This window comes from Thermobia domestica, chromosome 2 (assembly GCF_964235325.1).
Source record: "Thermobia domestica chromosome 2, izTheDome1.hap1.1, whole genome shotgun sequence".
NCBI lineage: Eukaryota > Metazoa > Arthropoda > Insecta > Zygentoma > Lepismatidae > Thermobia > Thermobia domestica.
In genome coordinates, this window is record NC_137455.1 from 54,770,031 (window position 1) to 54,842,119 (window position 72,089).

At 35.8% G+C, this 72,089-nt stretch overlaps 2 protein-coding genes across 3 annotated transcripts in view; one reads left to right on the forward strand and one right to left on the reverse strand.

The window, feature by feature from the left end:
* The window catches only part of LOC145672314 (peroxiredoxin-6-like), a 44,919-nt gene extending 22,971 nt beyond the window's left edge, over positions 1 to 21,948 (forward strand). The window contains exons 2-6 of one of the 2 annotated variants that reach the window (XM_081741544.1): positions 4,080 to 4,236; positions 12,966 to 13,183; positions 17,251 to 17,323; positions 19,656 to 19,696; positions 21,724 to 21,948. In XM_081741544.1, the coding sequence (XP_081597670.1) occupies positions 4,080 to 4,236; positions 12,966 to 13,183; positions 17,251 to 17,323; positions 19,656 to 19,696; positions 21,724 to 21,739 (505 nt within the window). In that variant the 3' untranslated portion in view covers positions 21,740 to 21,948. The remainder of the gene's footprint in view (positions 1 to 4,079; positions 4,237 to 12,965; positions 13,184 to 17,250; positions 17,324 to 19,655; positions 19,697 to 21,723) is intronic. The other variant, XM_081741543.1, reaches the window with a different exon arrangement.
* A 6,826-nt stretch (positions 21,949 to 28,774) lies between these two features.
* Prx6a (Peroxiredoxin 6a) lies at positions 28,775 to 60,109 on the reverse strand. Its single transcript, XM_081741545.1, has 6 exons — positions 60,092 to 60,109; positions 58,559 to 58,759; positions 48,047 to 48,203; positions 43,831 to 44,048; positions 31,975 to 32,047; positions 28,775 to 29,285 (listed from the first exon to the last, which is right to left on the reverse strand). The coding sequence occupies exons 2-6, from the start codon at positions 58,642 to 58,644 to the stop codon at positions 29,154 to 29,156; spliced, it is 666 nt and encodes a 221-aa protein (XP_081597671.1). The 5' UTR covers positions 58,645 to 58,759; positions 60,092 to 60,109; the 3' UTR covers positions 28,775 to 29,153.
* Between the last annotated feature and the right edge of the window lie 11,980 nt (positions 60,110 to 72,089).

Here is a 72,089-nt window from a genome sequence, read left to right on the forward strand (position 1 = left end):
CGAGCTTGGCAATATAATGGAAGAAATCCATAGAAACGTAGCTCTGGCTTACAGGCTTTGGAGAAGGAACACTTTTATCAAATTTAGGAACAATGCAAGAAATATAATAGATTAACGCTTGAAAAGGAAAACAGCGAGATCTAAAGAAATGAATATAAAAGAAATCCGAGACAATGGGAGCCCGCATGAGAGGGAGAATGCCAATGTACATAACTAGTAAAATTTACATTAAGTTTTAAAAACATTCTTTAATGACGGAACATAGGATGGGAGTATTTGAAATTCTGTAGCTATACACAACTTTCCATATGAAGTCACGTATTAGTAGAAAACAAAACATTTGCTTGTGTCCGGATATGATGTCACATTAGAAGTGCATGACTTACGTTGATGTTGCGCGTGAATATGATGTTTGATTTTTTTTTTTTTTTTTTAATTACTACTCAGATGAAACAACGACATGAAGAAATTTTGTTTGCAAAAGGTTTATTTGGAGACCCAAAATTAAAGTAATGCTTCAAGCGATCGATTTTCTTCTCCAATAAGCGCGAAAGATCCAGGTTTGATTCCCGGCAGCTCATGTGGTTCGGATTCCACGTTAAGCTCTAGGTCCTGCTGCACGGGACGCTAAATTCTAACCTATCCACTTATTCTCCACCAGGTCCGCAACCAGGAAGGGGCTAGAGCCGGTGCTACTCACTTAATTATCTTCTTCCTCCTCATTATTATTATTATTATTATTATTATTATTATTAAATAATAATAATAATAATAATAATAATAATAATAATAATAATAATAATAATAATATTTATTTTAGTGACATGAACAGCCAGATAGCAAAAATACAGCACTTAGTCATAAAAGTAAGGGTTATAACACACATCTTATATTCTTTTTAATATTAACAATACATTTGGTTAGACGATAGGTCATTGTCTATCTTATAATTTATACATAATTTTATGATTTGTATCTTGTCTGGATAAACATAATTACTTCATTATTCATTAAAATAGTTAGTCAATTTTCTTCAAATTGTCCTTAAAACAAGGATACCGTCAAACATACAGATATACTAATAAAATCTATACGTTTGTTCAATAAATACAATTATCCCGATAATATATTAAAAGAACTTGTCAGTTTTCTTAAGATTATAGAATTTTAATTCATGGGAACCATTTCTGATGCTTTTCTAAGATTATATGTTGGTACCCTTATACCTATATTATGTAGGCAGTATTCGCTGCTATATCTATTATCTAGAATTTTCTGAATAAAGTTTTTCTCTATCATTTTTCTTCTTACATGTAATTCTTGCAACTCCCAGTATTCGTTCCAGTAATCATAACTATGAGAGTAATATTTTTTTTCTTATTTCTACACAATAGCCTAATGAAACATTTTTGAACCGATTCAATTTTGCTACATAATGTTGTGGATATATTATTCCATATAATTGCACCAAATTCTAATCTGGGTCTTACAAGTACCTTAAATAGACAGACATATACTACCAGGTGTGTTAGTTGAAATTGGCCGTTTTTTTCGAGAAAGAAAACACTTAATATTCAGGGAACCTCACAATTTCTTTATTCAAAATAATGACCATTGGATTCTACACACTTTGCCCATCTTTTAGGCAAATCATGGATACCATCCCAAAAAAAACTTTTTCTCTTTCGAGCCAAACCATTCGACAAGCCAATTTTCGACGTCTTAAAATTAGCGAAGCGCTGTTCTGCAAGTGAGTGTCCCATCGAGGCGAAAAAGTGATAGTCCGACGGGGCGAGGTCTGGAGAGTACGGCGGGTGCGGTAATATTTCCCAATTAAGTTTAATGTGTCCTGCACCAGTTTAGCGGCATGAGACGGCGCGTTGTCATGTTGCATGATAACCTTGCCATGTCTTCGGGCCCATTCCGGCCGTTTTTCGATCAATGCATGATTCAAATTAATAATTTGTTGTCTGTAGCGATCCGTATTCATTGCTTCACCAGGTCTTAATAACTCGTAGTACACCACACCACACTGGTCCCACCAAACACAGGACATTGTCTTACGGCCAAAGCGATTTGGCCTTGCCGTCGATGGGCCGGCTTCACCAGGTGCAAGCCATGATTTTTTTCGCTTCGGGTTCTCAAAATAAATCCATTTTTCGTCCCCCGTGACAATTCGATGGGAAAATGATTTCCTTTCGAACCGTTGAAGCAGGATTTCACACACGGTTTTTCGTTTTTCCATTTGTCTATCCGTCAGTTGGTGTGGCACCCATTTTCCATACTTCTGGATCTTTCCCATGGCTTTTAAACTTTGGGAAATTGCTCCTCGAGTCATATTTAGTGTTTGTGCTAATGTTGCTTGCGATTGGGTTGGGCCTTCATCTAATAACGCCTGCAATTCCTCGTCTTTGAACTTTTTCGCTGCACCGGGATGTTCCTTTTCTGTCAAATCGAAATCTCCACTTTTAAGTTGACGAAACCATGTCTCGCATGTTTTAATCACTGGAGCATGTTCACCGTAGGTTTTTACCAGCAACCGATGAGCTTCAGCTGCTTTTTTCTTTTGATGAAATAAGAACAGCAATGCATGCCGCAAATGCGATTTATTTGGAACGAAACTCGCCATATTCACTGAGGTAAACAACTCGGACGCTATTCTGTTGGCCGCATGTGACTTGTGTATTTTGGAAGGTTAATGTTTACAGAAACAAATGACGTACATGCCGCATCATAGAAATGTATACATATTGATAGAGATATCTAATGGTAAAACCGGCAAACTTCAACTAACACACCTGGTATGTGTTTGCATTTTTAAACTCAGGCCACTGTCTAAATACAAACCCTATAGTCTTTCGTGTTCTATGTACTATGTCATTAATATGATAGTTGAATTTTATATTCATGTCAAATGCTATGCCTAAATCTTTAATCTTTTCAACTTGCTGCAGATATTCCATCTATGACATATTTGCTAACATAGTATTGCGTCTTATTGGTATATGAAATAAACTTAGTTTTATTACAGTTTATTTTCAGTAGATTATTTTTACACCATATACTAATACTATCCAAGTCTTTTTGAAGTAAGTAGTTATCGTATTCGTTATTCACTATTCTAAATAACTTCAAATCATCAGCATATAATAATATATTTGAGAATTTAACCTTTTCCGACAGGTCATTAATAAATAATGAAAAAAGAAGTGGTCCTAAAGGAGATCCCTGAGGTATACCATTCTTTGTACAGCCAATACTGGAAGTTACATGACCAATTTTCACTCTATATTCTCTGTTTGATAAATAACTTTGGAACCATCGAATATACTGAGAAGATAGACCAACATTGGATGATAATAATAATAATAATAATAATAATAATAATAATAATAATAATAATAATAATGTAGAAAATTTCTAAATTGACTCAAAACTAGATGTGAAATTCTTAGAATTTTATTTACGAGCATAAATTCAATTTAGTGTACACGGCTCTTGCTAGACGCACCAAATATCACAACATAAATATGTAATTGAATTGAAAATTATGTACGGTACTATTATATTTGAATCTTTTTTTTTAAATAAAACAACACATGTCAAGTTTTGTCAGACACGAAATTAGCGACATATCGTGTTTGCTACATAGATACATATTTTGTGAGATCTGCACCTGTCAAGCTGTTGCCTACACTTTGTATATTATAAATAAATACACGTTTTTGGAGAGACTATACTGTGTACACTATAGTCCTCATTTTTCTCAAAACTTGTTTTTTTTTTCCTGACCATGTTATTAGACAAAAAAAAATCATTTATAGGCCTATATTTTTATTTGTATGTTATTGATGTACTTTCGTAGTCTTGGATTTGTATAGCGTAATATTTGTCAGTACAATATATCACTTGTAAAAGGATCTACAGTTCTCTTATAGATTCCATACACAATAAATAAGTAAACAGTTTCGTGATTGAAACCGGCTAGGAAACAACTAGACTTAAAATTGTGATGAAAAGTATGTAAAGCAAAATACAAATTGGTTTTTCTCTAAGCTTTTATTTTGTTCATTTCCTAGGTGGGTTGTGCTATTCTCTCACCCAGCCGATTTCACACCCGTGTGCACCACCGAGCTAGGTCGTATTGCTGTCCACCAACATGAATTTCAGAAAAGAAACACGAAAATCATCGCTCTGTCTTGCGATCAACTTCAGTCTCACAAGGATTGGGTGAATGTAAGTACCTTTTCACAATTCAAACCACTTTATTGCTGTAATTACCTAGAGTTACCGTTAGTATGGTTTACTGTATAAACTACGTATAACCGATCGTCAAATAACTAAATTCCGAAGTTCCTTATTTAATGATAGCATATACAGTCTTTCCTACAGAAAATTCTGTCTGGAAGGGGACAAAAATCAGAATGGGAGAGGGCTGCACTTGGAATGGGACACTATTTGCTAAAGAAAAGTTCCATAATAGATGTGACATGTAAGCTTAATTTATTTTAAGTCAGTAAGTCTTGCCTGAAAACTAAATTTTCAGATTTATAGTACCTTACTACAACAAACAAAACTATATAGTAATAAAATTTAAAATAGTTTTTCTTTCCAGGTTCTCAAAATTACGAAACAGGACATTCATGGTGTTGACAAAAGGAAAATACTTTTTTTTTTTCAAAATCAGATTACGAGGGCTATCCAGAAAGTAGATTACGTTTTGGAATAAAAAATCAACAAAGTATAGGAAACAAATTTTATTATATACAGATGAAAGCCACACACAAATACTACTTTTCGACATAGTCACCATTCAAATTAAGGCATTTATCGTAGCGATGTACGAGCTTGGAAATTCCTTCGTCGAAAAATTCGGCCGCCTGCGACTTCAACTACTTCGTTACCTCTTCTTGCAGCTGTTCGTCGTCATCAAAACGCTGCATAGCCAGCCACTTCTTCATTGCTGGGAATAGGTGGAAGTCGCTCGGTGCCAGGTCGGGACTGTACGGCGGATGAGGAAACAACTCCCACTGAAAAGATTCAAGAACTTCACGCGTGACATTTGCCGTGTGGGGCCGGGCGTTGTCGTGAATCAATAAGATCTTAGAGCTAAACATTCCTCTGCGCTTGTTTTGAATTGCTCTTCTGAGGTTTTGCAGAGTTTGGCAATACCTTTGAGCGTTTATTGTAGTGCCTCTTTCCAGGAAGTCCACCAAAATCACACCTTTTCTGTCCCAAAAAACAGTCGCCATCATCTTCCTTGCCGACATTGTTTGCATGCATTTCTTGGGTTTTTGGGGAGAACCTGTGTGCCCCCACTGCATTGATTGCAATTTCGTTTCACAGTTCACGTGTTTCACCCATGTTTCGTCACCAGTAACGATGCGATCGAGTAAAGAGTCACCATCCTTATTGTAGGCGTCCAAAAAGTGCAACGCTGCAGCCATTCGCTGATTTTTGTGGTCCTCTGTCAAGATTTTTGGAATCCATCTTGCACAAAACTTGTGGTAACCAAGCTTTTCGCTGATGATTTCGTGCAACAAACTTCGCGAAATTTGTGGAAAACTCAAAGAAAGTTCCGTTATTGTGAACTTTCGATTTTCACGGACTTTAACATCGACTTTTTCGACAAGTTCGGCAGTCACTTTGCTGGGTCTCCCACTTCGATCTTCGTCGTGAACATTGGTTCGGCCATTTTTAAATCTTATGACCCACTGTCGCACTCCACCTTCAGTGATAATGTTGTCCCCATACACTTCACACAGCTGCCGATAGATTTCTATCGGTTTACAGTTTTTTGCTGTCAGAAACCTTATTACTGCACGCACCTCGCAGCTCGCGGGATTTTCAATTAACGCAGACATTTCAAACCGTCACAGTATCTTAACGGAGCACAGCACATCCTCTCACTAGCACGGCTAGATGCCGACTGAGCTGCGCAACGCTCTGACCCCAAGATGGCCGCGCTAGCCCCGCCCCTAGCGGACACAGACGAAAACGTAATCTACTTTCTGGATAGCCCTCGTATTTGTCGTAATATTACTTTGATTAGATATAAAGATTAACATCAATAATCAATTTATCGTAATGCATTTTGTAGAATGCATACTTACAGACATGACTCATATTATGTGGAAATTATCTGTTATGATAAAATTTAATGATTGAGTAACGGTCTTCATATTTTTAAAAGGCATCATTATAACCCGATACAATAATTATCTCTTAATTCTTTAGTTATTTCTACATAGTTAAATTGACCTTTGTAGTTTCCGTCTGGTAGGAGGTAAAATATATTTTCATTAGAAATGTATTTATTTCAAGAAACTCTTTACGGAAATCAACGATTTACTGAGTTGTCCGTACATTCATCATACCAAAATTACCTTTCATTTGCGTCCGCTTGTTGAAATTGTAGAAGTAAATAAGACATTATTTGTATCAAAAAAACGCCTCATTCAAAATGTCGTGTCTTTATGTCCAACGGCTCAGAAGAAACGTAGGAATATGTCCTTCCCGCAACCCCTCAGACATGAACTCTAACGTATAACCATTCTGAGTTTGTTAGTTTCAAGTTTCATTGAAGTTTGTCCAGAATTTGGAGTAATTGACAGACCTTCCTCAAACGTTCAAGCTTTATTGTATTTGTATAGTATAGATGGAGTAGTTACTTTCTTTTATCAAACTACCGATGAAACATCGCAAGTTCTATCTTAAGTCATAAAAATATGCTTCAATAATTAAGAAACAGGAATCTGCTTTACAAACATCTTTTGTAAGTGTTCTGACGGAAGGTCAATTCTAGATTACTTTCTATCGTAGCTATACCGAGCCACTAATCAGCAGTATTTCTTTCAGAACAAATGTTCCGTGGGGCACACTTAGTATTCGGAGAACACACAATATTTTCACACGGTACTATTCTATTTATTATTATATTATGAACATATTATTTTGGTCTCTTCCGGAGAGGCACTCTTAGAGCTCAGGAGAGGCAGTGTCCCCCAAAAAATATAAGGAAGAAACAGTACTAATCAGATCAGGATAAGGTACCGGTATTCAATTATTATTATTATTATTATTATTATTATTATTATTATTATTATTATTATTATTATTATTATTATTACCGTGATTCAAAAATGCATATGAAAAACTTGGACATTAAAGTGTAGTGAAGAGGTAGATTGAGATTTAGGAATAAAGATAACTCCTACATAAGTACGCAAACTGACGTGAGTTATTGAGATAACCACGGCTTACAAGAAAGCTAACGCCAAGAATGTAATTTTAAAAGGATACAAAAACTAAGTAATAGTGAAAAGTTAACTAGCTTGGTTTACTTATTATTAGTTATTTAGCTTGGTTATTTATTTATTTCTAAAATAAAAACACGATATGCGATGAAACAAGTGTGCATTCCACTTCAATCGTTTCTAAAGCAAATGAATAATTCATTCTATCATTCATTTTCAGTGTAAAATATCGACTGGCTGACTAACATGTACTTTGAATCACAGGTGTTCCTATTGAGAATCTAACCCATACTGAGGACGCGTTTGGAAGCTATATATACACAAGGCAACTTTTGTTCAGCAAGTCTGCCAGGCAGTGTTGAATTCAGACATTTTCACCCGGGAAGAAATGTCAACTCCTCGGGGGGGGGGGGGGTAGTTTTTCTGTATTTTTGCAAGAAAGCAGCATATTTAACAATTCCATTCACACCCACATCTTACCTAATATTGAGACTAAATTATCTCCTGATAAATATTCAATGTGAGATTATAATTTTAAAAAAATAGTTTAATTTTATCTAAAACATTAAAGACGGGCAAAAATATTTTACAATAAATTTTAACTGCTATTTACAGTAGCTATTTTTGTTATTATTTCCTATATTCAGTAGTTACTGTTTGTTCCTAATGTAGAAGTTTTTAAAAAGATTTAAATTAACTCAAATATTTTTTGTCCTAAAACAAACATACATATGAATATCTTAACAAAAAGTTATCATTCTTTCTCACACTTCTGATTCTAAATTAAGCATATTAGCCTTGGTTTCTTCACCGCATACACATAATAGTTTAGTTTATGAAATCTTCAGTAGGATTAGTGCCGTGTCGTGGAAAATAAGCGCTTGGCGCGAGAGTATACGACGGCACCCCCGTATATATGAGTGAGGTCGACAGACCAGCCGCGAAAGGTGAGCAAATTTTAAAAAGTAAACCCTACTTTTCCTTGATTTTGAGCACTTTTCATTACTTTCTTCCTTTCATTTTATATATGTGCACGTGTTTCATTCCTCTGTTTTTCTTTTCTTCTTTTCTTTTCTTTCTCCCTCCCGAATTTTGCGCCCCTTACTTCGGCGTCCGGGGCCGTCGCCCCGCGTGCCCCTCCCTCATGGCACGGCACTGAGCAGGATCTTCACCACCTTCAATGGCAATCTTTCACTTATATACTACTATCATATTGATAAAATCTATATAAATCTCTTACCCAGGAGGGATAACTGTTCCTCCCTGATCCCTCTAAATCTCACCCTTTAACTGAATTATTTTTAATTAAAGAAAGGTGTGTATACTTTAACAATCGTAAAACACATTTACGTCTGTTACTTCCGATGCGAGAAATGAAATATAGGCGCCCTATTTCAAATACGTAGTGCAAGAACTGTACATTTTCAAGAACTGAAGTATGCTGACATAAGAGATCATATGAAATGATCGAAAGATCTTCTCTATCTTTCCTTTCCTATCTCAATCTGTGCTAGTGCTACCTACTAATATATAATATAGGGCGAGAGTATAGTACCTACTAAAATACAAACCTTTCTTCAACAATTAACAATTTCATGTTCTGCCAAACTCGGTCGTAGCGTTAAGAACTACAAATTTTATTGACTATTTGGTATTCTATCTTAGATGTTACATTTTAATATTTATATAGAATTGGTCTGCGTCATTTACATGTATATTGAGAGATCGGATTTCGTCTGCACGTGCACGGAAAGAAAGCAAATAATTGGGTGAAATAATTTCTACATTTTGTGACTGAAATTTTTTGTTTCTCCGGGGAAGGGAATGAATTTTCTTCGGGAGAAGATTCCCCCGGGCTACCCCTTGGATTCAACCCTGCTGCCAGGGGCCGATTTAACTAACCTGCCGTGAGTATTGTTCGCAGAGGTCAATCGTGGGGGAAGTCACATCGGTAAAAATTAATTTTGTCGCTTCAAATTAAGGAAAGAAAGTCTACCCGGTATATTAATTCTTGTATACTATGGCTTCCCTAGTGAGCCGCCTCTCTTTGTTCTTCTTAAACCTGCCCTCCATGGCTTGACTGACAATTCACTATTCTGTACTTATACTTACTTTATAATTTTTAATTACAAGTGTAACATTTACAGATGATCAGAAAAATGGAAACACCTGAACGAAATTGCAACTTACCAGATTAATATGGTGTCGGGCCACCTTTCGCCTTCAGAACAGCCTTGATGCGACGTGGGATGGAGGCATAGAGGTCGTGAATGGTAGCAAGTGGAATTTTACACCATTCCTCGTGCAGGGCATCGGCCAGTTCTGTGAGAGAGGATGGAGGTGGAAATCGTCGCTGGAGTCGTGTTCCCAAGACGGACCACAGATGTTCAATTATGTTGAGATCTGGGGATTGGGCGAGCCAGGGGTGGTGTTGAACTTCATCCCGATGTTCCTCAAACCACGCTGCAACAACGCCTGCATTATCATCCTGGAATATGGCGTCATTGTCCGGGAACAACATCCGGACCATAGTATGCAAGTGGTCTCCTAAAATTGCGACATAATCGTTGGCAGTGATTCGTCCGCTAAGTGTGACCACAGGATCCAATGAAAACCATGATATGGCGGCCCACAGCATCACCAAGCCGTCGCCATGTTTCACAGTTGGGCGGAGACACTGCAGATCATAAACTTCTTTGGGTGTTCTCCACACATAAACACGGCCCGTGGTTGGGAATAGGGTGAAGGATGACTCATCGGACCATATCACACGTTTCCAGTCCTCAACGGTCCAAGTTGCATGGTCGCGGCACCATTTGCGGCGTGCGAAAGCGTTATGGTTCCTGATGAGCGGTTTGGCCCGTGCAATATGACCCCGTAAGTTCGTCATGTAATTCGCGGCGGACTGTGACTGTCGAAACAGGATGGGGGAGGTGCTGATTGAGTTCCTCCGTCACTTGCTCCGCAGTGGCACGACGGTTCTGTGTGACAATGCGCTTTAATACCCGGCGTGACCTGTCACTCATGATTTTCTTCCGCCCACTGTTCCGCTTCCCCGATGTGCTATTCCCGTGTGTTGTGTAAGCCGTCATCACCTTCGACACTGTCCCACGCGACACACGTAACACAGTAGCCACTGCCGTCACACTCACTCCACATAATCGCGCGCCAACAATTTGCCCTCTTTGAAAATCTGAGAGGTCTCCCATTTTACACTACCTCCGTCTGCTGCAACCACTGGACACTGCTGTTCCACTGCGCCTGACGTAGTATGGAGACCGACCTAACACACCACCACCAGCGGTCCGGCGCTGCGGGCGCCATGACACCACTGCCAACCCATATATCTGACGTGTTGCCAACTACAGGTGTTTCCATTTTTCTGATCACCATCTGTATGTATTTGTCTGTAGCTTCGCATTTCGCTTTTACAGTAACATTTTAATGGTAAATCAATTTAAAATGCGGTTCAAACATATTTATTCGTTCCCTAAAAGCGTGTGTGTGTGGGGGGGGAGTTTAAAGATACATCAGGTGTTAAATTCTGAAATTATAACATGTTCTTATTTTTTCCCTTTATAATAATTTGAATGAGCATCGCTAACCAATAATTCGAAATTCTACTGTGGATTCTTCTCGTATTTCATATATGAGTTGTTCTTTCATTCGTACGTGCGTGTCTGTGAAGTGGAACAAATCCATCCCACTTCGCTCAGATTGAGTGCGTCAACACAACCACAGAGCTTACGCTTCGACCTGCTTCCTTCCGCGGTCCCATCTGGCGAAATGGATTATTATTTTGTCACGAAAAATGTGATGACATTGTACGTAAAGGTAAATGGTTAAAGAGCTTCTCTGTGACGCAGGCAATCACTAGAAAGACCCAACGCAGAACACGTGAACAAAGAGTAACATCAAGCATCGTGACTTAAACTATCTTACAAAATCTATCATAGACACAAATCAGTATTGCAAACTCAGGCTATATTAAAATAACTAAAAAAAATCGTTCAGTCGTTGATTATTCGTATATTTTTTATTTCTTCTGTATGAACTTACAAGTACAGTATGAGGAATGTCCTCAAGTAAGTGTAACATGCGTCATATGTACAAAAAGTTACATGAGTAAAATAAAATAAAATTACCTTGTCATGATATTTACGTACTCCTCAATCGTATAACAAGAATTTTCTAATAGAAATGATTTTAACTTTTGTCTAAACCTTTTCATATTTTCTTCATACTTTATATCAATAGACAACATGTTGTACAACTTAACACCACCACAACTTACACTTTTTAAATACATTGCTGAGTGGTGATTACACAAATGAAAATCATTCTTATTTCGCATATTATGATTATGTACATCCTTATTTGTTACGAATGCCGATTAGTGTTCTTTCAACTACAAAAAGAAACTATACAAATATAAACTATCCAGTGGAAGTATGACCTCCTTAAACAAATGTCTACAAGAAAAATTCGGCTTATTATCACAAAGTATTCTTATGGCTTTCTTCTGAATTTTGAAAACATTAAATCTCTGACTTGAATTTCCCCAGATGATGATACCATATTGCAAGATAGTTAAAACACGAATAGTAAAAGGTTTTAGCTAATTTTAAATTTACCTTCTTTCTAATAATCTTTAGTGCATAACATATTTTATTTATTTTTTTTAATAACTGACTCTATATGAAATTCCCGTGTCAGGTTATGATCTATAGTAAGACCTAAAACCGAACAGTGTGTTGTATAGTTAATTTTATTTTGGTTCAGATACAGGTTTACTGCACTTGCTATGAAAATTTATAGCAATGAATTTTTCAACATTAACAAAAAGATTATTACCCTTCATCCAAAGAGATACTTCATTTAGTATTTGCCTAGCATTCTGTTCCAATATTTTTTCACTTTTTCCACTCACTAGCAGAGTGGTATCGTCAGTGAAAAGGATAACATCTGCCGAAGATATGCTTTTTTCAAAATCATTAATATATAAAAGGAAGAGCAATGGTCCTAGAATAGATCGTTGTGGAATTCCGTGTTTTATATATAATTTATCTGATAAATAGCTTTCTACAATGTTATTATTCTTATGCATAGTTTCTACGACTTGCCTAAGATTTTTAAGTACGAACCAAACCAGTCCCTTGCTTTGCCACGTATTCCACAGTTCTCCAGTTTGTTCAAAAGTAAGCTGTGTTGCACTGTGTCGAAAGCTTTAGACAAATCAAGAAAAAAATTCTATACAGTTTTCTTTCTTCTCTACAATATTTCTTACTTTCTCAATGAAATTAAATATTGCCGTGTTTGCAGATCGACCTTTAAGGAAGCCATGTTGTTTTGTTGAGATAACATTTTCTTTCAATAAAAAAATAATTACCCTGTTATACATAATTTTTTCCAACACTTTTCCAATGACAGGTAGGAGAGATATTGGTCTGTAGTATATAGGAATAAATGTCTATATTTTTCTTAATTACTTTTCTTCGTATTGATTAGGAAGGCACGTGACTTTGTGACTACATTATAGAGCCGCCCCTATAATCAACTATTTGTAAGCATGACGTGTATTATGTTTTCTGACCATGTTCTATTCCAAAGTGCAGTTAGCACATGTAGTTGGTACACTGAACGCAATACATATCATGCATTTAAACAAACTTCCATAAACAGATGTTGCTAAAGCATTCCTTCTCTTAGGACATAAAATCGTACTGCTTGGATATTAAGGGAGATTTCCCATTTCCCATAATCTCCGATGAGACTCGAGAATTAGCAGTGATGCTCGACATGTTGGATGAGGAAGACCGGAAGAAACCAGATGCTGCTGTCACCGTAAGAGCCCTTTACATCATTGGACCAGACAGGAAGGTCAAGCTTATGATGCACTATCCCCACACCACTGGAAGGAATGTTGAGTAAGTTATAATTTCCTTGTTTTTGATATGTTAAAACTTGTTATTGTCACGTTACTTTATCACAAAAGATAAATTTACCAATACACTTAGTTTTTCTGCTATAGCAGTGATCGCCAAACCATCAATCGCGAGCTACTAGTAGCTCGCGGGAACATTTTCGGTAGATCGCATTAACGCTCCGGTTGGCTAGCCTTGATTCCTCCACTGAGCTGACGACAAAAACTGTTTGTTTCTTCTGCGCAACTGCCATTGTCAGCCTCATTTTACAGTTGATTGTATACGCATGGGGTTGTGCACGTCAACGTTTTTCGTGTATTAGACATTTGTAAGATTTTTCTTTTTTTTTTAAAAAAAAGTTGGCAACTCAGTAGGATTTAAAAACGGCACGGTAACTCAGAAGCTTTATAAGTTTGGCGACCACTGTGTTACAGGAACAGATGTTAATTCCTAATTACAAATATCACACCTTTTGATATATGTCCTTATCAATTTAATGGAAACACGGCAGATGCCAGGGATGGCTACGATTAGGCGGAGACCGTAGCACTAAGCTGTTGGTGGGATGTTAAGGAAAGTTCCGTACTACGTGAAGAGCAGTAGAACGGCAGTGCGAAGTAAATTGAGCAGACGGTGATAGTGTAAAATAGGCAACATGTCTTACTTCCAGACGGCAAATTATTGACGTTTGGTTGTGTTGTGCGAGCGTGACGGGAAGTGTATTAGGTTGTTGAGAGACGGTGTCTTAAGGTGATCGCGGCGTACGAAACTAACGGGAAGGAAACTATCGGCGAACAGGGATAGTGGTTGCAAGAAACCCTCAGTGACAGGTTCCTCCGAGCATTAAAGCGGATTGTACTCAGAACTGTCATGCAGCACATCACAACAGCTTATCGACAAAGTCTACTGCAAGTTACATGAAATGGACATATAGAGTTGGATTGAACGGGCGAAACCGCGGATGTCTTGAAATATGTGATATGGTCAAATGAGTCCTCATTTACCTTATTTCAAACCACATACCATGTTTGTGTGGCAGACGCCCAAAGAAGCGAATCCATCCAAATGTGAAACACAGTTGCGGTTCTATGGTGCTGTAGGCCACAATACTCTGGATTCCAGTGGATTCTGTGCTCTTACCGGTTGCGTCAGTGGCTATGATTATGCTACCATATTTGGGAACCATGTGTATTCTATAGTCCAAGTGTTGTTTCCGGGCAATGTCGGAATATTCCAGAGTGATAATGGGTCTAGTTACACAGCAGAGCTATTTTAGCATGATTTGAGGAACATCAGGATGAAGTTGAATACTTTCCCTGGCCCACTCAATTCCTGAAATTGAATATTTATGATCTGTTGTGGAGAGACTAATCCGATGCAAATTCCGCTTTCACAGAACTGAGTGATGGCGTAAGGTTCCATTTGCTTCCCGATTCCACGTCACATCAGAGCTGTTCTTAGGGCGAAAGGTGAACCAACGACATATTAATTTGGTAAATGGAAGTTTTTTTTTTTTCATTAAGTCGATAGGGATACGTAACTGTATAGACGTCGATTATGAACTAATTACCCTGTTTACAAGTGACAATTGACATATGGAAGCGTTGTTAGTGATACTTTTTTTTTTTTACGTATTTTACGTGATATTTACTACATGTTCACAAGTTTTTCAAGAAAATAAAAGCTTAAGAGGCTGCCTTACTAAAAATAACAAAATTTACAATTTTTCTTTTGCTTATTTTTCATTAGTGAAAGGAGAGAATAAAATGCAACTTACCACAATCATAGATAATGTTGTACTAAAACAGAAAATATGAACCTGAAGAATTTTCAGTGTTGCCATCGATAGAAATTACAGTGTTGCCAGAATAACAATTTCTCTAAAATCTAAGTTAAGGCAGCGATTAGAGGTACGAACTAAACTGCATTTGATTACGTATCATGTTGTTTTGGTTTTCTGTGAACTACTTTTTAAGTAATAGTTGTATTTAGTTTGTAATAAACAAAATAGTTTTAACATACAGTTATTAAAACTAAATAATAATGCTATTTAAAAAGCAGTCCACAGCAAACCAAAACAACACAATACGTAACCAAGTGCAGTTGGGATTGTTCCTCTAGTCGCTGCCTTAACTTAAATTTTAGGGAAATTGTTATTCTGGCAACACTGAAAATTCTTCAGGTTCATATTTTCTGTTGTAGAACAACATTATCTATGATTGTGGAAAGTTACATATCGTTATATCCTTTCACTTATGAATAAACAAGCAAAAAAAAAAACTTGTAAATTTTTCATTATTTTTAGTAAACCAGGCTAAGTTGAGCCTATCAAATATGTGAGAGTAGTTGTGTACATTCTTTAAGTAATTTTGCGCTGATTATGTAAAACGTTTTAAACATGGAATAAAACATCAAACCATTTAGATGGCTGCTAACTTGATTGCCCTATAATATGCAAAAAGAACTTTAAAGAATATTTTAAAGAGCATTAATGTTTATTAATACATCTACAGCATGGTCCTTCAGATTTCTGCTCGTCCGCGAAAAGTTGAGCCGATTTGTTCAACAACCAGTTCTTATGAGCATACCTGCAAAGTAAAGTCAGTGTTTCCATTTCGATATTTGTGACACAATATCGAATAGCTTGAGCAAGTGGAAGTCACCAATCCCGAGTTCTTTCAATCCTTCGTGAGAGGATTTGTATTTTCTTGTAGAAGACAGAAATAATAATAGATGTTTATTATGTCGAAAAACATTATGGATTGCTCAAACATTATTCAACTTATATCGATGAGTGTAAGTTTGAAGGAGAGGAGAGAGAGCCCAAGCTGTTGCAGAAATAAAATTGTAACTATTGTTTTCTAAAATTCCCCTGATAGAACGATAAGCAGTAACATCGTAGTGCGTTATACAATCTTCAAAAAGTAGTCTGTGTATAGCGTGGTTCCGGGTGAACGATACCGATTATAATGTTCCAGTCATATCCAGGCGCTAGTAACTTTTGTTATGCTTGAAACTAACTGTTTTAATTATTCTTTTTATACTAGGTTAAGAATAATTATCTTATTTGAAAGAGAAAATAATAAAATAATTATATATAATTTAATTACTTTAGGTGTAAAACAACTTTAAGAAATTATTTTTGTTTCTACATAGGTATATACACTCACAAAAGTTACTGGTAAAAACAATAGAAATATTTATTAAATCTTCAAGTTGCAATATTGAGTTGTAAAATCAAACATAAGTAGATATTTCTTTTTATAAGTAGCATTACGATAAGAGAAGAGTAGTTGTAGCGTAGTCGGTATGGGCCCTGGGTTCGATCCCCGGTAGGAATAGAATTTTTTTCTCGCCCTACCTTCGTCATAATGAGTCTCTAAGGTTTGCCCACCTTTTGTTAAATGAGTAGGGCAACTTGGGAAAGTAAAGGCTGCTGGAGCCGGATTTCATCAGTTTGGCGTGGGAGGTCCGGGTTCGATCCCCGGCGGGAGCTCATGTAGTTAGGATTTCACGTTAATCAGTAGATCCCGTGTCATATAGTCTTGCTGCTGTTAAATTCAAAATCAACTGGACGTTATCACGTCCACTATATGCTAAAATTAAGAAAGTTGGATTGATTTGAGTTTAGCGTCCCTTTTAGCAGCGAGGCTATATGAGGCGTGAGCCTAGGTTCGAACATGAGCTCTCGTCGGGATCGAACTCAAGTCTCGTACCAAAGGTGTGTACGCTACCCATATAGTCACGATTAAATTGAGAAAATGAGAACCTTCACCTTCACAGAGCACATGACTCTATTCGACCTATTGTTACTTGCGTTTCGTTAGTCCCCAAGACTGTATTTTTTTTTTTTAAATCTTCGATTTCAGATAACAGGGTATTTAATGATACCCTGTCATACCCATAAACCTGTCGACATTACTGGCAAAAATGCGGATGATTCCCGGTTTATTAATTTGGTTTTTAGTAAAGAGGTGAAGAGCTAAAGGACTTAAAATTCAGAAGTGTTCATGTCAGATCATAAGAGTTTCATTACATAAATTTCTAAAACTGTACGATTTTAATTCCAGCGAAATTCTTCGTGTTATTGACTCTCTCCAACTAACGTCAAGGAAGAAGGTTGCAACTCCTGCAAACTGGACGGTACGTTGAATAAGCATCATTTTTAGATTTATTCTTTAGTGATCTACTAGTGCATTACGTGCAGTAAACAGCAATTTTATAGTTTTAGAACCATAAGTAAAATATTACTATATATTGTGTTAACGATATTTTCGCTAGCTCTCTTACTACTCTACCGTACTATAATTATGTAATGGCAAATATTAAGAATCAAAAGTTAAGGAAAATAATTTGGGCAATAATGATACAAGATCTAATAAGATTAAAGAAGCAGTCTGGAATTGTGAAAATAGGTTCTAAAAAGTTTAAAGGCTTGTTAAAATTTTCTGATAAATCATTGCTCTATACAATAGCGTAACTGGAATTTTGTTTCCTGTTTTTAATTTTATTTTAATTAGGGACTAGAAAAAGGGTGTGAAATCCTGGCAGGCTTGGTGAAAATTCTCCTTAATATTTTTGGAATATAATTTCGCCCACTAGTAAGCTGCTAGGGTGAATAAAGTGATGCTCTAGTCAAATATTTGCAAATTAGTCATTCATATATTATAAATATTTACAGCACACTTTCGGTAGTCCAGCTTCCAGCAGTTCTGAATGCACGATGGTTTGGCACCGGTATGGTGTAGTTCTTTTTAAATTCAATTTTTGTAGGCCTGCAATAGTACAGTAATTCTGTATTCCTTAAAATGCAAAATTAAAATTAATAGGTTTTGGTTATAGTTTAGTTGAAATAATTATCCTTTTGTTTCTGGTAAACAATATATGCTGCCAAACACCATGTTACAACTACATTCGGCCTACAACTTTCAGTGATCGCGGGAGGACTGCTCAATTATCCGGCATTGGCGAAGTTCCGAACGTGGCGGATAATCTTAAGTTTACTGTATTTAATATGTAATTAACGAGTAAATACTAGTATGGGAAGGCACAGAAAATAACTATAGTTATGGCTTGACTACTTCGTAAATAAAATGAAGTGAAAGGCGTAGTGTCATTATTTGTATCAACTGATTTTATTTTATTTTTTTTTTTTTTATTTACTTATTTTTCTTTTACACTTCGACTGCGATGATTTCGAACCCTGACTATGGTCTATTAATTCGTTTGTAATGTTGAAGTTGATAAATTGCCAGATCGGATCCCTGGGTTCGACTTACTCCTTAACGTTTTTGGTTATCCACAGATAGAAGTTTAGCAATTCCTAAATTTCTGGAGAAACTTTGAATAAAAATACGCATTTAAAACGTTTCATGGCCCTTTGAGGGGACAGAAGGACTGATTGGAACGAACGGTTAGTATCAACCTACTTAAAGGATACAAAATAAACCAGATGATTAGCTTTGGGTACCTAAAAGCTGTTGTTAGTGAAGATCCGATGTAAAACCAGAAATGGAAATAAAGATGAGAATAAGAAAAGAATAATATGAAATAAAGAAAGAGATAATTTACTGATGTAAAACCAGAAATGCAAATAAAGATGAGAATAAGAAAAGAATATGAAATAAAGGAAAGGATAATTTAAAAGTCTCTGAATCAAGGTTACGTAAACACTCTGGAGTACTGTGATGTACGAAGCAAAAATGTTGACATTACGGGAGAACGACGAAAAATGCAAGTCACTGTAAATGAAATAGAGAAGTGAAAAAATACGTACGTACAGCGAAAACTCAGTCATCAATTAGCAAAGATTAGAAAAAAAAGAAAAAAACTATTCTTAACAGAAGTATGAGAGGACAATGTTGTATAGAAGCTTCTAGATTTACGGTATGTTAGTGATTGTCCTGTAAGCTTAAAAGGAACATAAGCACTTTCTTCAATTTTTTGATTGTAAACATTCTCTATTACATGGTAGGGCTGCGTAAAGCTTCAGTTCAACCTTAAAGCTGGAATAGATACTTCATAAGAAGCATAACCTATCGTGTCCATTCTTTAGCACCAAACGCAAAGATTTCTTCCAAATTACACATGTATTTCTTTTTAAAAATTTAAGTTAGATAAAAATATTTATATTTGAATACTGTTCACTCCAACTTTGAGACCAAAGGAAACACCTACATGTTAATAACATGTGTCACAATTTCGGTAATATATTATTGTCCTCATCAGACACATTACCTCTTTACATTACAGTATATTTCTTTACACTACTACTTATATATACATTGCGATTTTGCATCGATATTCTTTAAATGCACGTCGAATGCATACTATATTCTAATGAATTAATATCCGTGTGCTTGCTAGAAAACAGTGTTCTCGGTTAGTTTAACATTTTGAGTCAAAATCTCTTGATTTACAAATTTGAGTTTATATTTACTATTCGTGCATTCGACTAATTCAGTAATTATTTCAGGCCCCTGTGTTCAGAACGAAAGACCCATGTGGCATTGACAGGTACGTTTAGAATCTGTATAATGCATTGTGACGTCTGCATGTTTCCCATTTACTAACGACTAGTGGTTTCGCCCACCTCTTCGACCTGCCGTATACTATTGAATGGAAATCGTATTTAATTAAAAGAAGTATTTACATTTAACATATTTTTTTCAAATTTGCTCATTAACCACTCCAAACTTCGTACCATATTTATTCAAAAACTTCCTTATACAGCCACACAGGACTGACATCTATCGGTGTGACTACTATTAGGATTAGTGTGACCCACAGACTGAGAAGTTTCCCGTTTATTGTTAGGATTGATCGTGATAATACTGCACTTCACGAAATTCACACAGTTACCTAACAGCTGGACTTTCCTTCTCATAATAAATCAATAAATAAAACAGTCATATGATCGACACCAACATTTTAGTCTTAAAAGCCTGACATACTAAAAAAAAAAAAAAAAAAAAAATTTCTTTTGCTTGTTTTTTCATAAGTGAAAGGAGATAATGTAATGCAACTTACCACAATCATAGATAATGTTTTTCTACAACAGAAAATATGAACCTGAAGAATTTTCAGTGTTGTCATCCATAGAAATTACCAGAATAACATTTCCCCCAAAATCTACGTTAAGATGGCGACTACAGGAACAAATTCAACTGCATTTGATTACGTATCATGTTATCTTGGAATCCTGTAAACTACTTTTTAAATAATAGTTGTATTTAGTTTGTAGTAAACAAAATGGTTTTAACATATAGTTGTTAAAATTAAATAATACTGTTATTTAAGAAGTAGTTGACAGGATACCAAAACAACATGATGCGTAATCAAATGCTATTGAGTTCGTTCCTCTAGTCGCTGCTTTAACTTAGATTTTGAGGAAAATGTTATTCTTGCAACACTATAATTTCTATGGATGGCAACAATGAAAATTCTTCAAGCTCATATTTTCTGTTGTGGAATAAGATTATCTATGATTGTGGTACGTTACATTTCATTATCTTCTTTCACTTATGGAAAACAAGCAAAAGAAAAATGATAAATTTTCTATTTTTAGTAAGTCAGGTTCGTAATTCTTTCTAACATGCGACATTCCCGTTTAGTTATTTACGTTCAGTGACTGAACGCAACGAAAAGTCGTAACAATACATAAAATTTTTGAATCTAAGTTTGATTGTCCATTGGAGTCTTTACCAAGAAAAGATATCAAGAAACAGTTAAGCGGTAATGTGAAAATATTACAAGACAAGAAAAACACACCGTCTAGGAAAACCGATAACATTTCCGTATTTTCATATTATCTAATTCTTTCTATATTCTTTCCTAATAATTTACGGTATAGAAGATTGCAGTACATAACCAAAAATTTGGAACGAGTATGAACGTTATCTCAGTTATCCACTGTGTAACTTAAGAACTCTTCATTTCAACTGTACCCAAAGAGGGTTGCTGAAATGTAGAACAATAATTGTGATTGAACTTGTAACTTTTCTAATTCCATCACTTGGGGTAAAATTATTACGAAATGTTTCTGTAAGTGTACTTTTAAAAACTTAGTAGTAGTGTGAACATCACGAAGTGAAAGGTTCGCTTGAGTTGTAACACTGGTCAAACTTCCTATTTCACAGTCTATCCCACCACAACTCTGTCAGATTGCTAACTAATTTTTGCCCGCCCAAAAATCAATGACTACCACAAGCATTCAAACAGTACTGCAATCAGAAAGTATCATTTTCTTATGATTTGTCCACTTTCTCCAAAAAGTAAAATATGGACATTGGGGAAATCAATGTAGTGCACCCTATGATCTTACGATTGGAAGAATGAATTTTGTTTGTCTTAACTATATGAATTGTAGGTACAGATATGCTCTAAGAAGTACGCCCTTTTATTTCGTCATGGGTTTCTTTTTCTTTTTCATTCCTTATTTATAACATTTGCAAAATGTATGTAGAATTTTGGTCGTATAGCTTGTTCCTTTGGCTAATTTTTTTACGTTTATCTAATTTTTATTTACTTTTATCTCCTAACAGCCAGGTACTAAAGTGATGGTATTGCCCGATGTACCAAATGAAGAACTTCCAAAACTCTTCCCAAAGGGCGTGGATACTGTTAATATGCCCTCCGGAATCACATACGTAAGAACTACTACTGATTATTAGCCGTACAAGATTCGGAGTATTTTCATGTAACAGCAATAATTTTACTTCATATGTATATATGAAAAAAAGAAAAATACATATTTTTGCAACATATAATTTTAGAATTTCATTTACAACTCCCTAAGAGGATATCAGATATGATTGTCTCACTATATACTATAGTGCGAAACGTCATATTTAAACGTTAAGGATTTTGAGATCAAGGATTATTCCAACAAAGACTACTAAGCTTTTCGCTGAAGAAAGAAAGAAAGAAAAAAAAAAAAAAAAAACTGACAACTATTATTTAACAAGAAAAAGATAGGACCACTTTACTAATTTCTCATTCAACTGCGATTAGTTATCGCATTTTGTAGTAATATTAGTTAAATATTGTTCTATGAGTGTAGACAAATTCAGCTGATAATCTTAATAAATAATCCTACTTTTACAATGGACTTAAGGATAATGCTATACAATTAATAATAAATTAACAATATCCTTGTAGATTTTTCCGAAAATGTTTCATTACTAGTAATTACCTGACTTTTTCAGGAGAAAGTAATCGATATTTTGTAGAATTGTTAATTAAATATTTATAAGCATATTAGTTACAGCACTTATAGATAAAATCCAAATAAAACTTCCTTCAATTACTATGCACAGTACAGTTGAAGTATACAGTGTACGTTTGTTTAATGTGCTGGTGAGAATTTTTCCTGTACTGAACAAGAACTGTTGGAAGATACTTTGTTGTTTTAAAATACGAAAATTAAAAGTTTTCTTTTTAATCATCGATAAATAATTACCTTTCCCGAAAACGCGATTGCATAGTATCATTTCTTTGGTGCGTAATACACATTTATTACTAATTTCAGCCTGCCAATCCTGCAGCAATAGACAGGTCTGTTTTCCAAATGTTAGTTGAAACTAAAATTATTTATATTCTTTAAATTTTTATTTTAAACAAAGTAGTGCAACCAAACTGTCTATAAACACATTTTATTATTATTATGTGTCTGAAAACTTAAATCCCTGAATTAAACATATTTACCCACAATATTTTCAACCGTTGTCGGCATCTTTTGAAGCTAATTATTTCCTATGTATACGTAGTTTTTAAATATAAATTATTTATTCGTTAAGGAACGGGAAACAGTTAGTCTAGCGAAATTTCTTCTTCGTTCCATCAAAAAACAATCTCATAATTCATCCCTTCTGAACCCTCCACCGCATACATTTATATAGACTGTACTTCGTTAAAAATGCCGGACTTAATTGACTACCAAGGTTGGTACAACAGGACAGGGCGCAAACTGTGGCACAATTAATGTAAGATTTCTACAGTGGATAAAGTATAAGTATGTGTGAGCACAGTTTGCCGTATACGGTTAGATACGGGCCTCCGCAGCAGACATCCCCCAAGTATACCAACGTTAACTGCACGGCATTGTCGATTACAACTGAAATGGGCACGTGCCCATCGTCATTGGACCCCCCACGAACGGTACAATGTTGCATGATCTGATGACTCACGATACTGCTTTTATCATATCGATGACCGGATCAGAATCCGTCGACTTCCGCGGATACAGCTGCTCGAGACGTGCAGCACAACAACGAGGCCGTTGTTGGTTCCATTACGATTTGGGAAATCTTCACAGTCATTCATAGGCCAGATAGTGAGTGTGGAGGGCATTATGACGTCTCCTTACCATCGGTAGGTCATTCCTGATCATGTACAATCATGTCCAAAATTATTGTCGCATGTCTATAAATATGTTGTAGAAATATAATTTGATAACGAATTCGCCCGGTATTTCTTGTTAGTATGTGTATAATCGGCAGACATGTATGTAGCAAATTTCATGTCAAAAGAGCAGTTAATAACAACAAAACAAAAATAAAATTTTCTTGTCTATTTAGCAACATTTTGTTTTACTCATTCTAATTATCATATTTATAATTCTTTTATGAAATTTACCACAAATACACATTTCCCGATTATACACATAATATCAGTATTAAAAGTACCCTGCAAAATCATTATCAAACTATATTCTTACAAGAAGAGTTATAGATATGCGACAATCATTTTGGACATGAGTGTACATGACATGGCACAAAATGCTGATTCTGAGTTTCGCGAACTATTCAAAGCTTCCCTGGAACTAGCAGCACATACAAATGTTCAAATGAGAGTGTCAAGAGCAGGTAGTCTCGAAAGGCACGGTGCTAATCAATCTTGTAAGAAACAAAAACACACAGTATCGAGTAGCACATTTTATAGTAAGCTTAGACGGCATGGTTTCTTCTGCAGACGTAAGATTTTAGCACACCAGGATACCGTATCATCTCTCCAGCACCTGTCACGTTATTTGATGATCGACCTGCATTCGAATTGTACAGAGACGACTTGATTGGTTCTTACGATGAAGTATTAGAGGAAGTATGGGGATGATAATGTAATTGATCTCACGAAAACTCTATATAAGTGTTAACGCCACTTAAACGAATGCAATGTAAACATCTTCCAAACAAAAATACTATTTAAAATAGTTGCTGTACTTCCGGTCTACAGCTTCAGAAAGCTTTTGGAAATTGAATTGAACTAAACCTTATCTGAGGAATGAAAGTGAAAACACACTGAAGGTCTTGCTTTTACTCTAGTGATATCCAAACAAAGTCTCTATGAATATTCAAGTCATCGCTCGTTTTATCTGGAAACGCAAGATGTTTACAACTTATGTAACATCTACATAATTACAAGTATTTTCTCCATAATATTATACATTGTGTATTCTACTGTATTCGTACAACTCTATTACAGCTATGTATTATAACATTTCATAAATTTTCTTGGTTGCTGTTATAGAAACAAGAGATTAGAAAAGGAAAAGAAAGGCACTGTTGTCCGTTTTAACTATAGATAGAACTTTATAAGTTCAGCACTGCAGTAATCTAATGAAACTTTTAAATATGATATGTTTACATTTAGTAAAATATTTTTAAAAAAGTACAATTTGTACCGATACTCTTTGAGAAATATATATTTCTTAAAAGTTACGCTATCTAATACTGTTAATACTGTTCAAATATAGGCCTACGAACTATTTTGTTGCTCCGACATTATTCTTGACTACGTGATTTTTTTTTTCCGCATTGTGATAAATGGATTTGCTGAAGTTCAAGTAAGTATGAAAAATTAACTAAATTTAAATTTGTTCCAGCACTCAACAATATACAGATTAGTTATATCCATCATTCGTCAGTTTAATACCAAAACACAGATAGCAGTTTTTAAGACTTTCTTTCCAAGACAGCTAATTTCCACATTTTAACACCAAAAAGAAATTAAGTTTCAGCACCTAAAATTCCTAGCTCCAGTTATGGGGCTATAGCCGAGTGACATTATCTAAGAAACTAAATAGTTGGAAAACGTCAAAGGAACACTTATTTCTCACATTGAATAAAAAGAAATTTTACTTTCATTACATGCCCGGGAAGGTGATAGCTTTAGTGGAGGAGCAGGTGTCTGAAAATAATGTTCTTTAGAATTGTAACGATAATTCTATTGCTGGATGGCCGCATAATCGTAATAGGAAAAGATTCAAAATAAAACAGCTTCTGAGCAAAAACATGTTTTTATTAAAATGTCGATGTGTTTCGCCAACTACTAAACCTTTTGCTTCATCAGATACAATTGACTGTAATTAGAGGCACGAGTTTTTCGCACCAAGAATTTGAAAATTTCGCGTTTCGTCGCATTTTCCAAATAAAGTTTCGCATTTTGTAGCTCTTGGGAAAAATATATTCCTTGACATTTTTTACAATTGTTCCTTTTATTCATAGATCACTACAGAAATAAACCACTAATTACTTAAAAACAAAATATACTGAATATTTCACTTGACATTGTAAACTTCACTCATAGAAAATTAATTCTTTTTAACCAAGGACAATCAGTAAACTTACTATGAGTAGGAAAGTTTTCCTGTGTTCTGAAAGCACATAGGCAAAAGTTACATTTAAGTATTAAACATAAGCATGCATGGAAGAAAATCTCTCACAATTGCAATTGCCATTGCCAGTGCACTTATGTATATGTGCTGTTGGAAGCCACATATACATAAGTGCACTTACAACAAACTTCAATCAATCATCACTTCGAAACTTTTGTCCATTCAAAACATTCGCTACACTGAACTTTCCAGGCGAATCACTTGTCAAGAGTTCATAGGCCACTTTGTAAAACTCCAAATACGGTACTTCATAATCAGATGCTTGTATTTTTTAAATGAAGGCAAAGCTTTAAAAAAACTTCCTTAAATCAACAATGTCTGGTTCACTACTGCATACAATTACAGAAGAATCAAACAGCTTTCCCAAAGCATCATATATTTCTATAGTTTGGGAGTCTTTTCTTTGGGAAGAAAGCTTCAAGAATGATCTTTCTGCATATTTTTTAAAGTCGCATTCAATACTAGCCCTCTTTTCATTTGGTAACTAATGTGCGTTTGTGCTTTAGTTTTTTCACCAAAGAGGCCCTGCAAAAAACCGTCCAATTGAGTACTGAGTGTCAAGATGACTATTCATCAGATGCTGCAGGAGATTTGTCCGTCTCAGTGAAAGTTACAAAATCGAGGTTACCACAATTATCACTAATAAAACTTAACTGAGCCTTCAAAATTAGCTTCTTGTCTTTCGAATTAACTTTTGAGCGTTTTAGCCTGAGAATTTAGATCGTCGCATTTTGAAAGGAACTGATCTAATGGTTCTAAGTATTTGTCTAAATAGGCAACAGTATGGAACCAACTACTCCACCTAGTCAGAACAGGCTCGGGAAACAACTTGGGTACAAGATCAGGATACTACTTTTTAAGAAAAATCTGGTACTTGCTTTTCAGTATCCTTGCGTTCAAAAATGCATTTTTCACTTTGCACACACTAAGTTCTTTCAAGTGTTCTGCCAGATATCTCCAATCAAGCTCACTTTGTGTGACCAACACTGTACTGCACATGAACCATATGCGTTCCAATTATCACAGACAAAGTGTCGAACCACTTGCACATATAACGTGCACTGTCCGAGATAAAACTAAGAATATTCTCATACGCAATGCTGTAGCGGTGCAGTGTGTCTACTATCACTTGACAACATGTGGTTGCATTACCGGTAACTGCATCCAGAAAAGTAATACTTCACACAAAACACACTTGCTCCAACAGGGTTTCTTTAACAGGAAATTCTCTGACTTTAATAAGTGTCGGATGACGTTGACATATAAATAAGGAATAACGGTGAATATTTATATATGAGAACATTTATTTAGAGACAAATAATAATCAATTGTTCATACGTACATTCCATTTACCACCCATAAAAATCTGAGCAACGTTCCATAATGTGATCATTAATGGTTGGCTAAGCTGAAATTTGTGTACAATTGCTGCTAGAAAATATATTTTATAAAATTTCCATGACTTTCCAGTCTTTTTCCCTGAGATCCCTGACCTGCACCATTTTCCCTTATTTCCCTGACCAGTAGGAAACGGGCCAAAACTACAAAGACAGCTCTTCCTTTGCGGCCAGTAGTTTCATCGCACATTACTGTCACTTTTTCCCCTTGAAGGGGCTCTCTGGCTAGCTAATTAAAACGGCTTCTCCCCATCCAGCTGCGATGGTGGAAGCTAATGAGCAACATGTTCTCTATAGCCGTGTCCAAATCACCCAAAATGCACCGTTCATGCCATGTTCTACCGTTCCGTCAACGGAAAACTGGCGTTTTTAAATTAATGAAAACGAATTTTTAAAATTTCGCGTTATATCGCGTATTAGAAATTTCGCGCAAAGCTGACAATTTCGTTTTATCGCGCAAAGGAAACCAATGAAAATGAACATAAAATATCATAAAACGCCAAGAAACTGAAAACTCTTTAATTTTGACACATTTCGTTTTATCGCGCATTGCGAAAAACTCATGCCTCTAAATGTAATGTGTCTAATGAAGCCAAATGTTTAGTTAGTTGGCGAAACTGTTACACAGCTTTATCTTAATAAAAACTGTGTTCTTTCTGTTTTGAATTACTAAAGCAAAATTACCAAAAAATTTGAATCACATGATCCAGATAGTTATAGGAAAACAGGAATCAAAGTAAGGTAAAGGGTTGTAGCTATGGTGAGTGGAGAATTACTTATCTCAGGCATTTCAAGAATAGCTTGCCGTACTTGGCTCGTATATATGGTGCCATGCCAACGTCCGTGGAAAAGCCATGTAACTGCAGGTAGTTTATTATAAATTTGTAAATTTAGGGTCTAAGCCTCAAAAATTCAGCACATAATTCCCAATCGATCTAGCTCTGTTTACCATAATAACTAAGAACTTTCCATTCGATTTGAAACTTCTGTTTATATATGCAATCATTTTTGCAGTTGCTATTTATAAGGTCAACTATTTGAAAAATCTTTGAGTTTTACGTCCCACGGTTATGCCGGTTAGGCTAAAGGAGACGGTGATAAGTAATGAATGAAAGTGGTGGAACGAAGAAAGGGAGGAAACGGGAGAACCCCGAGAAAACCCACGCACACGGTGTTTGTCCACCACAAAGTTCACTTGGCGGGGGCTGGGATCGAACCCGGGAGTCAACTATTTGAGATTCTTGGACTTTGTATTATATCTTTCATCAGAATAAGACTCTAATGAGAGCTCCTCCGTGGCTAAGCGGTTAGCGTTCGCGCCTTTGGCGTGGGAGTCCCGGGTTCAACTCCCGATGGGAGCTCATGTGGTTCGAATTCCACGTTAATCAGTAGGTCCACGCCTCATATAGCCTTGATGCTGAACAGAACGTTAAACTCAAAATCAACTCAACTCAAGACTATAATGAAGTACAGTTCTATCAAAATACATCAGGGCAGGTGATGTTCCAATGTACCATCCACGAATTTACGCAACAGAGATGTTTTATTAAGACGTTCATAACATTAATACAGTACAATATATACCAATTTCAAAGATCCAACCCCAATTTTATTCTCCAGTTTCTTTCGTACAAAACAAGAGTACCAAATTTACAAGCGTTAAAAATCTTATCACAGAATATAAAATGCTGTACAGCAGCGAGAATAAAGTTCAACAGTATTCAGCATGAATTAATTAAGGCTTAAGTTTGAAATAATACTTCAAAATACTCATTTTACAATTGTAAAGTATTCTGGAATTATCACAATCTACACAACATATAAAAAATAGACTAGAAAACAAAAATATGAAAAAGAAACAAGCTAAGGCAATACTGAGGTAACAGGATGTAAACTTGGTTCATTATTCAGGCTGCGGAGTCTTCCTTAAATAGGGTTTCCCTGATGGCACATTAATCACAGTCACGCCTTTAGGAAATAACTTCTCGGCATCCTCAGGTTTTACAGTAGGCAGCACCATACATTCTTCTCCCGCCTACAAAGAACAAGTAAGTATATTACAGAAAATATAAGTAAATTATAGGAACAATTTTACCCATACACGCGACTGTAACATACGAGCTCTTACTAGGCAAACATACCCAAGGTAACATAGCTGAAAGATTTCCCTATCTGATATACACAAAATGTCACTTGGCTGAAGGAAATCACTGGCACATGCGAGAGGACAAAATCTTTCGAAGACTTGTACACTTTATTAATATAATTTTCAAGCAGGAAAAGCATATAGGTAACCATTAAATATCCAAAAGCTTTCTATTTCGTTTCCGTAATCTTCAATTATATTCAGCCTATGCTAAATAACTTTATTGCAGTTTCCAGTGATTTTCGTCAGGTCTCAATTTCTTGTAAATTTAAGGTTTTAATTCTGAAATATGTTGTTACATTTGCAGGGACGGGAGGTGACCCAACCAATTACCCAAGCAGCAATATAGTAGTTTTTTTTATTTCCTTTTCACAATTTATATTTTATAACAATACTTCTAACTTAAAAAACAAATAGGTAACAATAGTTCACGAAAACATTAACAAAACCTTGTTCCGTTTTCCTGGGGGTCTAAAAGAAAGGGAACTGTTTCTTCACATTTTCTGAAAGCCGTTTTAAGAGATTTCATAATAATTTACATTTCTATTATCTTTCTTCGGCAGCAAGCAATATCTAATGAAGTATTCTGTAGGACAATGAACAAAACATCAGTTAGAGAAAATATGCTTGAAAAAGTTGCAGCAAGAAATCAAATTTCAAAGTTTTCTAAATTTCGTAAGTGTCCTTAAATAACGCCAAGAGTATTCATGTTCCACTCCTTACTGACGTTCTAACACGGTAAAGAAAAACTATGCGAAGTTTACTTTTTTTTTTTTTTTCATAAATAGTATTGACAATCGTGATGCGTAATTCTGTCTTGGTGAGAACATGTGGTAACCGTCGACATCAAGAAGTTGTGTGTGCTTTGCTGATTTGGAGAAATATGCTGTAAGCTCATTAAGAATAGCAAAAAAGATACAGTATTCAGGAATGCTTGTGGAAAACACGCCTTAATATTACTTATACACCACGTAATGAAGAGGCCATTACTGCACTTCCATCGTAACCCTGAAGACAAATGTTTCACCATAATTTGAGAATCTCAAATATGCCTTAAAGTTAAGATTAGAAAGTGCTGTCGCTGATTTGTCCTCATTTGCATGCTGGAAATAGACAAATCTTTTTACCACCCTTCCTTTAGTCGTTATCGAAAAAATAGGAAAACTTGTTATTTATTCGAGACGTTAGCTGTCTCATTAGCTAATGTGGCAAAGAAATCAGATTTTCCTTATTGCTGGAGATCCAATTAAATCATTTTGAATACAACTTGATACATCTTTGAATACCGTCGAAAGTTTCCAAATTTTCTTTTTTAAACGGAGTCATACTGTGCAGTGTAATTTAAAAGCTCTAAATAATTACCTCAGTAGTTGGACATTTTCGTTGGACTCATCGTCCCCTCTAAAAGGAAATTCCAGTTTCGCAAGTAAACGAACGGCATTTATAAGTCTTTTTAAAATGTGTGTATTCTGCATTAGTTTTTCATTATGCAGAATAATGCTTTGTTGCGCTTAGTCACTTAGCTCATATTCAATACGCAGAGTTTCAAAAATCGGGAGTGTGAGGAAAACACGAATATGTCCAAAAGCAATATTATGATCCTATACTGCGTTAGTTAAATTATTTAGTCTGCTGTATCCTTTAATTGCCAAAGTGCAGTTTGTTACAGCTAAACAGCAAACAACTTCAACAAAACAGCTTGTTAGACTTAACACTTCCAATAAGCCAATCGCATCCTTTGTAACTGGTATTCTAATGGCAAGCACTAGAGGGAGGTAAAATATGACATTTCATATTTTAAACCATGCCTCGAAGAGTAATGGGAACAAAGATACTAATGTTTCATGTTACGCTGAATAACTTCACATTTCGGAATATTTTGACAAAATTGTCATATTTAGTAAAATATTTATATTTTTTTGTACGTATTGTATGCCTAAACTGACCTCTAACATAGAATCCAGTGACCTTGCAGCACCTCCAAGAATAAGCACACGCAATACGCAATTATCAAAACGCTGCCTTATATGCAGCTTAGGGTGCAAGAAGAACATTTATGCAAAATTTTCAGGTTCTACGTTTAATAGTTTCGGTGATCTGGCGAACGCCAACAAAAACTACCCCCCCCCCCCCAATATTTCCTTAGAACATGCAATTTCCAAAACTTCGACTTAACTTTGGTTTCACATTTCTACGAATAGTAGTTTTTAAGATTTGTTGATAAGTGAATCAGTTTACTCAAATTAATTATACATTATATATATATATATATAAAATACTTGACCTCTTTTGTTTATCTGTGTCAGGAATCACCTTCGGACGTTTGCTGCATTAACTAAATTACACGCTGTATATCTATCTATCTATCTATCTATGATTATTTTTCTTATCAAACAAAAAAAAAAAGTATTTACTCAATACACAACTCTCCATGTCCACAATAATTCTGTGTCCATACAAGTAATATTAGTATTTTGCCCTTCCTATCAGTGTATTCCTTGCACCCTAAGCTGCAATCCAGCGTTATATGGTTTCCATTTTAAATGGTATAAAACCCTTCTACTGAAGACGTACTTACCTTCCAATCAACAGGCGTCGCTACTGATTTATTCTCCGTAAGTTGCAGAGAGTCTACTACTCGAAGAACCTCACTGAAAACAAAGAATTAATACATAATTTTGGTTTCTATTTTAATCCATCTGCAAAATTACCCCTATTTCTGCTTTAAAGAAAGAAAATAAGAAAGAAGCAAAACTATCTCTAAGTCAATAAATATTAAGACAACGTGCAATAGATATTAACACAATTTAAATAAGTCTTCTTGTAAGTAAATTTATTTCTTATGTATCTAATATACATTTTTCAGATTGTTTGTTTCTTTGAAAGTACTCACGTCCTTTCCTCCATGGAAAAGGAATTTGATATTCATAATTAAGTATGAAGAAAGGATATGATTTGAGTTTAGCGTCCTTTTCAGCAGAGAGACTATATGAGGCGTAGACTACAGCTTAACGTGGAATCTCAATCACATGAGCTCCCGCCGGGAATCGAATCCGCGTCTCCACATACTAATCATACAGTCTCGAGGGAGCTCCCATATGGTTTCAATGGTCTTTGTCATCGCCCTCAGTGCGGTGAAGAACTTATGGTGCTAGACGAAATATAGGTTAGAAGTACTTTCTTACTGAGTCGTTCCAGGTCAAATCAACACAATTTTAAAACAAAATTTACCTTACCATCTCAGATTTTAATGAAATTTGGTACATAGATGACCTCTATACAGACTAAGAAAAATACAAAATTTCAACTTTATATATCAACCGGTATTGAAGATAGGGCTATGTAAAGTTTAAAAAAAATAACCAAAATAGCATGTTTTATGAATTTTGAAACTGGAATTGCAGCTCCCCTAATTGAGCTACTGAGCTGATTGAGGTGTCATGTTACAGCATTTTTCATGCTCTTTCCTGTGGTGTACATCATATAGGCTAATATTGAATTGTTTTTTCAAAATCAAAATTTTACTTCAAAATTTTTCAAAAACTACATATTTTAAAATTTTGAAATTAATTCCATGAAGAGATAGTATTGTTGTAAAGCACCTGGCAAAATATGAATTTGGGATGATAATGGGATCATTGTTAAAAAAATTCAAAACTAACAGTGGAGTTCTCATTAATACCTTGTACCTAGCTGAAAAGTACAAGTATGCAATGTTTTTTTATTTTACTTGTGGGAATAAATATGAAGAGTAGAGTAATGGGTCTAAAACACATCACACAGACTTATAATCTACTGGCAATACTTATTAGCTCATACTTTAAAATATTAACTTAAAGCTAAGTTAAAGTGCTAATATTTTTGAACTTTAGTTTTATAAAAGTTAATAAAATAATATTAATACAAGTTTCACAATTAAAAATATTACTGTAAATAAACATGGTTTGTAAAAAGTATACATCTAGCACTGGTACAACAGCAGGCTTGGCTGGTTTAAACCACTGTTTTTTTTTTTTTTTAACAATAGGTATAAACCAAAAAAAAAAAAAAAAAAAAAGCAAAAATAACACAAATCGTGTGAATCTCATAGTGACGTTTTCACATATCTCGAATTATCTGTGTTAGTTGAATCTCATTTTCGCCTTGTACTTAAACGGTCCTGATAAACCCACAAAATTTCTCCCAGTTGGAAACGGAGTTGTGGTTCAGATGCCACTTTACGTAATATGTTCAATCCTTCATAACCTCGCTGTTACATAAGGACATCAAGCCTAAACAAGCTAAACGAACTAAAACAGCTTTAACGGGTAGGCCCGGCCTACCTAAAAATTTTGAAAAATATAAACGTCTAAATATAATAAATAGATCTATACATTTACTGCAAAGGAACAAATCCTACATATTTATATTTTTAAAAAATAAAATTAAAAAATGGCCTACTTAAAATCGTGAAGCTGCCTCTGCTAACGAAACAAATTCTATCTGTTTGCCTGAATGTCTGTTTCCTAGTTAATATTTTTAACTTTGCTTAAATATATTGATAAAATAAAGTAGGCAAACTTTATCGACTACATCTGTGTTTTTCAATTGGACTTCTTAATTTTCTTGAATGATATCTCATACTAAATGTTCAATTTTAAAATTCCAGCATTCAGTGTTTGTATAAACGCCATTTTAGCGCATTAGTTATCAGGAACGTACGCACGAATTTGTTTCGGAGATCCACAGCAGCTTTTCAGGGAAGGTTCAAATTCAATATAAGGGCAAGTTGTATTAAAATTTTTAGATGGTTTGCAGGATTGGGAAAGGAAATTTCAAAATCTCCATATAAAGTTCAATTAGAAGACATATCAGGCTGTGTCACTGCTGTCTAATAAGAAAATTGACGGCTCGGGTGTTTTACAGAAAAATAAAGAAGAACTAGATGAAGTGAAAATAACTTCATCTATCTGAGCCATCTCCATCATTCTCATATCCAACAAATGCTGATGTGCTGTGGATGTCAGTAGTGGACATTCTGACAAAAGTGAATCCTGTAATTCCCGACGGAAGAAGTTCTCCTTGAAAGTGATGTATGCCGAACAAGTGTGGATTTTTCAAACTTCAAATGATAAACATATCCTATTACTTGTTGAGAAGTTTTACTATGGACACACCATACTCTTTCTTCAAGTCAGTCTTCATTTTTATGTTCACAGAAGTGTAAAACTTAGCAATCTTGTATTATTACTCTACGTACAGAGTATTCTTGAAAAATCAAGTGTTAGTTTTGAATTTTTAAAATAATGAACCCATTATCATCCCAAATTCATATTTTGCCAGGTGCTTTACAACAATACTATCTATTCATGGAATTGATTTCAAAATTTTAAAATATGTAGTTTTTGAAAAAAAATTGAAGTAAAATTTTGATTTTGAAAAAACAGTTCTGTATTAGCCTATATGATGTACACCACAGGAAAGAGTATGAAAAATGCTGTAACATGACACCTCAACCAGCTCTCTAGCTTAATTAGGAGAGCTGCAATACCAATTTCAAAATTCATTGAACATGCTATTTTGGTCATTTTTTTTCAAACCTTACATAGCCCTATCTTCAATACCGGTTGATATATATATAAAAGTTTACATTTTGTATCTTTCTTAATCTATATAGAGGGCATCTATGTACAAATTCCATTAAAATCTGAGATGGTGAGGTTAATTCACTGTGTTGAATTGATATGGAATGACCCAATTTGTAATAATAAACTGAATGTGTATAGTCCGCAGCAAAAAACCTACGACATAAGCATCTAAGTTTATTGTGAAACGACGAAGTCTTTTGCTCCAAAATAAGTGTGAATGGGAAAATACCGAGGTTTTTCCTGGCGTGAATCGTGCCACTTAGACGTTAAGTTGATTCCCTGCGCTGTTAGGCGTAGTTTCACAATAAACGTACATGCTCATGTTGAATGTTTTTTGCTGCGGACTGTACAAGGGAAAAAACATTATTTTTATTTTTGTGGATTAAGTTGTACAGAACGTTTAACTTCTTGAATCAATGGAACAAAAATTGATAACTAGTGCATTATAACAATAAAAATGAATGAAAACATTTAATCCTCACTGGTACTCGTACAAGAAATGTTCTTGAAGTCGAGGACATAGAAATAGTAAGCTGTATGTATTATTATAAATAACGACTTCTACAGCATTTGATGGTGGCACTCCGAGTTTCCTTTAAATACTGTTAATAAGTGAGAGGGCTGAGGTGTTGTCACGTTTTTATACACTTTCACGTCAGTTTATGAAAGGAAGTGACTCACAATTTATTCACGTCTGCTTACCACACCCCTTTGCCATGTGGCAGCGTCCTGTCTTGGTTTCATTTGCCTACCGCACACGCCAACGACTGTATCTCAAGCTTTAGCGAAAGTAAATAATTAGTTACGAACACATTTCTCTCTTCGACTTCAGTGAACATTTGCTGTACGAGTACCACTGAGAACTAAGAATGTCATGTTTCATTTTTAGTTATGTGTGAAATTATGTTGGAATTGCAAGCCATGACAGGGTTGAGAATTGAATGGGTATTTACTGTACATAACGGCGGAACATGAAATAAGAAAACAAGTGTCTAATCTGATTCTCTTCTAAGCAGGTTCTTATATTAAAGAGAAAAGAAGTGGAATTTGAACAGAATTGGTTTGATTCAAAACCTCTCCAGACTCAGTTAAAGAATCAAGGTAATTAACTTTGTACGGAATGGGGCTTATTTCTAGGAAATCAAAACATTTAGTACATAAATAATAATCAATATTTCTTTTAAAGTTAAAAATAAAAATAGTAATTGCTGGTAACGGAGTTTATAGTGGCTAAAAGGAACAGCCATGCGTTCTCAATTGTGGAAAAAATCTTCCACGATATTGTACCTTAAAAAGTTTCCCTCCCTGTTCATCAGTGAGTTGTTTTCCTCATCTGCAATGGCAAAGAGATGGGAAGAAGAGGAGATTGTTTCGATTGCCCATCAGCTTATCTGAAATGTAATGACTAATTTTTGTTCATTCATTCATAAGAACACTAATATTCCTTTTGATGGGAAATATTTTCCATGTGGTAGTATTCAGTTTTCGAAACTTTTACTGTGGATAGAAACATTCATGAAAATTTCCAGTATAACGCAAAGTACTAAATCCTCTAGGCTTTAGCCATTCGATTTCTGTTATTCTGTGAACACCCAGTTTCTCTCTCCACTATTCATTTATTTAAGTCAATAATAAAAATACGAAATTACAAAAAAAGAGTACCTACTCCATCTGGGATAGTTATATTACGCTAGACTGGACACGAAAATACCTCGTAGTTTTTACCATACTGAATTCTATAGATGTGCATATTTAAAAGTATAATAGAGTAAATTATTTGAAATTTGATGTATTTACTTTTTGTCCAGAAGTAAATATTGATTTAGCAGTAAATATATATTTTCAGACTTAAACAGTACTGTATTAAAACAAACTGTCTACAGGATTCTGATTTCTCCAATCTCAAAATTCGTTTATTTTATTTACTTAATTTTTCTTACTATTTGTATACACTTATCGCAAGATATACTGGTATAGATAGATAATGCCAAAAAGGTAAAGACATAGATACGGTATGGATGCAAATTTGATATTTGTCTTAATTACAGTACAAATGTGTTTTAATATATACGATATTGCTTATTCTGTTTCAAGTGTTTTGTTCAAGTTATGTAGTCGTTATCCACATCGAGATACGGCAAATGTATTATGTTTGAAGTGAAGGCCATATAGGGGCTTGAGGCTTGTGCTTCTTCGGTAGCCGCAAATGGAAAAAGCAGAGATACCGTCATTAACATTTTTTTTTCTTGATTATTAAGCAATCATAATTCATCTATTGCCCTTGTACTTCCTTGGATGATTTTATTTATTGAGTGGATTCTTACGAAAATTCTGGTAGCTTCGACGTTGAATCTTCTACCAACTTTGTAGCTCTACTACAAATGACTCATTGGTTCCGTCTATTCACCAATACACAATTTATTATTGCCAAATCATTGTTTAGATTCATTTATATCAATATATGTTCGCGAAAAAAATCACTTATTTGTTCTTGTTTTCGTTTTATTATTATTATTATTATTACTCAATTTTCAAACAAGTTAGTTTGCCAGATTAAACTGAGGGTAACCCCGGAGACTAGGATTTGTGTAATTGGGGACGCAAACTTAAAACTAAAGAATTTTACACGTTTACTGTACTGCCAAAGTTACTCCTCTAGTAACTACTAACACCAACACTGCTACTAACTAAAGGTATCTGTCCCAAATAAAATGAATATAAATTAGTAGTTTCCAACGCTTACCTTATTATTTATATTTTTGAAACTCCACGAATCAAGAGAGTATTTTCCAAAACAGTTTTGTGGAAATCTTCGCAGGTTATTATTTCAAGTTCATCAGAATGCTAATTTCGCCCATCACAAATTCTGTTTACCATCTGTCCATTAAACTTTCATTACACAAAATATTCGTTATGTGTGTGCATTACTGACTGGTATAGCGAAAACACACTGCGTTATTTTGAACAAGTTTGGTGCATATGCTTTCTCGAAAAGAGTATCCTAGAATTGCAGATTTCAGGACAGAAAACTCATTGTACAGTCCCATTTCCACATAAACTAATTTAAGATTTATTCTCACCTGTCTCGAAGCGCAATAATGAAAACTTAAGTCTTTTCACAATAAAAATATAATCCTTGTAAATAATTAACAATATATAAAATTAGTGGCACACACAATTATAGGTGATTTAATATTAAAGCCTGTAGAATGTATTTCAAACCCAAATGGAGCCCGAAAACTTACCAATCCTAAAACAAGTATACTCATCAATATATGACTCAATTTGGAGACGATGGTATATTTGCATTACAATTCTGTTTAGTGTTTGTAACGCTGGAGATCGCTAAGGTTGCCCACGATAAAAAAAAAAAGTCTACTTTGAACCACGTACCTAGCTAATAAATCATCATCCCCCTCCCCCCCATCGATTGTGTTCGATGTGACGACTACCGGAGTGCACGATCGGCCGCAGCGTAGACTAGGAAGGAGAATGTCTCACCATACCGGTTTGGCAACTTTCCGAAGACCCTGCAAATTGCACGCATGGCATCAAGCAAAAGGTCCTGTTAGGAGTAGTGCATTATTGGGACGTCCTGGAATTTACGTATGAATATGTATGAATGAAAATAAGATCATTCGAATTCCTGTCTCTTCTGCTTTCCTTGTGTAGAATGCCTGGGATGATTGAACGGCACGCCTCGAGATTATGTCCATGTGAATCCATACTTTGTGCTCTCGTCAACATACGGGTGGGGGATTGTGTGTTATACAGAGGGTTTATGACGTTCTTCTGCGTTGCGTTTGCAGTTGCTGCAAATTAAGCTGCATTGACTTTTCATGTTGGAGCGTTCCCCAACTGTAGATTCTCCCACAACCAGAAATCCTCCTGGGGAACTTTTCCTTGCACTGCAGCACAGTCAGAATGACTATTGTGGTCTGACAGTAGAAATTCTATTGATCTAATCTAGGTAGAGCCACTTCTCATCCAGGCTATATACCAACTACTATTTATATGTTTCATAGTTTCCTGGTATTTGTGAGCCTTTCCTGGTTGTGCCTCTTTGTGGGTCGGTATCTGAGCGCACTGTGACCCTTTTCCAATGCAAGATTCGTCCGGATAATGTTGAAAAAATGAAATAAAATCTTTCAGTTTAACTTGACTTGACTTGATTTTGAGTTTAACGTCCCGTTCAGCAGCGAGGCTATATGAGACGTGGACCCTACTGATTAACGTGGAATCCGAACCACATGTAGGGCTGTGCGATATCGAAATTTCGATATCGACATTCGATATTTTTCTGATATCGATATCGAATAGATATATCGATATCGACAATATCGGATATCGATATCGACAATATCGGATATCGATATTGACAACATCCAATATTGATATCGACAACATCAAATATGGATATTCAACATATTGATTGGTCTTAAATGTTCATATTGATATATACAATCTGTTCTCAAAACGTTTCAATGGGGATATCTCAGAATACTTGTTAGTCACAGAAAACTGACTTGTGTTCCTTCTAATCCACCAGTCTTTCCTCAGAAAAAAGTTAATAAAAATAGTCATTTAATTTCTTTCTCAGCTATCATATTGGTCATCATTGCGGAAGTAATGAGAGTGAAACAGGGTGACATAGAATATGCGTGTTTTATTTGTGTGTAGGTGTTTATTTCATGTATGTGCGATTGTGAATGTGCACGTGTGGCGGTATGCGTTTCAGAGAGAGAGAGAAGTTCTTTCTATAGCATAACACGTACGTGCGTTGTATTTTAAGCTCACGCACAAACAATACTTGATCCAGATATAGACGATAGGGTCCGTGGTGGCTCAGTGGTAGAGCGTTCACCTCTGGTGCATGAGGTCCCCGGTTCAAACCCTGCTCTTGCCAAGTGAACTTTGTGGTGGACAAACACCGTTGCGTGGGTTTCCTCGGGGCTCTCCCGTTCTCTCCCACTTTCTTCATTTCATCATTTTCATTCATTTCTCATTATCATTGTCTCCTTTAGCCTAACCGGCATAATCATTGGACGTAAAACTCAAAAATTTCATTTCATTTCAGCTATGGACGAATGACGTACCCGATCGACAAAAGCAAAATCGGGGAATCCCCGATTCTCTTTTGTGCTAATCATTTGATGCCTCACTGCAACAGGAAATCGATGCATATCTTTCAGTGCCATCTACAGACAGTGGTGCTATTCAGCCGGTTCGCTAGAACCGGTTGTTAATATATTTCGAGTTTGCTAAACCGTTTGTTATACCCAGGCATAACAGTAAATTTTATCCAGTTATACCCAAGAACGAGCAAGTTTCAGTTTGTTTAGCTTTGTTCTTAGAAATTCTTACAGCTACAGGGTTAGATATATGATCTCTCAGAATAAGGTATAAGCGATTTTTTCTTAATTTCAAATGGGCTGGTTAGATATCAAGAATGCAAACTGGGATCACATGAGTGCAATGGTGAGTGTTATTTACATTTGAAACGCATACATACCATTATCAATAATTGTTGATCCATTGCTGGGTTAAGGTGTTTCCAATACTTCTTGACAAACATCTATTTTGGATAATTCGTTTTCAAGATATTCGCAGTGCTACCTAATTTCGTCACAACACCTTATATTAGGTTGCTGTGTAGGTCTCTACTTGTCACTTGTGGTATCCAGTGAAAAATTTGCCTTTGTCTATCTTGCATGATTTGCTTTCAAAGAGAGAGGGAGAGAGACAGGGGCGTAAATAAGGGCCCCGCAGACCCCGCATTGCGGGGGGCCCAGGCCATCACGAGGCCCCCAAATTGTGATGTAGGACATAGAAAAGGGACCCCATTCCACGTTGTCTGCGGGATGGCCCCCAAGCCCTTAGTTACGCCACTGGAGAGAGATATCTTTCTATGTATCCATCTACTATCTCTCTCTCATATATATATATATATATATATATATATATATATATATATATATATAACCAGTCACCAAAAATTAGAATAGCACCACTGCCTACAGATATGGAAGAAAACCTCCTTCACTGGAGGAAATCTCATGACAGTGAATTTCCAAAATTAGCTCTTCTGGCTCGTAAGTATTTGTGTAGGTACCAGCGTTCTATCGGAAAGTGGATGTAATAGTTGTGGATGCAATATCGTAACTGATGCTCATACTTCACTTACAGTTAGTGCAGAACATGCGAAACAACTGATTTTCTTTCCACGAAAAAAAGAACTCGTTCCTAAATAGCAGTGTCACGAACTTCAATGCATCATACATTTCTAGTTGAAAACTCAGTGCTAATAGGCATATTTCTAAACAAGACAGTTATTGTTCATTTTTCTCTGTATGTGTGATGTGTCTGTTTGTGTTCTTCTAAGTTAATCCGTTAGCTTTACAAATTTAACACTTGGACTTATTATTTTGTAGTATTCTATTTTAATGTCCAATTAAAAAAAGCACGCGATCAATCGAGATCTCTTTCATGTTATTATTAAATTGATAATCTTTTTGTATTAAAGAGCTTTACGCAAAGACGTGAACATGAACTTAAGAGGTTTCTTGTTATTGGTTTTGTGCAAACTCATATCTAAAAGTGTTCATGTTTTTATTAAATTTAGGCTAAACCTTACGTCCTATATCGTTATTCAGTTCTGCTTGTGAAATTAATTTAGAGAGGTTCTAAGTCATTCCTAATAACAGTGCACCTAATAATGCATATTCTAATACTTAAGCAAATCCAAAGAAATAGGGAAGTGTTAATACTACTTAAACAGAATATGTAGGTCTGTGTAGTGAAATGACAGAATGGAGGGTTTTGTTTGTTTTAGTGGGATGAATTACGTGGCTCAACTTACATCTAGTAACCACATACAAATAAACGAAAAATTACTACTTTGCACAAAAAACTAGTAAATTCTTGTTTCCCTGTCTGTTTAGATTTAAGCAAATTTTAGCACAGGCATTTGATTTTTCACTCGCAATGGCAATACAGCATAGACATTAGTTGTAGTGAGAATATCAAGTTGACTCGGTTAAGGAATGCAGCCATGTTAATGATCAGAAATATTATGGAGGGCATAGCTCCCCGGCTCTGCACTGGTTTTGGCTTTATCTTCGAAAGGAACATCATTTCTGCCTAATACAATTTTTGCACAAAGTTTGGTTTGATTCGGTGAAGAAATGTAGCCTGTAATATAAGTTAAATACACAATATTTAGGTGGATTAAGTAGACGTAGAAACATCCCTACCCCACCGCTGCCGACATGGACTATCTTCAAAAGAAACCAAATTTTTAACCCATACTAATCCTCTGTAAATTTGGCTTCATTCTGTTAAGAAATGAAGTCAAAAGAGAAAACTAAATATTAACATGGAATGTTGAGAAGCATAGTCCCCAAGCCCTACATTAATTTGATTCATGAAACGGGGCGTTTTTCTGCCTCATACGAGTATCGTGCAGTTTGGTTTCATTCGGTTAAGAAATGCAAATGCAGCTACTATCGCGAGCCAAAAAGCGTTATATATATATATAAAGCAAAACCTGCCGCAATTTTTTCGAGGAAGTGTGAAACACCAATATCGAATATCGATATTGACGATATCGGATATCGATACCGAATATCGACAATATCGGATACCGATATCGAATATCGACGATATCGGATATCGATATCGAAAATATCGGATATCGATATCGAATATCGACAATATCGGATATCGATATCGAATATCGACGATAACGGATATCGACAATATCGGATATCGATATCGAATACCGACGATATCGATATATCGACGTCGATATTTTTGCGATATCGATGATCGATATAAGATGATATCGATATCGACGATATCGATATATCGACATATCGCACAGCCCTGAGCTCCCGCCAGGAATCGAACCCGGGTCTCTCACGCCAAAGGCGCGTACGCTAACCGCTTAGCCACGGAGGAGCTCTTTCAGTTTAACGTCGCACAGTTATGCCCTTTAGGCTAAGGGAGACGGATAATTAGGGCAAGTGAATAATGGAAGAATAGGTAGAATGAGAACGTGGAAGGAAACAAGAGTACCCCGAGAAAATACACGTACACGAAGTTATCCACCACAAACTTTCTTGGCCGAGATCGAACCAGGGAAACCACGCTCCAGAGGTAAGCGCTCTAGCATTGAGCCACCGTGCCCCCCGGATAAGGTTGGAAACTATGCATTTTAAGGCACGCTGTGTCATTGCTCTCCTAATGGCGCGCACTGTATTGGGGGTTCATACAGGCGGGGTCGTGTTCTCACAATTTCCAACCGATCTCGTACCGAACGGTCCTTCTTGGCACATCAGATGAGATCCATATCATGAGGTTTGCTGACGATTACGCCCTCTTCTTTGCTTCATTTCACTATTGCTGAGTGACAATAATGGGTGACGCAAAGCTCACAAATGAACCCAGGAAGGTCACACTTAAGCTTTATCAATCTGTGTACAAGACAGCACTCATAGAACTTATATAAGAACTACTTGCTACTGCACAATCTTCAGGAACTTTACACAGTTTTTAAGGAAATATATCAATCTCAAGATAAGCTTTTCGAAGAATTGTCAACTACGGCCCTAAAATATTCATCTTTTGGAAGATATTAAAAAAAAAAAAAAATCCAGAGGTAAATAAAGTTTTGAGTTGGATGATTTGGTGTGGAATTACTCTCTACCGTAACTAAGTGGGGATTCCTAAAAAAAGAGAAAGGGTTAGAGTTGATTTTTTTTAAAATTAACACTTATTAAAGACTTTAATGAGAACAAAAAACTTACTCAAAGTTCCGTCCTGTCGTAGCTGGGTAGAGTATAGAAAGTCGTAGTTTTTTCTTTGGGTCAACAATGAACACCGCTCGACATGTTAATGGAAGACCTGCCTTGTCCTTTTCGACTGGATCAACCATTCCCAACTGAACAGCCAGATCCCGACCTGGATCAGAAATAATAGGGTACGGAAACCCATCTCCTTCATACTGAGCATATGCCTTGATATCCTGAGAAAGTACAAACAAAAATAAGATAAATGCCTCTTTATTTGAAGTCAACTTTACATAAAGCATAACTCTACTTTCATTGCTTAGCTAAGAACAAATAAAACTACAAGTTTATGTATTTCGAATATTGTTCCATTCTCATTTCCACAAAGCTACGCGTACGTATGAGCCAAGTATCACATCAAATCGCCAAGTCATGAAATAGTGCACTGAAGTTTTATATATATATATATATATATATTGTGTGTGATTTACTTAGATAACGCTATCAAAAACCTACAAGCACACCGAATTTTAAGTTTTTATTACAATTACCTAAACCTTGAGATTTTATGAAAAAAATAATTAAACATGGATAATTTTTGCATATCCCCCCTTTTACCTCCAGAAAATGTTACACAATATGTACACTTTTTACAATTTTTCTGTTGGTTTTTCTTCTAAGGCTATAAAGCATGCCAAATTTTAACTTTCCGCGTGAACCGAAAGTACACGTGATTCTGTCAGTTCATGTAGCTTTATATACTATTAATTTAAATTTGCTCGATGTCTCGGGGTTGTTACGATAATGACAGATGATTAAGAGTGTAAGTCAATCGATGAGCTTTAAATTCTCCTTCACATGGTTTGAAAAAAGAGCGAGGGGTTTGAACTAATGCACTACCCACATATCGAAGCAAATGTATTTTTAGCTTTGGTGCTTACAGCTCTTTTCAGGATACAACGTTAGTTTATTGCTTAATATACCATATAGCTCACAGTAACTTTTACTACGTTTAGTGTTGGATATGCACAGTTCGTATAATTTCTCTTCTACCCACGAGTGGTTGAACATAACATTCTTAACAACTGAGCCTCTGTATAAACGAGGACTCCGAACACTGTTCTCGAAAGAGGAAGGTTTCTTGAATAAAATGGGTACTACAATGTGTGACCAAGACCGTGAAATAGTGTGTGCGGCCAGTGAATTTTTTGGAAGAGAAAGACAATGAGGAGCTTATTATAGATATCAAGTTATTGAAAGAGAAGCCATAGCTGTAATGAGAAGGAAAACAAAAATTAGGAAAGAAACAAAGAAATATTCCCATCAGAGGCTGGACACTCTTGAAAAGAGGAGCGAAAAGGGTTACAAACTTGATTGTCTTTCATTAGAACGTCATTCGTCATGATACAGGGTGTTCATGAACTTAGTATCATATTTTTAGGTGCTGATTTCTTAATGAAATGAAAGAAAAAAAATTAACGAAGGTGGGCAGGAAAACGCATCTTCAGTCATTAAACCACCAAAAATGCGAAACCTGTAGTTTGAAACGCCTTGATTTTAAAATTATGTGACATCTCGGAAGCGGTCAAGGAATTGCATAGGAACTAGTATAACGCCTATCTAGATATCAATGATTAATACTCCTCCGGTACCCGCGCAACGAATATTCAATTAGTATTTAAAAGTGTCCCCAACTTAATCAATACAATTAGTTACGCGGTACCAGGGGATTGTGAAATATGAATATTTAGATACAGCGCATTCTAGTTCCTATGTAATCCCTTGAACCGCTTCCGAAAGGTCCCATAATTTTGAAACCAGAATGTTCGGAAACATTTTATGTTTCGCATTTTTGGTTGTTTAAAACTGAAAGGAGGCGCTTTCCGACCGATTTATTACAACTTTTTTCTTTCATTTCACATAAGGAACAGCTTCTTAAATTTATGATACTGAGTTCCTGAACACCCTATAACAACATTAACGAAGCCACATTCTAACCTTCAAGAGGTCAATCTTTTTCATGACAGAAACAGTCATCCCTGAGAGAATGACTAATGAACTTTCGCTTTTAATTAAAAAAAAAAAAAATCCTCTCGCAAGGTATTAATAGAGAAATTAATCTTGCCTCACAGTACAAATATTAAAAAGGCAACTAGAAATATCAACTATGGAAACATCGTATGGGTGGATGAGACATGGGGGGCCAACGTTGGACACTCATCAGACAGAGGATAGACACACGACACTACGAAAGGAACAATGCCTGCATCTTTCGATATGGGAGGCAGGGTTATTACTATTCTTCATGCTGGAACTTCTTGTGGCTTTGTTCATAACGGTTTCGATCCAAGAAAACGAGATTACCATGTATGTAGATTTATTCTCTGAATGGTTCAGAAATTCTCTATTAAAAATTATTGCCTGTCATTCCATTATTGATACGGATAATGCTATATTCCACTCTGTCATTCTAAGCAAAGACGTACCAAGTTAGTGACAAATATGGCAACCAATCATTACTTACTTACATGTTCATCCGAACCTAAAGAAAGCAGCACTTATGGGCTTGGTTGCCATTTATAAATCAAGACTGCCTAAATATGCAATCAGCAAAACTGCTGGAGAGAATGGTTCCCCCCACCACGCCTACTTTGAGTCAACTGAATTTATTTGGGCGCAAATGAAAGATTATGTAGCAGATAATAAACATACCAGAACGACAAAAGTGGAAAAGCCATCTAGAAGGGAATACAGCACATGACAGCAGAGGATTAAGCCAAATTCGTTAATCGGACGAAAAAAGTAACAGAAGAGGGTTAAATGAATGAGAATATATTGGACATGTGTATGGAAGAAATTGCAATCTCCTTGGATTCGAGTTCCTGTTCTTCTAAAGACAGTAGCCGTGATTCGTCAATAGCCTCTTTGTTATTATAAATGTATTCTTTACTTATGTCGTAGGTTTATTACATGGAACTGAAGTTAATGTATAATTTTACATTTTAATAAGCTATGATCTTCACAAATATTCTTAATAGGATTCCCAAATTAGCAATCTTGATGTAAAAGATAGAGCTGATATCCATATATGTACAGTTAAGCATGAAGTCGACAATTACCTATCAGATCTTTCTGGAAAGAAGAAAAAAATGATACCATTAATAATTTGAAAGTTACAACAAAGAAAGTCTCTTTTCAATATGTGCTTTCCGCTGAAACGTCAAAAAAACACAAATTTAAATCGCTGTGTATATATATATATCTTACACATTTACATTAAGTACAGTATATCTACTTTGTACCTCAGAGATTTTTATCCATAAAAGTATCAGTACGATCGGCATTGATTTTAATCGCCATCCCGTTTGTCTATTCACTGGATGCATGGTCACCTCACCTCAGTTTATAACGTTCGACGTTATGACTCATTCATCTTGCAACAAACTAAGTATGTTTTTAGATTAAACAAACCAATTAAGTTTGTTTGCCAAAATTTGTACGTTTTAGTCCCTCCTTTGACCAGGTTTTGTAATCGAAACTTTACAGCATGCACCTGTGAAGTGTTATTAATTTGTTTACTTTAGCAATATTTCGGAAGTATTAGGTATTATGTCATACTTGAATTGACATTTCAACTAAATACATCGAACATGCTATAAATATGGATACTAGCTATTTACAACGGAAGTTATTATACTGTAGATGTTATTTAGAGAACGAAAGAAAATGTTAGTATTGCTATGTCCATGATTATTTAAATAATGAAACAGATCACGTACTTAATTCTATTGGAGACCTTCCTAAAAATATGCCTTCTTAACAACGAAGATTCCGTGTACTGAACTTCTATAGATCCGCTTTTTATACTTTCCAGAAAATATTTATAAGATTCTACAGAATCATCTATCAATTCCCACGACTTTACCGATTTTAAAACTATATTGTATGGCTTTATAAAGATGCTTCGCTCGAAAATACTATTTATTACGAACAATAATAATAATAATACAGTCCTTATCACTTAATTTCTCGAGGGATATGCACTGAAGATTACAACTTATCGTTGAAATGTTTGCGTCAATTTGCTATTCGGATGCGTTGGTGAGTAATAACGTTTCGATTACTAAATTTTTAACTTTTATTACGGTACCTTCTCAAGAAGGAAGGTTTAGAATTTCAGAACTAAGTGAGAAAAGGACAGAAAAACAACTATCACCACCTTTAATAGTCTTACCTCTATCCATTTATTATGAGACTCTACGGTATCGCAAGACAATGCAATAACTTTTACGCCTCGCTTCTGAAATTCAGGAACAAGCTTCGCCATACGACCCAGCTCCGTGGTACAAACTGGTGTGAAATCTGCAGGATGTGAGAACAGGATTCCCCATCTGACAAAAGATGAAAGAAAGAACAATTACTGAGAACAAAATTGTCTTTCCAATACTCAAAGCTTACGTAACGTTGTCAATTCGTTAATTTAACTCGTCCAATATTACTCCCTGTTGGCTTTCTCATATTACTCTACGACTGCACGTTAATATCTCTCTTAAGCTTCGTAGATTTACTTCTAAATCTGAACGAAGTACAACCAACAACTTTAGAATTTAATATTTGCATCAAAAATTAGAATCTCAATTCAGTACATATATCAAGCACACAATATATATCTTATCTCAAGCGCAGAATGAACTCCCCTCCCCATAAAAGCCTCAATTTAGTTCCCTCTGTGAAGGTTCTGACTCCTTGACACTAAAGAAGTTCAAGATGCTTTATACTGGATAAGGAATATTAATTGACGTGCGCAAGTTACTGACTACCTGTGTAGCTCATAATTATAAAGTTCTTGTATACATGGATCCGTAATTCTAATTCTCAACTTGTTCCTCTACTCCAGCTCTTAATTTTCAGTTTGCCACACCTCTTATTGGATCGCAAGTAACTGAACCTGCTCATCTTACCCCTGTACTGCTGACTTAGTCAGGGTTCCCACAAAAAAAAGTGAAGATCGATTTCCTTGACATAAATTCTTGAATATAAATGGGAAGATGCTGTATGCGGTAAGTTTTATCATACACTTTTTTTTTAACGGCTTCCTTTATCCCCACAGCCGTCAAACACACATCTTTAATTACAATTTACATATTTATGTTCAATATGAGTAATTGTTATTTATACAAAATTTATCACGTAAGTATATAATAATATATGTATAGTACACTACCACATCCCTTGACATTGCAAATTAGACTTGTTTTTTTGCCTCAAAAAACAATAAAGCATACAGTCAAGAATATATTGCCAACTCCCTCTGAGACCTATTACTGTGTCCTAAAATGAAGTTAAATGAAACGAAATCTTTATGTTCCACGCTTACGCTGTCTAGGTTAAAGGAGACGGTAATGAAAAATGATTGAAATGGTGGAATGAAGAAAGTGGGAGAACCCGAGAAAACCCACGCACGCGTGTTTGACCAGAAAGTTCACCTGGTGCGAGCTGTGATCGAACCAAGGACCCCATGAACCAGAGGTGAACACACTACCACTGAGCCACCGTGACCCACTATCGTCCTAATATTACCAACTCTGAGACATGTTAATCCTCACATTTACATTTTTAAACAGAATTTTGTTTTTCTTTCAGCTCTTGACTTTGTTCTACGAGAACGTCTTGTTCTTGTTTGTAACTTAATTCCACTTGTTTTTCTCCTCCTTTCAGTTTCTTAACTTTAGCACTTAGTTTTCTTCTTTCACCTTTGATTTTACTTCCCTGTGCACTTTGGATTCTTATGTTTAAGGTATTCAACATAGCGTCTCCGAGCTGAATGAACTGACAGAACAGATTCCACACCTCCAAAGCATATAAATTGGATCATGCACCCGCCTCAGTGCTACCAGAAAATCTTCGATTCGGTTTTCTACAATAACTGTCTTATTGACTGAGAACCCGCCCTCCACTTGCCGTGGGATAAAATTAAACATATTTTCACAACATGACACAAATCGGAATATTGTTTTTTGTACATTACCTTTGCAAAGAAGTCATCTACCCTGATGCTGCCCTGAAGTCAACTGCAAGAAACCCCTGGATTTCTGTATAGAAAAGACATAAATTGACACTTTGCTTTCTCAGGTACGAAATCAGATATTCTGTTATGCTTATGCAGAGTTTGTAGTATGTGTTTTATCCTACTCTGAGCAAGTTCTGGATTGTTTTTTTGTAGCCTGGGATCCAAAGCTGACAGAGCACGTACTAGTTGTACTTCAGAGGGCTTTTTTCCACAATCTGTTTGATTGTGCCCAGCAAAAAGTTTCGACTGTCAAGCCTGAAAGCTACTTTATCTAATGCTTTCAGTTCTTTCAGTAGTTTTTCTGTCTTAAAACCAATGTCAACCTTTCTCATTTCTACTAAATTTTCATTTGCAGTCAAATCCAAAGCAAGAAGCTTCACTGCACGGTCAGCAAGTTTCATAATGCTTTGTTTGACACAACGACTCAGATTCCGTAAAAGAGAGAGAGAGAAGTTCTGAGTAATGAAAACAAACAAACAAACAAACAAACAAACAAAAAAAAAAGGCTCAAGACTCCGGAATTTCCTTTAAAATGGTTTACACTCTGCTGTGACACTTTTGAAGAAACATAATTTACACTTCATAAATTGTCTTGCACATTTACGTTCCCTGACTTTCCATGGCATTTTACGCAAAATGCATGATTTCCCTAACATGTTTTCATTTCCCGGACATTCCCGGATTTTCCAGAATGTGGGAACCCTGTTAGTGATCGACTTAGCTACATACGTGTAAGTGGGTTAGAAACTGCTTTTTAGCAAAACACAAACATAATGTTATATTTAAAATTTACGTTTGTTTAGTTCAGTATCTCATTTACCTTCAGTGAATAAAATGTAGAAATGATGGGTATAAAAAAAAATCATACATCAAACAGCCATCCTACGCGGTGGTTAAGCAAAACGACGCTCACCTCTCGTGCAAGGGATTTCTGGTTCGATCCCAAGCATAGTGAGTGTGGTGTACCCTTTGTAGCTCCCCCACCTTTCCACTCCACCAATTCATTCGTAATCATTCACCTTTATTATTCGTAAGTCTTCTCTAGCCCAAAAGGCATAATTAACGTTGAACATTTTCGTTTCATTTTTAATAAACCTCCACCAGAAAAAGGCACGCTATATTCAATTTATCACTGTCTACTGATAAGATTTTTTTTTCTTCTCCAAATCTTGTTAATCTCACCATGTTTTATCTGTATCGTACTTTGTGTTTTCTTTATCAGTATTATTATTTTAAGAATACCAGTGTAAGAAAAACTCTGTTGGCTTTTATTGCAATGTTAAACAGACAATCCTTGGGCGAGGAAATGTTTCGCAATTCAAATGTGTTTCAAAACATTTTAGCAATAGGACTGACTGCATACGTAAATGTGAAATATCACATGAGTAAAACAATGACAAAGAATGAGATCACTGAAGTCAAGCTGTGTTGAATCCAGTCAGTACTAACGAAGAAGAGATTCGTAACGTACTGACCACATATCACACAACTTAAGACTTCAATTGCCAGAGTTTCTAAATTATCCTTAATACTTACGTGCTCAGGAAAGACTTGGACTAAGAACAAACATACATACACATGAATTTAGGAAGATGTAAAATAAGAAGCTTTATAACAAATATCATAATCGAGATGCCTAAGACAGGAAGAGAGAGGGTGAATACAGACGTCGTTCATGGCAAATACACAGAGTATGCATAATCTTAGTCCGAAAATTTGGGAAAAAGAAAGCTTTGGGCAAACTAAAAAGGTAGAAGGGTAATATAAAGTAACATGTTAGGAGATAAGTAATAGTCCAGAATGCTTTGGCTCGGCATAGAACAGGATTCCATGATCAGGTTCGGTTTCTGCAGCCAACCTCTCAGCGATGGCTGGAAGTTATGTATTTCTACGAAAATGATATTTAAAAGATATAAATAAATAAAATTGGGCTTTCCCATTTCTTCAAATCTAACGTTGTTTAACCCATATTTGCTCCTGGGTTGAAAGCGACTCCATTTCAAATTATACCCTCATACGTCCTTATAACGTAGGTAAATTAATTTTCATATCTAGAGAGTTCACTAGTATGGTCTGTTTGAAACTCTACACTGACAATTACCAGCTTTAAGCGCTCCCTTTCCTATAGTATCGCTACGAAGCGTTGCTGTTAAAGAAAAAACAAAATGCAAAAACAAAAAAAGTCGAGGGCAGGGGTTAAAACTTGCATGCATATTATGCAACCAAACCGAAATGAAATGAATTTACTGTTTTATATCCCACGATTATGAAATAATTGGTGGCATGAAAATGAAGGTGAAAACTGAAGAACCCCAAGAAACCCACGGACACTGTTGCCCATCACGAACTCGTGTAGACAGGGATAAACCAGAGACCCCTCGCACAAGATGAGCGCTCGACCACTGGGCTGCCATACCGCTCTGTCCCCTCCCTATTATGTTACAAGTCATCATACAAGAATAATCCACCGTAAGATATTCAGTTCATTAATCGCTCACTTCATGCTATAGGTTTCTGAGTTCAAAGTTAACATCGTACCAATCATGACAATTACAGGGCGTGAGGAGAATCTGGAAAGATATCTAGCGTCACGTTTCGTTCATGCTGGATGTGAATTATCAGGATTTTAGTCTGTGTTTTTCAGTTGTCAACATAAATTTACATCGACAACCATTTTTCGAAAACTTAAAATTTTCTGTGCATTAGAAACAGACCTTAGATATTAAAATATTTGAAGAGCTTTTCATACAACGTTCTCAGCCTTCCGAAGTTCCACAAATATGATACCCCTTATTTGGGTTAAAATCTTGGCGGAAATTGCTGCAAGATATATTTTTTATACTTCACTTTTCACTGAAGTCACTCCGCCAGGATTTTATTTTAATCAGCAATGACATTCACCTTGGGCTAAGACTGGGGATTTTCCTCACTTTTAACAAAGTAAAATTGTCGATATATACACTACAAGGTGTTTCAAAACAACACCGACAACATTTGGGAGGTGATTTCTGACATCAAGATAAGACGAAAAGTATAGAGCAACCTGGGTGCACAAATGCTTCCTTTCGGAGTTATAGGCGGCCGAAAACACGAAAAAAAAAATGAACTTTCAAGTTCCATAGCTTCAGTAACTATGGAACTTATCGGAGTCGCTTCAAGACTTTATTTAGTAACTAGTATGTGCCCTGTCCAAATATCCATGTTTCAGAATCCTGTGGTACTTCCGCAACAATTTTTATAGAGGTATTTGGTGAGTATTTTAAGTGATATGCCCGTGGCCAAACTGCCTCTTTAAAAATTATTGTGTGAGTACCTTAGGATTCTCAAACATGTATTCTTGGATAGCGCACATATCAGCTCCCAAGTGAACTCTTGACCCGACTACAGTAAGACCCATAGTTCTAGGGCTATGGAACTTTAATGTCTAGTTTTTCATGTTTTCGGCAGCATAACTCCGAAAGGAAGCATTTGTGTACCCAGGTTGGTCTATACTTTTCTTATCTTATTGTCAGGAATCACCTCCCAAACGTTGTCGGTGTTGTTTTGAAACACCGTATATATATAAAAGCTGGTAGGCTTTTCTCCAGCTCTTTCAACTAGACAACTCTATTCACAAACTTCGATGAAGAATGAGTGTCGGTGTTAAATCGGCCATCTCTGACGTGAAGAGGGTCCCCGGTTCGATCCCAGTTTACGGAGCTTGTGGTGAAAATAATGTTCGTGTGTTTTCTCTAGATTCTCCCATTTCCTCTCACACTCTCATTCCATCAGTTCCTTTCATAATATAGAGCTTCGTTAATCGTGCGTCTCCTTTATCCTATAGGGCACAGACGAAAAACTTTTCTCTCCTTTTTTTCTTTTTTCTTAATATCAAGAACAGAATATCATCATAAACAATGGTTCATAAGAATAAATAGCTAAAAAGCTCCATGACGCACAAACAAGAAGTTGCACCCAAGAACCGAAGGTTATTGCAGTTAACTGTTTAACAAGAGAAATCGCACACACCCGACTCCCATGAGCTACATCACATGGATTCCCATTATCCTTTCAGCTGCACGAGTATATGATTACCTTCTTCCTGTTTGCAACATATGACTCAATCTCCTAGTATGAAGGTCGTAAAACTCGGTCTGAAATAGAACTTCCTATCCGTAATCGATACGTAAGTCTTAAAAAACAAGTCAGAAAAAAAATCATAATTATCTTGAAGAGCAAGTAATATTTTAGAAATAATTGGAGTAGAAAAGTTCTCAATATGGAGCTCCTAATTTTTTAATTTTTTTTTATTGAAAAAAAACTGGTCTTTAATAATCCGCAAAATGACATAACACAATATTGTTGATTTTTATTATTTTCAAGCGGGAGAACTATAGATATAATTATGCCTTAATAAAAAGTAGTTTTCTTTACTTAAGTAAGTCTGTTTACATCCTCTTCCTTCCTTTCTTTCTTTCTCTCTCTCTCTCTCTCTCTCTCTCACACACACACACACACACACACACACACAAAATCGATAAACTGTTTTTGCTTTTTTTAAGTATTGAAACACCTCTTGTTCATTGCGATTGAAATTTTTATATCGTACCGTAATTTATAGTTTAAAAAAAGAAAATTACGGATAATCGAAAGTTTACTGTAAGACTACTAAGACTGATATTCTTCCGTTATAACAATTCTTAATTATTGTCAAGGTCAGTAAACAACAGCCAGAGTATTGCTACTGGATTTAATATGATTCACATTCAACAACAATTAAGAAGAGGGTATATCTCAAAATTTAGATGGCTGAGAAACGATGATAGGATTGAAATTATGTAATGTTAATATCAAAACTGATTATACGGAATGAAAGTCTGCATAAAGAAACTAACGATAACGCATTAGACTCGTGAACTTTGCAATATGCAAAAATCTTGTTGTGAAGTGCACAAAATTCCCCACATTGTGACGTTCATAAATATAGTCCAACTTGGATCTCACCAGATGAAAAAAAAAAAAAAAAAAAAAAACAACTTGATCGCGCTTTAGTAGATAGAAGAAGACAGTCTAGCATAATTGATGTTCGGTCGTTTAGAGGAGCTGAATGATACTGATCACTACTTGGTGGTAGGGGTAAAACGAGATTATCGTTGAATAAGGAAAATATTTAACATCTGAAAACAGAGATATTTAAACTTAAGAAATTAGGGGACAGCCAGGCGAAAGAGGTCGAACAGAACCAGATAGAATGAAGTATCGAATAAAGTCTAGTTTTAGAAGCTTCGGAATGCACTCGCGTTGAGGGTATTTGGGTTGAAATTAGGAATAGCATTAAAATTTCAGCAAAAGAAAAATTGGGGCACGCGGAAATACATAGGAACAAATCATGGTTTGACCAGGAATGCACTGAACTAGCAGAGAAGAGAAAACAGGTAAGGCCACACTGACTACAAAATCCAAAGACATAACTACACAAAATTTCATTCACTCCAGGCAAGAAACTTCTAAAACTTAAAACGCGATTTTTTGAAATCTGAAATTAATGAATGAATAAGATAACAGTAAAAACGAAAACATTCGGAACATACGTATATAAGGGCATCAACGAATTTAGCCCTGAACCTCGCGCTTTTTTATTAATGAAAGAATCTTACTGATACAGATGAATTTTGAATAGATGGAAAGAATTCTTCGACAATTCGCTTAACATGTAGCCAAAAACGTGTAGAAAGGGAAATGCACACAGCAGAACAGTATATTACAGAGTTTAATCGAAAAGAAATAGAAATTGCTATAAGAAAATTAAAGAAACATAAATCTTCGGGTGTAGACGAAATTCCGGCCAAGTTAACTACAGCTGGAGGGGCAAAATTGTGGAACAACATACACAACCTCATTCTCCTCTTTTGGAACAAGGAGGAATTGCCACAAGAGTGGAAAGAATCAATCATTGCTCCAATTCACAAGGTGACAAAAGTAATAATTACCGAGGCATCTCTTTTCTGGCAACATTCTTTCGAACATTACGTTAGCAATATTAACCCTACACGCAGATGAAATTACTGGAGACCATCAGTGTGGATTTAGGCGAAATCGATCGAGTATCGACCAGATATTTACCATTCAACAAATACTCGGAAAGAATTGAGAATACAGTATTCCGGTACATCAACTATTTACTGATTTTAGAAAGGTCTACGACTCGGTTTGGAGGGAAACATTGCATAACATTCTCACACAATTTGGAAAACCGAAAAGCTAGTTAGATTAATTAAGACTTGCTTATATAAATCCCAAAGCAAAGTCCGGGTAGGAAAAAAGGAGATGTATTGTCGCCATTATTATTAGTACGCTTTAAGGAAAATCAAAGATAGCAAGCACATAGAGCTGAACGGTATTCACAAGAATAAAGTGTATGCTGATGATGTAAATTTGATAGGGGATGATATGAGAACAATAGAAAGAAAAGCGAGGTTTTATTAGAGGCTTGCAGAAACATGGGTTTAGAAGTAAATGCAGAGAATACTGAATACATGGAAATTCGCCGGGATCGTAATACTGCAAATTATAGATAGTTACGTCAAAATATCAAATAACTTTCGACATAGCTGCCCACTATCTATGATCAATATTAACAGACAAAAATCATATCTACGAAGAAATTCCATGTCGACTGAAAGCGAGGAATTCGTGTTATTCAGTTCAAAACCTTTTGTAATCCTGTCGACAAACTTGAAGCTTCACATATATAAAACGATAATCATGCCTGTGTGCAATGACCCTGCCTGTGAAACATGGTCGCTTATTCTCAGGGAAAAACAGACAAAATATTTGAAAATAAAATCTTGAGTCGAACATACTGAACGACGAGAAACTGCAATGGCGAAAACCTCAAAGAGAAACTGCTGAATTTATACCGTTTACCAAACACTTTTACGGTCCTTACGTCTAGGAGGCTGAAGTGGGAAGGTATAACCAGAATGAAAGTAGGAACGCGTTCAAAATTTTACCTGGAAATACAATCGGAAAATGACAATTAGGAACACCTAGGCGTAGATAAGAGGACAATATTAAGATGGATCACGCAGAAATAGGAATATAAAGTAGAAACTGGGGGTGCTGGTGTAGTTTTTGCGCACCGCATTTTGGAAGATTTACAAGAAAATTCAATACTTTGCATGAAAAGACATGTTTTTAAGGAACAAATTTCTGTAGACAACGGAATTAAATACAAATATAGCTGTAATTTAGGTTTACAAGTGTAGGGTTACTAGTTTAAAATAATTACAAGTGCTTTACGACAAATAAAGCGAGTGCATTTGAAAGATGACAATTAGATATTATTTTCCAGTGGCGGCATAATTCTTTACAGTCTACAGAACCTTCCTTTCGAGCACCCTCGCTGACGCGCCTGATCCCTTCGGACCCAGACCTGTGCGTGCCCACCAGCTCCGCCTGGCCCGACTCTGTTAGATACCATTCGTGTCTTCCAGTGGCCACATAAGAAAGGAAGGCCTTTGAATTTTATACTGTAGTTTCTATGCCACACATCCGGAAACCGTATTTATAATCAAATCGTAAAAAAATTATCAAGAATTATTTTTGGTGGCCATCTAGAATTTTATCTACGTCAAATGAGATTTTTTCATGTCGCCCAGCGGAAACCTTCTAGTGAACAATACGAAGGAAATTCTAAAAGAATTATTTCTCAACAATTCTTTCTAATTCTGCGCCAAAAGTAAACCAGTACGGAATCTGAATACAGTTGTCGAGACAGAAGTCAATACAGAGGTATTGTGAACGCAACACTGAACCTCTGGGTTGCATGGGCGGGCAAGAGTTTACTTTGTGCGGACCAGTGACTGGAACCGATTCATCTGACCTGGATTTCGGAACAGTTCAGGAAGAAACGAACCCAACCAACACCTGCGGGGCTTCTAACCCGTACCTACTACTACGTATACTATAGTCACTGGTCGGCACAAAGTAAGTTCTTACCCATGGGCGACAGAGTTAGTTAGGTTCCTAACTAACCACTAGGTTCATTTCCTGCTCATGCTAGATTCATGGACCTACTTCGGAGCAATTAAACCTTCTATTTCATATCTAAATTTTGAAAAAACGTTGAGCACTTAAACTTAACCAGCACCTCATTTTCAACTTTTCACGAAGATAAAAATGAAATGAATTTTCAGTTTCACGATTACGCCCTGTACGCTAAAGGAGACATATAATTAATGGTTATGAAAGGATTTCATCGAAGAAGAAGCTGGAAGAAAACAGAACCCCGAAAAATTTTACGGACACTATTGTTTTCATAAAGGTATGACTACGGTACGTACCTGTATTAGCCATATAAATAAAATATGTGTCTGTCTGAGACTACAAAGAAACAGCACAGCACAAAAGCATGAAATGTGTATGTACCAGAGAAATTGTAGTAGAACTGTCCAAAGTAAAGAGTTACCGAACGGCAACTGCGAATACACTTCGTGAATGACAGATGACTGAATAGCAATCGTGGCTTCTGATGCCACGTCTTATTTATTTGTTCGTATACGTATTAACAGAATAGTAACAGTTGAAGACACTGTTACTATAACTAAGAACAGCAATAAGAATATTTAATAAATTAGAGATTTAAGACAATAGAACGTAACTCTTGCCAGTTTCAAAGGGCCAAACAATACTTACGAATCGCCAAGCCAGTCGTGAAATTGAATTGTGCCAACAGTTGTGTCAGCTTTGAAGTTCGGAAAATCATCTCCTAAATTAGGCATATTTTACTTGTACTTGATATTCTAACAATAACAAAATTAAAACAGAACTAATTCTATAAACTTCCACAAACTGCACACAACCGGCAAAAATACTTCCACCACACCACGCGCGCACCTCACCAGTGTTGCCAACCAATTTTTCGAAAAATCAGGAAAATTCTTATCCAAAATCCAGGAAAAATCCAGGAGATACAACTTAATATCTAAAGATGTTAATTAGGGTGATTACTTTTTTTTACAAGGCAAACAGTGAACTCATTAATGATTATACTTACCAATAAAAGGCTAATCATCTTTATCTGTGTACATGTCAACATTGACTCTGCTGGTCAGAGATCGATTCACAGGGGATCCTAGCATGAGTTGTTAGAAGTGAGACTTCTTGTGTGCAGCAATCCTTGCAAAGTTTGGGTATCAAGTCTGTCTGTTTCGCTTTCATCAAATTTACATTTGAAAACTTTTTTTTTTTTTTTTTAACAGTGACACTTGACGAAGGCAGAACAAAGACATAACGAATGTGGATAAATTTGGAAATATTAACTGGTTAGACTATCTTCTTTTTTTTACTAACAAGCATCAGAGACGTCATTTAAGGAGGGCGGGGAGGGGCAATTGCCGTCCCTGAGTTGGAGATATATATACTGATTTTATCAATAGAATAGTAGTGAATCAATGAAATGTGCGAAATTTTACTTATATCAAAGGGTCTAATCCCCCTAAGCAAAATCTGAAATGACGCTCCTGACAAGTATCCAAAAATCTTGAATAGAAACATCATTTTCAGTTTACAAATCTGTGTTTCGCAATAACCGCCATTCTGTGTCTACTTGTTGCAATTTACTCTATTCTATATCATTAGGAAAGTCAGCTACGAGAAGAGCAATTGATCGTGCCGATTTCATCTCATTTGATAGGCTAATCATGTTTCATGACGGTATCTCTCCAATGTTTCCAAATGTTTCATGATGGTATCATGAAGCGTATCTCTCTCTCGAGTTGAGTTTAACGTTTCGTTCAACAGCAAGGCTATGTGAGATGTGGACCTAATAATTAACGTGGAATCCGAACCACATAAGGTCCCACCGAGAATTGAACCTGGTTATTCCACGCCAAAATCGTGTACGCTAACCGCTTAGCCACGGAGGAGCTCATATCTCTTTCGAATTTGATGTACTGTTTCAATATATAATTCAAGACGCCTGAGTTAAAAATCTTGCAGTCCATAATTTGGGAGATTTCTTGATGCCATGGATAGGAAATCAAAGTACATTTCATCTGCAGATAAGAACTCCTTTTGGTTTCTGAACTCTACATTTTCTAAGAGCTTTCGGATCATGCGCAAAACCAGGAGTTTTCAACATTTTTTAAAGAAAAATCAGTAGACCAGGAGATAACTTGAAAAACCAGGAAATCTCCTGGAATATCAGGAGACCTGGTAACACTGCACCTCACAACCAGTGACAGTGATACCAACCAACTTGTGTAGAAGTCTCCTCGCACAAACTAGAATATAGTCTGTGTCTCCTCGTGTCGATCCAAATTTTCCCTCGTTTCCTAAAAATTTCTACGTTTCGAAAATTCATAGAAATAACGACTATGAATTACAACCTTATGTTATTCTACATAATGCAAAGATAGTTCTCTTACGAAAAAAAATCCAGTTTACATTCCTTGCTACTCCACAATCTGTATAAGACTTAAATCTTATTTGTTGTAAAGATGTAGACAGCGACGCAACTAGACTAGTTGTCGCTCGGAACCTTAGGGCCTCCCTCCCTGATCAAACAAACAAAAACGCTCCCCGACATCTGATATTTGCATCACACAGTAATTCTCCTATGCCGTCTTTTCTTTAAGCGTAATTTTCAAAATTGTAGTACATAATTTAATTTTTATTACAAGACCAAGCGCTAACAAGGTACCACCAAACCAATTAGTATTTGTTTGTCAAATAATCTGAGAGTAGCATGCTTGACAGTCTTATAATAACTGCAAATCACAATGTTTTTGGAATTATATCGGGATATGCACTGGCGCAAATCCCGGGGGACGAGGGGGACATGTCCCCTCCAATCTTCGACCTGGGGGGGACTGTCCCCCCCAATAATCTGATTTAAAAAGTGCTTTTTCGGATAAGTGGCATGATTTGTGTCCGACTGCCCTAAAGGAATGTAAGATGAAATTGATTTCTCTTGGCTTTTCCATTTTTTTTTTTAAAAAAAGAATCGTATTCTGTAGTATTTCAAACTGGACTTCGTGCTGTAGTGAGTTTAGTAGTCTCATCAGTATGTATTAATTCCACTTCCGCTATTTGGGTACAAATTGCAATAAATGCCAGAGGAGGATATGCCCCTCTCCTCATGCTGGAAAGTTGTCTCAGCTGTAGGTACGGGCACAAATTCCGGGAAAATGGGGAGACATGTCCCCCCCCCCCAACATTGGAACTGGAGACTCTCCCAATAATCCGATTTGAAAAGTGCTTTTTGCAGATAACTGTGATGAGTTGTGTCCGACTGCCACAAAGGAAAGTGAGATGAAATTTGTTTCTCTTGGCTTTTCCATTTTTAATGAAAATGAAGGCGTGCGACTGTGCGTGACGTAACCTGATATGAAATCTTATCTCCTCTCCCCTAGGCCCTAGCAGACGAAGAGTATATAGACTATCCAATGTCAGTAGAACCCATCTTTTCAGTAAATGCGCATTTAATCTATTTGTAGTATCAGCCTAGGCATCTACTCATGCTTCGTAAGCTAACTAACTCTATAGCCTATGGAACCCGGAGGTTCAATGCCGCGTTCACAAAAGCTCTCCACTGACTTCTATTCTTAGCCAACTGGATCCAGTTTCTACTTTGTATTCCTATCTCTGTGAGATCCATCTTAATATTGTCTTCCCATCTGCGCCTAGGTCTTCTTAATAGTCGTTTTCCGATTGGTCTTACCGCTAAAACTTTGAAAGCGTTCCTACTTTCTTCCATCCTGGCTACATGTCCTGCCCACCTAAGCCTCCTAGACTTGATGACCTTAACAATGTTTGGTAAGCCGTATAATTTACGTAGTTCGTCGTTATGAAGTTTCCACCATTCCCCATTCCCCATTCCCGTTCCTCTTGGTCCGAATATTTCTCTCGGGATCTTGTTCTCAAATACTTTAAGTCTATGTTCTGCACTCAGTAAGCGACCATGTTTCGAAACCATACAGAACAACAGGTATGATTATCGTTTTATACATTTTAAGCTTCAAATTCCTCGACAGAATTTGCGACGACAAGAGATTTTGAACTGAGTAATAACTCGACAGCTTTTAATCGGCATTTAATTTCTTCGTGAATATGATTTTCGTCTGTTAATATTGATCCTAGATATTTGAAAGTATCCACTTTATCAAAAGTATTATTTAATATTTTAAAACATACATAATTTGCCGTATTACGGTCCCGACGCACTTCCATGTATTTAGTTTTCTCTAGATTTACTTCTAAACCCATGTCCATGCAAGCGCGTCTAATAAGACCTCTGCATTTCTTTCTATTTTTCTCCTATCATCCCCTACTAAATTTACATAATCAGCGTACGCATAACCTGGTGAACACCGTTCAGCTCTAGGCCCTGGTTGTTATCTTTGATTTTCCTTATAGCGTATTCCAGGACAAAGTTGAATAATAATGGCGACAACGCATCTTCTTGTTTCAGGCCATTCTTAACGTGAAAGCTCGTGGCCAAAAATTTTCCTACCCGGACTTTACTTTAGGATTCATTTAAACATGCCTTAATTGATCTAATTAGCTTTTTCGGTATTCCAAATTCTGTAAGAACGTTGTATAATGTTTCTCTCCTAACCGAGTTATAAGCCTTTCTAAAATCAATAAATAGTTGATGTACCGGACTACTGTATTAACGCTTGTTTTCGAGTATTTGGCGAATGGTAAATATTTGGTCGATAGTTGATCGATTTCGTCTAAATCCACACTGATAATCTCCAAAAATTTCATCTGCGTATGGGGTCAATTTTGCTAATAGAATGTTTGAAAGGATTTTATAAGATGTTAACAGAAGAGAGATGCCTCGATAATTATTACAGTCAGTTTTGTTGCCTTTCTTGTGGATTGGAACAATGATTGATTCTTCCCACTCTTGTGGCAATTATTCCTTGTTGTAGATAAGGAGAATGAGTTTATGTATCTTGTTCCACAATTTTTTGCCTCCAGCTAAAATTAACTCAGCCGGAATTTCGTTTACACCCGAGATTTGTGTTTCTTTAATTTCTTTATAGCGATTTTTACTTCTATTCGATTGGGTTCTGGAATATATGGTTCTGCGGTGTGTATCTTCCTTTCTCCACGCACATTAGTTTTTGGCTGCATTTTAAGCAAATCGTCAAAGAAATCTTTCCATCTATTTAAAATGCTATCTGTATCAGTGAGAACTATTCCATCAGCTTTCTTTCATATATAAGAACGAGGTTGATATCCTTTCTTAAATTCGTTGATCCCTTTATACATGTCCCGAATGTTTTTATTTTTACTATTATCTTCAAGTTCCTAAATTTTAGCTTTCAAAATATCGCGTTTCTTTGTTCTAAAAGTTTTGGAAGTTCCTCGCCTGATGTCTACGAAATTTTGTGTAGTTATTTCATTCGGATTTTGTAGCCAACGTAATTTTGCCTGTTTTCTCTTCTCTGCTAGTTCGAAGCATGGTTTTTCCTACGTATTTCCGCGTGTCCCAATTTTTCGTTTGAGAGAGGATGTTTCGTAAGCAAAGAAAATAATTCAATTGCTGAAATATTTTTCTCTATAATCTTAAGGTGAAATCTGTTAAGTAAAGAGTATGACATGCGTCAGATTTCTGAAACGATTCCTGTAATGTTATTGAGATTATAATCATTTTGCTCAAAGAGTATTGTTGCGTCATACATATGATATGATATTCTTTCTTCATAGTTTTGGGGAAGTCGTCATTTATATTATTATATTACTATAAAACAATTTTAACGTGGATCTTTGTGGATGCCTAATTAGAAACATACCAATTATAGATATGCATATATTCAGATTTCAGAATGTGTTCACGGCAGTGATTTGTAATACTGATATGTACTACTACTTCATCTACATCACCTAATATATAATATACTCTACAACAGTTGATCAGATTCATCTACCGTAATATGAGTTTCATCTCCCTTGTATAGAATAAGCCTCAAATCTGCCCACCTTCCAGTGTTGAAGACAACCAATGGCGTATTTAGGATTTTGTTTCGAGGGCTATGCCCAACACAAGGAAGAAAGTGGGCAATTGCCCACCTGAGTTTGAGAATTAAATATATTTTAATTTATGCATAAATTGAAGTTATAATGGCAAGAATTACAGATCGATAAATCCTATATGATATGATACAAAAATTTAGAAGTGAATCTAACCCTTTATTCTATTCATACAAGAAAAAGAAAGCATCCTTTTAGCCTTCCTAATTTCCCGGGCTAATTATTCCCCCCGTTTTGATTTTCTTTAATTCAAACATTTCCTTCTTTTAAAAATAACTAAACGATATAATTTTTCCTTTGTTACAATAACTAAAGTCCTGTCATGTTGATATCCGCGCATATTGGTGTGGAACACAAGTTTCGCTTATCAACTCCTCTTAGTTTTGGTGTTACTGATGACGGCCAACTTGAATCACAACTGACAACGGTCGATAAAGTATGATAGGCGAAATGAAAGTAGTAACGTCAAGAAAAAGAAACAGAAAAATAGAAAGGATGACAGAAAGAACAATTAAGGACGCAGTTCTTACATGGAATGAAATTTGACAAATACAGTATTATTTCTGAACAAAAAGCATAAGAAAATGGAAAGTCAATGACATTCTTAGAAATGGTAAGAAGGATTATTGTTGTACGTGGAATGCGTAAAACTAACAAATTATTTCGAGGGGAGAATGAGCCCGATAGCCTCCTGAATACGTCACTGAAGACAATTCTGCTCCCCTGATCCTTCACAGCATTGTTTTTCAACTTCATAAATATTTTGAACATCGCTTATATATATATATATATATATATATATATATATATATATATCAGCGGCGTAGCGTAAGAGAACGCCGGTATGCCCGGCATCCCCTGTTAATAAGAAAAAGTACGTATTTCATTATATATAAATTGTTTGCTTGTAATTATCACAATTATTTCCACTGCAATCTTCTGGCGCGCTCTCTCGACTTACTTTGACAAGAGGAACCTACGCATGCGCGTCGCTCAGATGCACATTTTCTGTCTTTCCTCCTGTCGTATGCTATTTTCCTCGGGCTTCCAGGCCTACTGAAAGCATCGGGGTTTTCGTCTGCTTTCTGTTGAATGCGCATGCGCAATACTTCCCTTCTCACTCCTCCTCATCCCTTGCAACCCAACATTTGCTTTAGATATACGCTGGCATTTTCAAGTATTTCCAACTGTATATATTTTGAACTAAGCTATAGTTTCTGAACAGAACGTACGAGTCCTAATATAAAGGAAATAGAACAAAACGGAAATGGTTAGTTCAACGCATTTTTGAAGCATGCCGGTTATGTAAATCAGGGAGTAATCTACACCCTCCCAACACCCCCCTAACACCCCTCCAAATTTCTTTACACACACCCCTGGATGGATAAGGAATACTCCCCCAAATCCAATTGTATCAATCAGTATCACATAGGTTATATATTACATCAAGTTAAAAAAGGTTTAGCGTTTAGGAAAGAAGGCAATATTCTTATTTATTTATTTCACTTCAAAATACGAAGCGACCTCGTTCTCATGTACGGCTTCGAGAACCACATGACATTGTTTCTGGCGGTGTTTCGATCGAAACAATTGACAAAACAGACCGCTGATACCTACCCTCCTGGACTCCGCGGTCGTTTCCGAGAAAAGAGATTGATGAACAGATGCAGATTACTGAAATTGGCAACGTCTTGAGCGGTCATTCACCTACCTCCTCCTCAATATGGAAAAATGTGACAATATAGTAATAAGCCTACACCAGATTCAGTTGGTAAGTGTACTCTGGAACAGGCTCGCAACCAGAAGGGGGCTAAGGAGGGCCTGGCCCTCCCTAAATTTTTCATGTCCAGTCCAGAGCTCAATATAAAATGCGCAATTTAGATATTTATAGGAGAATTTTTAATGACTTGGTCCCTACTAACATTCATGGACCCCAAAGCTCTGTGGCTGGTTTCGAGCCTGCTCTGCAAGTGGTGTATCAACGGACGGACGTTACAAAGGTGTAATCAAGACGTTTTTAGAAACGAAGAGATCGATCGATGTAAGAATTATATATTTTTTAGACTGAGTATAGTGTTATGCAGGAACGCATTTGGCGCTAGCTTAATTTTAGTAAAGTATACTTTTATTCACGTAAATTCATTGAGTGGAACAGGGCTCATAGCGAGTCACTTTTTTAAATTAAAATTTACTTTTTTTTTCAAGTTGGTCACTAAAAGTTACTTTTTTTTTCAAATTTGTTACTAAAAGTTACCTTTTTGAGAGGTAAAATGACTTTTTCGTGTGATTTATATTTTGCATTGGCAGTTTTCTAAGAAAAATATAAAAACAAATGGAAAAAGGCAGAAATTTGTTACTCATTACTCATCTGAAAGCTTCAGAACTTGCTGCCACATGTGAAACAGTCAGCTCTATTCTCACTTCAGCTTTTATTCTTTCTAAAGCACAGTAGACGGTTGGTGGATGCTTAAGCTCTGTGGGGTTGAGAACCCTTCTGTGTCTATTCTTTCTTCTATTATAATAATCTTTTAGTTTTCTCTCGTAATAGTTAACGCTCCGTTCAACGTTGTGTGTGTGTGTTTGTGTGGTTCATCATGTTTGTCTTGTGTTATGCTTATTGTATGTTCTTAAGAGTAGGTGATAAATTTGAATATTTCACGTTTTTGAGTACTCTTAATGCGAAGTTAAATATAATGTGTGAGATGAAGAAATTCGGAAATAGGCCTGAACTGGTTCCACTTACTCAGAACATTTTTACATCTGCTAAGTCTGCTTACCGTAACTACAAAGCATACTTTGAAAACCTAAGAAAGGAGGAAGCTCAAAAAGAAGTAAAGAAGAAACAAAACAACAAGCAAAGAGAGAGGTGATGGAGAAATTGACAAAGAGAAAAGGGGCATGATGAGATTTTGGTTACTTTTTGTGTGCTTTTGGCCATTTTTGGTCACTTTTCCACTATTTATAAGAGATCAGACCACTATGTGCCCTGGGATTATTAAAATTAGGATATATTAAAGAAGACAAAATAGAAAGATACAACATATTTGTAAGTTGAAAAACTGGATTTCTGGAAAACAACTAAATCAATAAATAATTTTCTTATGAAAGATATTCAGAGCCAATAACTTAGCCAGGAAGGGGCAGGAACGGAGATTAAGAGATCAAATAATATTACAACACTTAACTTAACAACAGGGTTAGAATATTAAAATAATGAAATTGTAACTATGTACAGTATTAATTACTAAACGAATGTGATTTCAGCGTGCTACGAGGGAATATTTTCCCAATCAATATTTAAAAAAAAAATCACCCACTAAAACTTGCTGGGGTGAATAAATTGAAATAATAGCAGAATTTTGCGAAATAATTAGACTACAATAATTCGTATATAATCAATTCACATGTAATTACTGGGTAAAATAGTGGAGGTTAATTCCTAATACAGTTAAACCTCTCTTAACGGGCTTCTCTCAATAGTGGACATCTTCGTAAGAGGACAAACTTTCTTATTTTTCTATGCCATAAATATGTGTGATGTGGTGTTATGTGAGACAACCCTTCCTTTTAGGGACACCTCTCATTTACGGACAAATAATCGGTTCCACCGATGTCCGTTTTGAGAGGTTTCACTGTGTTACTTAGTTTAATAACAATAATGAATGCTCAAATGTGTGAATTTACTTTATTGAACCTACCACTGCAAAGAGTAGATATTATTATTAGTAGTATTACTATTACTATTATTAGAAATAATAATAATAATAATAATGCAATAGTTGCGTAACAAAATATACTGTTTTCTTGATTGTTTGTTTAAAAATTATATCACTATTCTGAGAGCACACCCCCTTTTATTTTGAACACCCCCCTAAGTAAAAATTTCTGGCGTACTTACTGATGTAAATAATAGTATTAAAATAGTTATGCCTTAATCACAACTAAATGCATCGTAATTGTAATCTTCACCGTAAAAGAGCTCAAAGACACAGGCATAAATATAAAGCATTCTGTAGAATTACGATCACCGATCTGGTAGGACAAGAGAGCCACCACTCCCCGTCACTCGCAAAGATTGTGCCAGGGCCCTTCAGTCACTGGCACAAATCTCGGGGACATAAGGGGAACATGTTCCCTACAATCTTGTCCACCCCCACCCCCAAATAATCCGATTTGAGATTGTGATGATGATTTCTATCCGACTGCCACAAACGAAACTGATGTCCTTTGACTTGTTTCATTTTTAAAAAAGAATCGTATTCTTTAATATTTCATTGTCATTAATTATTAGTAGTCTATTTTCAACTATTTGTTTAATTCCTGTAACAATTCCTATAATGCTATTGTGGTAATCATAATTTTGCTCAGATAAGAGTATTGTTGCGCCAAATATAGGCCTGATTGATTTTCTTTCATAGTTTTGGGGAAGTCATTATTTGTATTGTTATAAAACAAATGTCCTAAAATTTTAGTGTGGATCATTGTGGATGCGTAAGTAGAAACATGTCAATTATTATTATGCATATATTCAAATTTCAGAATGTGCTCACGGCACTGAGTTGTAATAATGATATGTATCACTATTTCATCTACATCATTTGGTATATAATATACGAGTACAACAGGTTTACCTCAGAAATCCGATTCATCTACTGTAATATGAGTCTTTTCTCCCCTCCCCCCACAATAAGCCTTAAAATGTACCCTCCTGCCGATGTTATAGACAACTCTGCTTCCCTAATCCTCCACAGCATTTTTTTCAACTTCATAAATATTTTGAACATCGTTAAAAAAGGAAAGGATTATGGGAACAGTCTTACCCATCCCACGAATGTTGAAGACAGATTTGCGCCCTTGACTTCAGTATCTGGATACAGAAACAGGCCCCCAGAGTTGGTTTAAGTGCTTTGTATTTACATCTTCAAATGATATATACACTCAGGCCCATATTCACGAACGGGCGTCTGAGTTCCGGACACAAGATGACAAATTTCTAGGGGCGATATTTTTTTGAAATAACGAGATTGACGTGTGGTATGTGGAGAAAAAAGCCGCCCACGAGAAAGAAATGAAGGGAACGATAGTGGAAACAATGTTCATACAAAAAAGGGGCCTAGTTTTCTCGCCACAACGGTAGTAGCAAGAAGGAGCTGAGACAATTAGTTTTTAAATTCTAACGTAATCCACGCATTCGCTTCTCTATGCCCCACTAGACCTCCAATTAGGAGGGCTTCCTCCTAAATTTTGTATAACCCTATATTTCTATTCGGAATAGCTAATTGCTGCTTGCAGTAGTACTATATCGCACAAATGACTAATTTTGGCATCCCCCTTTCGGAATATCACGCTACGCTACTGATATATATATATATATATATATATATATATATATATATATATATATATATATGGGAACGTCTTACCCGTCCCCCTCAATGTTGAAGACAGATTTGCGCCTATGGGGATATGCATATGTGTAGAATGAATCAACAGTCTGTTGGATTAGAATAGAATATATAACTTAATTAAGTTATGACAAACACTCAAGCTGTTGTCTCGAGTATTATACTCGGACATTTTACAAATCTCTTAAATCCATGTAAGTTAAATAAAAACACAACAAGCTCTAACTAAAATTTGTCTTTGCGGGCTCTTTTGACTGGAAAGGTTTTTCCAATGTCTTCTAAAGATAGCTTTGAAGCTAACTTATGCTGTATGAATATGATCCATGGTTGGTGAGTCGTTGTTGTCCTGTTAAACTTCTGAGGTAATATTTTATGATCTTCAGTTTGCTAAAACTCCTTTCCTTGCCTTATAGTGAAAATAAATAATTGCCCTGTTTTGCGCCCACCAATCCGGCGCCCGGGGCACAAGCCCCGTTTGCCCCCCTTAGTTACGACACTGGATGTAGACGTCGTCTCGTGAAATAAAATAATGTACAATTGACATTTTATGCTTGAAATAATCTAACTATATAAACTGCATGTAGTAAGTCATCGCTCATTATATTTATTTTGTACATTTTAACGTCATTTAAAGCAGAAAATGTTCTTTCAGCTTCGACGATCGTATGTGGGAAGAACAAAATAAGTTTAGCGAACTTTCTAAGTTTGGAATCTTGAAATCACTATTGAAGTTACTAACATTTGGAATTCTTGAGAAAGTTACTCACGCAACGTAAACAGTAGCAAGTCTCTGGATGGTGTTGCCATAAGGCAATCAAAAATATCGTTATTCTACTACAGAATTAAATTTTTCTTCCAGAACATTGAAAATTCCCGTTTTTAGCTTTCTTAGTATATTTTCTCCTACTTGTGGCCTGATTTTCCTTCGATATGAAAATTTTCCCTCGAGTTGGCACCCCCTGCTCACGTCAAAACAATGCAAATTAATTAACGATAATAGGATAATAGGCATAGCACTTTTTAGCATTACGTTGGTGTACTCAGATTTTTGTGAAGACTGGTATAAAATGACCTTCTAGTCCAAACGCATCATTAATTTTATTCATATTAAGAGGCCCTATTTCGAAATGGTTTACTTAATGCAACGCAAAATTCGCGCTTTAATTTCTGATAATATAGGGTGACCAGACGTATTGATTTTCGCAGTACAGTTCTGCGTTTTAAAGAACTGTCCTGCGTGTTGCGAAGACGCGACTGGTATAAAATGACCTTCTAGTCCAAACGCATCATTAATTTTATTCATATTAAGAGGCCCTATTTCGAAATGGTTTACTTAATGCAACGCAAAATTCGCGCTTTAATTTCTGATAATATAGGGTGACCAGACGTACTGATTTTCGCAATACAGTTCTGCGTTTTAAAGAACTGTCCTGCGTGTTGCGAAGACGCCTAGACAATCGAGATATGTTCTTTTTCAAAATGTTCTGCGAAATGTCCTGAGCTAACTTATTTGCAATATTTTAATGCTTCATTCTTTATTCACAACATTTTGAATCACAGGCATTCTTTTCCAAAATGATGTGTTTTATAACATTCCTCAGAAGATTAGGAAAGGAGAACAATCAACAAAACATTGTTTTGTTTACTGAGAAGGGCCTGTTGAAATATTTTTTAAGGTAGGAGGAAGATAAGAGGAAGAAGTTCTTTCGTTCCGGGCTAACTTTTCCCTCATTCCTTTTACTTAAAATAACCACAGGCTCCGAAAATCAATTTTAAAAAATCTTTGGCGCGACACTAAGTTTCACTGTACGTTCATAAAAATCACTTTGTCATTCATCAAATCATTTGGAGTTGTGTTGAATTCCTTCAATACTTTTGTTCAGTGCTTTTCATTTTAACAGAAATGAAAGATTAATTTAAGGGAAATAAGAACATGCATATTGCCGTTCCAGTAAACTATCATATACTATTACATTTGTGTCCTACTTTTCGCTTGTCAGCATCTGGTCACCCTATGATAATAAGTATAGGAACTATAGTTGAATTTATCGGACCTTATGAAGAGTCGTTTCGACGTATAATTAGCATCATACTAAAAGCCTGATTACTGCAGGAAACATATGTTAGTCGAACTCTTTGAGTATGGCACTAATCACGCGTCAGAACGACTCTATACAAGGCCTATCACGTTCTGTGTTACGTAACACATCACAATTTTTGCGAAGGCTAGAATGAAATGACCCTGTACAATTACCAACTCTTTAGAAACATTTTGATCTGATTGTTTTTTTTTTTTTTTTAATAATTTGAAAGATATTTGCGTAACAAAAGAAAAACCAAAAATACAAATGAAAAGGATATAAAGGAAGAACAAATATACAAAGTTTGTTAGTGTAATGAAAGAAGGAAAGATATTTATAGTAAATATCTGCTTATGCAGGTACAGGTATAGGTATATGCCGGGATCGTTTTCTCCCACTACCAAGTTCTATTACAAAGTCCTCATTTCTATAAACAGTATCTTACAAAACTCACTATAATGTAAAATCTTGTAATACTTGGGTAAAACATGGTATCTCGAGTAGCCTAAGGAAGGATACCCACAGAGCTCCGATCAAGCTAGGTGGAGTGGATATAGCAAAATCCCCAATGCTTCACGCATGGAGGTTAAAGGTCACAAAGCTTCACGCAAGCTGGGTGGTTGAGGTTATGAGTCCGGCAGAGTTCCGAGCAAACTAAGTGGCCAGGAAAGGAAGCCTAGAGTTCCGAGTAAACTA

What these genes read in the sequence shown, in the direction of transcription:
- Prx6a (XM_081741545.1), bottom strand. Translation starts at nt 58,644, where the DNA reads ATGCCTAATTTAGGAGATGATTTTCCGAACTTCAAAGCTGACACAACT. An exon ending in CTCATAATAAATGGATAGAG is followed by an intron (nt 44,049 to 48,046) that starts GTAAGACTATTA and finishes GTACTTTCTCAG; the next exon opens with GATATCAAGGCATATGCTCA. An exon ending in ACGACAGGACGGAACTTTGA is followed by an intron (nt 32,048 to 43,830) that starts GTAAGTTTTTTG and finishes CTTTGTTTTCAG; the next exon opens with TGAGGTTCTTCGAGTAGTAG.